Below are 72,089 nucleotides of genomic sequence, written 5' to 3' on the forward strand. Positions count from 1 at the left end.
AGGACATTAAGCGAAACCAGCAATGGCGAATCCCCGTTCAGCCTAACCTATGGAACAGAGGCAATGATTCCAGCAGAAATTGGGTGCCCATCCCATAGAGTGCTCATGATGAGCAAGATTGATAACGAGCGCGAAAGAAGGTTGGATCTCAAGTTACTTGAAGGGCGCAGAGAGGCTGCTATCATCAGTGAAGCCAAATACAAGAAAAAGCTGGAAAAATATTACAACCAGCGTGTGAAAGAATGCCACTTTAAGAAAAATGATTTTGTCCTTCGCAACAATGAAGCTAGCCGCGCGATACCCCCGGGAAAAATGTCCCCCAATTGGGAGGGACCTTATCAAATCTCAGAAGAATTGGGGAAAGGCGCATATGCTTTAAAAGATTTGAATGGAAAGAAGATCCCGCGCGCATGGAACGCGGCACAGCTTAGAAAATGTTTCATGTAAATGTCAAGTTTGTAATCAAGGCTTTTTAAGCTATTATGAATAATGATACGCGCTATCTTCTCTTAATGTGGATTCTATTACCTTTTTGCATACATGTTTCACACTTCCCTTTATTAGTTTTGAGCAATATGACAACATTGTATTGACATCAAAACGAAATAAAAACGAAGTAAAACATACATGCGCGAGCTTCAAGCTCAAACGCGTTAACGAGTCTTAACTCTAAAACGTCAGGGCCTTAGCCCAATTCTATTACCTTTTGCATACATGTTTCACACTTCCCTTTATTAATTTTGAGCAATATGACAACATTGTATTGACATCAAAACAAAATAAAACGAAGTAAAACATACATGCGCAAACGCGTTAAAGAGTCTTAACTCTAAAACGTCAGGGCCTTAGCCCAATAATGTGAGCCTTAGCTCAAATAACTCACAACATCCATCCTGCATGCTGCGCAGCCTGACCATAAAACACCTAAACACAACTAAGGCAAAGCAAATGCCAAAACATAGTTGTTAAGGTCTCAGGTTGGGGTCGCGCATGAAATTGTAGTGGATATCTGAGTAACACATTAACGCGTAAAGGCTAAAAAACTCATAATTCCATAAACGCGCGATAACATCGCGCAAAAGAGGAATAATGAAAGCGCCAAGACACGTGTCAACATAATCAAGATATGGCAAAATCACTTACAATATGACAAGGGTTAAGTATAATAAATTCCTTACAACCTTGTTCTTATTCCAACGTGCAAGCATATCTTATATTCGACAAGCAAACATGCGATATAAAGAGATGAATGGGAATGCGCAAGATGCGAAGAAGGGAAAAACAAAATTTCATTCCAAAGCATTGAAATTTACAAGTTTACAAGATGAGATACAAACTACAAATAAAAAAAAAAAAAAAACATGAAGGGCTTCTCAAGTCTCCACGTTGACATCAGCCTCTTCATCATCCTCATCATCGCCCTCGGCATCTGGCGCATCCTGCTCCTCGTCATCTCCAAACTGACCATAGTCAAGTTCTTCGTCTTGAATGGAGTCTTCTAGCACAACAGTGTCAGGAGCGGATCCTTTGGCCACGCCAGAGCCGCTAGCAACGCCAGCATTCGCCGCGCCATCATCGCCGCCGCCAGCCCCCTCGCACTCGTCAAGTAATTTCTTTAGCGCGACGAGATCGGGCTGGTCAGCAAGCGCGGATATCTGCAAATCATAAGGAAAAATATGAGTACAAAAAGACTTCGAAAATAAGTCAAGGTAATCTCATTAAGGTTAAAATACCTGCGCAAGGATGGGAATGGGAGTATTCATATACTTCTCCCCCATCGCGGCCATGTCCGCGCAGGCAACGGAGCTCTGATAAGGGTACTCGGATGAGTTCTTCTTCAGCATGCCATATTCATAGCCATCCGTAAACCCTTCTGCTCGCCCCACCAAGCGCGCGGCAGCGTTGCAGTCCATCACAAGGGCCTGAAACTCGTCTGAGTATTTCATCGCGAAAGCGCAACGAGTCATGCCCTGTGAGACTAGCCAGTGGCGATCCTGCGCGAGGCCAGCAACAGACGTCTCGAGGGCAGGAACCTGAGAGTTTAATAACTCAACAGTTTCCTTAGTCTTTTTTAGCTCCTCTTTGTCGGACGCTGCTGCCGCCAAGATTTCTTCTTTTTCCGCCCGCGCAGCATCAAGTGCTTCCTGGCTAGACGCTGCCGTAGCCAGGGCTTCATCTTTATCGGCCTGCGCGGCCGCCAGCTCCCTCTTCAGGCGCGCAACCTCACTCTCCAGTGATGATTTTTCAGTGATAGACTGGACAAGAGCTTGGTCACGCGCCTCCGCCTCCAGCTCCAAGTCGCGCGCTCTGCGCGCGTACTTGGCCGCATCCGCCTCCGCCGCCTGCAGCTTCTCCCGCGCCGCCTGAAGCTCATGCCCGCGCTTCACGAAGGCGCTGTTGGCACTGGCTCTGTTCTCACTGAGCTCGGCTTGGAGCTTTTCAGCTCTCTCGCGAGCATCAGAAAGATGCCAAGCAGACACCTTAGCCTCTTGCTTGGCTTCCGCAAGAGCATCACGTACTTTTACGTAATCAGAGCGAAGCTCTTGGGAGGCAGCAATGAAGGCCGACCCAGCAAACATATGATCATTGAGCAGGTCGTCGCGAGCGCGGTCCTCCTGGAACCTCCTTTCAGATGGAGGCACAGCATGAGCCCAGAATTCCGCACACACCCCCATGGACTGAAATGTGCTATCTTCAGTAATATTCCATCTCGGGCGGTAAGTGTGATCGGCTTCCTGCAAAAACAAAGAAATTATCTAAGTCATCAAAACATTAAGATGGAAGTCCGCGCAGCGAAGCAAAAGAAAGAACCTATACCTGTGGGGATGAAGCAGAAAAGTCAGCGCCAGCCCCACGAGAAGGCTCCGCCGCGAAACCTCGTGGCGCTGCAGGGCTGGCGCGGGCGCCATCGGAGTCTTCAGCATGAACCTCCTCATCCTCCTCTGAAATAGGCCTCTTCTCCTGCGACCTAGAATCAAAATCGGTCTCGCGAGGAGGGCTGTGCGCAGGAGGAGGTGAGGGAGGTCTCGGCGCCGCCAGGTCGGCGCGCAAAACGGCCTCCTGCTCCTTAGTAATCCCAATGAGGGGAGATTCATCGCTTGCAGGAGCAGGAGCAGAGCCAACGGCGCTGGCGCCAGCGCCAGGAGTGCCGCCAGAAGCTTGTACGCCAGCTACGGCTTCTATGAAAAAATCAACAACAACAAATGGTTCATGACTTGATCTAAAAGAAAGTCAGAAAAAAAGAGCGCAATACGTACCTTGGCGCAACTCCGTTCGCGAAGCAAACATCGCCATGAAGTCCATTCTACCCTTCTTTGAGGGTAAAACAGGGGACTTCGAAGCGACCTCCGGCGCAGCCTCGGCATCTTGTTGCGCGGTCGCCGGCTCTACAAACATTTGAGTGAGCAAAGATTCATTAGTAATTCTATCAGAATCGCGCCCATAGAACCATAAAAGATAAGCAAAAGATAAGGAAAGTATACCTGTCGAGGGCGCAACACCGCTTCCCTTTTCCGCCGCGGGAAGGGAGGAGGTAGCGCCACCATACCTCAAGTGGACAGGAGGTCTGCCCACTTTTTGAGGCAGGGAAGCCAAGGAAACCTTGGTGGTAAATTCCTGGGTTTTCCCAAATCCCCCCGCCTGAGTAGGAGGATCCTGAACAACAGGGGCAACATCTTTTTTCTGTTTCTTACTGGCCCCTGCGCCAGTTTTCCCCTTAGCTTTACGCTTTAGTTGGGGCGCCTCCTCTTCCTCCTCCTCTTCCGCGAGCTCCAGCTTGTAATTTTTAAGCGCATCTACAATACATGCAACAGAAGTGTTAGCCAAATTTGGTATTATAAAGGCAAATGCATAAGTACAAAGGCTTACCAGGCGCATCGCTGTCAAACAGAAATCCCAGATCAACAGGGATGAACATGTCATCAAAGCGATCGGGGAAGCCAACCTCCCCAGCGCCCAGCGCGACGGATCCACCCTCCATGTGCTCATCATAGGCGGCATGGATATACTCCTTGGTGACTGCACAAAACAAGTCAAATGATATCAGCAAAAAGAATTATATTCGCGCAGAAGTAAAGCAATGAGATTAACTTACATAACCCGTCGACTTGGATAACGGGCTCAAGCGCGCTGTCCGCCCACCTCTTGCTCATACCAACCCCCACCAGCGCCTCCTCACAAATGTTCTTGGCAGGGGATGGTTCAGCGGTCAGCTTATTAACCCAGGCGCCAGTTGGGTTCTTGAGGACGCCCACATCCGCAGGCGCAGATGTGATCGCGCGCATGGTCATGCGGATGGGGATCACACCAGCCCTTATATAAAAAAACCTCTCAGACCAGTCATGAAGGCTCTTGAATGACACAGTGGAGCACTTCACCTTCTGACTGCGAGGAATAAAAGAGAACCAAGAGTCTTGGATCTTGGGCTTGTAAAAAAACTGAAAGCGCCGAGGGGTGGGCTCCTCGCGCTGGGATTTGCACATGAACTAAAAGTGAGTCATGCGCACAAGTCCAAACGGATGGACTTGGGATATATGAATCCCATAAAATTTAAGCAGTGCACCAACAAACCTTGTCATCGGGAGACGAAGGTTGCAGTGGGTGAAAAAATGGCTATAAAGGGATATATAGCCGGTGGGCGGGTCCGCCGCCGTTTGCCCGGACCCAGGCAACATGCAGCCAAACAGGGGGGGAAAGCCCTGAGAGGCGATGAGGCTGTCAAGATCCGCCTGCCTCAGTTTGCAGGGGATTTCATTCCACCTCTTCACGGCCTTGGTCCTCCCTACCTCCTCCGATGAGCCCTCAGCAGCCTTCTTCCCCTTGCCGGTCTTCTTCAATGTAGACATTACTAATGATTTTCTACGGCAATGGATGGGGGAGATTGTGTTGTCTGAGCTATCAGACATACAACAGTGACAACAAACAAACGATGCTTCTGAACAACAGAAATCTGGAAGCAGAAGAAAAGTAATAGAATGAAAGAAAGAAAAGCTCAGAAGAATAAACAAGAAGATGAAAGATAAAAAACTCTAAGGGCTGGCTTTTATAGGCCCAGGAGAGAGAAATATGGGTGCTGATCGGACATCACGCGCCCCCACTCGCAGGTGTAAGCCAACGGAAGCGCGACACGTGTCAATCACACTGTGTGAGGGGACACGAAAAGAGATAATACAGCTGTTGCCAGAGATCACGCGCCGCCACTCGCAGGAATGACCAATGCGAGCGCGACACGTGTTCCTGACACTCTGTGAGGGGACACGAAAGGCAACTGTAGCACCTCGAGCACACGAAAGGTCTGACACGTCTCCATCACGTACATAGACGATTCGTTTTCAACCAAAAGGATAGAATTCCGCGCAATGACGAGTAATAAGAAGAAAAAGACAAAACCCTTACTAAAAAGAGCAAACTGTTAAGTCTAACATCTATCTTGCCTTGCTCGCGCGAGACAAGACACACATTAGACTGGGGGGGCTTAAAGAGGTATGCACCCGCCTCAACACCGAGCAAGGCGGGTCAACCCACAAGATATAGACGAGGCTTGAAATCAAGACATTACGAAGGCACAAAGCCAAAACCTATGCGCATGGCGCATATCACACATGCTCAGGCATCATATGCCCAGGCACCACACATGCTCAGGCATCATATGCCCAGGCACCATAGATGCTCAGGCATCACATATGCTCACGCATATCACATATGCGCGCGGCGCATCCGCGCGTGGCGCATATCACATGCTCGTGCATATCACATCTGCGCATGAAACATCTGCGCGTGAGAATAAAGAGAAGACCTCGCGCATCCTCAGGATTGGCGCATATCACACATGCACATAATCAACCTCGTCCTTATCCAAATCAAGATTAGGGCAACCTTGATTGTGCACGTCAGACAACCTTCCAGAAGGTATCTTTTTAAGGAATAAGAATATGCTGATGTCGACAGCTGCCAATGAAAGGTGGACAACTCAGCATAAACCATGTGCTACCACGTGATTACAACCAATGAAAAAGCACCATGTGTCCCCAAGGACACGTGGCGCCAAGCAATTGGAGGAGGCCAACAAAACCCTAATTGGGTCTGAGCCCAATCAGTGGAAACCCTAGCACTATAAATACAGCATCAACTCCACAAGGAATGATCATCAAATATCACCTGACAACATACAATCACAGAGTATTCAGCTATTAAGCAATACACTCTAAATTCCTTACTCTCACATATTATTATCTTCTCCCATAAATACTTATTCTCACACCGGAGGGTTACCCCAAAGAGGACCCCTCTGTCCCTTTCTGAGGGGTAAGTTTACGGTGCTGTTCATTTTGTAGGTGGAAGAACCCGGATCCAAGAGAAACCATCGGTGAAATAGCATAATCACACCCGAGGAAAGTAGATCGTCTCCCAGTGAGTCGATCCACGCTTCTTCACTTCTGCCCATTTTTCTCTTCTTTCCGGGCATACTGAGGCGAAGTGACCCATCTCGTCATAATGAAAACATTGAACCCTTGAATATTCCCTTTTGTTCCATGAATTACCTTCTTTGTTTCGGTCAACTTTTGAGTCTTCACAGGATTTTTCAGATTCTTCTTTGCCCTTCCCTTTGAATTTTCCAGCCTTAGCCATATTGAACAATAACTTCCCATTATTCTCAAGTTTGTCATCAACACTGTTCACACGATCTTCAAAAGCTTTAAGACGCCCAACTATTTCTTCAAACTTGAGTGTCTTGAGATCTACCATTTGCTCGATAGAAGCTACAATATTTCTGAATCCTTTAGGCATGCATGCTAGTTAAAAACTTTCTCACCAATCTTGTTTCATCTATGGCGGAACCGAGTGCTGCAAATTTAGTCGCTAAGCCACGTATTCTCCCGGAAAAGTCATCTATAGACTCGGAATCCTTCATCTTCGTTCCTTCGAATTCGGTTATTAGGGTATGTAGACGTGCTTCTACAACCCTCTCCGCTCAAACATACCGGGCTTTTATGGCATTCCAAACCTCTTTAGCCGTTTCGTATCGGGCTAATTGCATGATTTGATCTTCCAGTACGGATTGAAAGAAAAGAGAGATGGCTTCACCTTTCTTCTCGTCCGTACTTCCCGGCTCAATAACATCCCATATTCTGTGGTACCGGAACACCGCTTTGATCCGAACAGCCCACATGGTGTAATTCATTTTGGTTAGCATCGGACATTGTAGAGAAATAGTGGTCTGATTACTCGCATGGCTTGTCATGGTTCCTCACCGACTGTAGGTTTGCGGGAATCTTGAATCGATGATTGCTTTGTGGTGATCTTTAAAGCGCAAAACTGAATATTCACTCCGTCGGTTGTTAATAAACGAATTGGTGATGGATTAATTGTTGATTCTTAGAAAACCAATTAATCTATGGTTGAAAAGAAAATTCCAGATTGATTTTCATTTCCTCCCGGGTGCGACTAAGGATGAATTAGTTGTTTACAGAAAACAATTAATTATTATTGAACAAAAATTACCACCTTTTCCCCTCTGAATTAATTCATAAAGTAGGCACTCCAAGCTCTTGAATTAATTGTTGTTGATCAAAAAACAATTAATGGTGTAAAAAGAACACTCCTCCCAAGTCTTGAGGCGATTGAAAGAAGAAACTAACGAACTCGTTTGTAAACCGAGCTCTGATACCAATTGAAGTTTGGTAACTAGAATAGATAAACACAAAAATGAATTTAGATCATAAGCTCAATCTCGTAATTCTCATTAGCTCGAAAATTACAATACATAAACTCTTAATGATATAACCCACAAGCTCGGGTCTATATAATAATTTAGATTTGGAAACCCAACTAGACTAGAATACAAAAACCATAATCATACTCAAATACTAATTGGTAAAAGCATGTCTAAATAATAATTAATAAATAAATTCCTTGTTGTTCAAGTCATTGGCTCGACTTGTTCATAAGTAATTTATTCCATATAACCAAATCACGTGCTCAACTTGATAAACAAGACACCAATCTATCATAAGCTCGATGGGTCAGCCCAACCTGCCTCATTGACTCGAGAACGGGAATTAATTCCAACATTTATTTTCATTGTACGGTTATAATTAGAGATCTATTAGATGATTAACACAACTTCAAATTATTGGTTGAAGCATATAATTTCACCAACAGAATAGACTTTTACTGACGGAATAATTTGTCAAAAAAAAAAAGAATAAACAACAACAATAATAATAATAATAAACGACCAATTTATTTATGCAATCTATATATATTACAAAAAGAACTAGTAAATACCGTACGTGAACAATTTCACATATTTAATAATCCAAAATGAACATTATCATATACATGTAATTACAATTTGATTATTCTCCATAATTTTGTATTGACTCTGAAGATAATATATAAAATGACAGCCGGCCAGTTAACCAACCAGCATGTATAAAGCAAGAGAAGTCCGCCATAAAATACAACCTTGTGTTCTCTTGCCATGGAATTCATGATTTTTATAATTTTATTATTATCGTTGATTTTGGTTCCCACAATTTTCCTTTTCCAAGATAAGAAGTATAGCAATCAACTACCACCTGGATCGTTGGGGCTGCCTGTGATAGGGCAAAGCCTCAGTCTTTTAAAGGCCTTGAAAGCCGACAAGGTCGATAAATGGTTTCAAGAACGAATAACAAACTATGGTCCAGTTTGGAAAGCAAGTCTATTTGGATACCCGACCGTTGTTTTGCATGGTCCAACTGCAAATAAGTTCTTTTACACTTGTGATGGGAACCTACTCACCAACACTCAACCACCGTCGATCAGTAGGATCTTGGGTTCCAGAAATATATTTGAGTTGTCTGGAAATGATCACAAACGAGTAAGAGCTGCGGTAGGTCCGTTTCTTAAAATTGAAGTGCTGAAGCAACATGTTGCAAAAGTAGATGAAGAAGTCCGACACCACCTTCTAACCTATTGGCATGGGAAAAATGAGGTCCAGGTAAAATAATCGAACTTGTACATATATATAAGTGTGTTACACTAGAATTATAATCATTCAAAATTATAACCGTGTAGGTGCAACCCTTGGTCAAGACCTTAACCTTCAACATAATTTGCTCGCTTCTTTTTGGGATTGAACGAGGACCCCAAAGAGAGAAATTGCTACCAATCTTCCAGGATATGATTGAAGGTATTTTATCAGTCCCAATCAATTTGCCTTTCACTAAATACAATCGTGCAGTCATGGCAAGGAAGAAACTTGTGCCGATGCTTATTGACCTTTTACACAAGAAAAAAGAGGCACTTAAAGAACAAAATCAACAAAAAGATCTAATCACTTCATTGCTTAGCATTCATAATGATGATAGCTCAACAACGATGTCCGAAGAGGAGATCATCGACAACATCATCGTAGTGATGATTGCGGGATATGACACAACCTCCATCCTTCTTACATTCTTCGCTAGGCTTTTGGCTAACAATAAATCTATCTACTCTACTTTAGTTCGAGGTAACACAATATTCCTCTATGTTGTAATCAATTGCAAAAACATATATTAAGATGTATGCACAAGCCTCAATTACAGAACAACAAGAAATTTCAAGCAACAAAGCACCAAAAGAATATTTAACATGGGAAGACCTGTCGAAGATGAAGTACACATGGAGAGTAGCATCTGAGATACTGAGGATAAACCCTCCTGTGGCTTTGAGCTTCCGACGAGCTAAACAAGATATTGAGTATGGAGGATTCATAATTCCAAAAGGATGGCAGGTATGGAACAAAACTAATTAATCAACAAAATACCACATATATATAAAGCAATCACTTGTATTGATTTTATATGATGTGTTTTCAGGTGTTGATATCTATGCCCATGACACACATGGATGATAGAATTTTCCAAAATCCAACCATGTTCGACCCAACTCGTTTTGAAAAAAACACACCATCACCACCACCATTTAGTTACGTGCCATTTGGAGGTGGCCCAAGGATGTGTCCTGGTATGGAGCTTGCGAAAATGGAAACTTTGGTCATGATCCATCGTCTGGTGACAACATTCACTTGGGAGCTACTTAAGAAAGATGAATCCTTTAAGAGAGTTCCAATGCCAGAATTTGATGAAGGGTTGTTAATTCAGCTCAAGCCCCTAAAGTAAACCATGGTGTCTTGTCAAGCGTGAATGTTGTGATAATCAGCATCCATGGTTCCTTTGTTTTTTTGCTCAATATATAAACAAATTATGAGAAACGAGTTTCTTTAAATATATTATTAACAAAAATTAAAGCGAAAACCAAAAGTGTTTATGGTATCATAAATCGATATTGTCAGACCAGTCTTCAAGGTCCTAGCTAGACGTATGACCTGCAGTTGATACCTGTTTATAATACATTAGAGTTTATTTAATTGTAGCGGAAATTTGTGTGAACAAAATATTACTTTATATATAGTAGGACTTTAAATACCCTTAAACATTTATTTTATGAAATTTCATTACAATGACTTAAAATGTTAATTACGACGTCATAGTATTATTGCGTGACAAATGTCATAATATTGGCCAAAGTTATTTGGTAGCGATTTTACAATTTAATACTACTTTCTAGAGATCGGTTAATAAAATGCATGCCTTTTAATGATGCCAAAGACAACCGACCAACACTAAAGGAACACGAGAGTAACACCAGTCTGGTCATAATAATAATATACATCATATATGCAAGGATTTAATTTCTCTCATGCCTTTGTTTTCTAGCCGTGGTTTTTATGACTATCATTATTCTTAATTACTTTTGATTTTGGTTCCTAGTCTTTTCCTATTCCGGAGGAAGAAGTATAACGGTCAACTACCACCAGGTTCATTGGGACTGCCAGTGATCGGGCAAAGCATCGGCCTTAATTTTAAAGGCGTTGAAAGGGGTCGAAGAATGGTTTCAAAAACGAATAACAAGCCACGGCCTCGTTTGGAAAGCAAGTCTTTTTGGATACCCAACGGTTGTTTTGCACGGTCTAGCCGCTAATAAGTTTATATACCCTTGTGATGGGAATGTACTCACCAACACTCAACCACCAGATTGGCAGGATCTTGGGTTCCAAAAATATACTCGAGTTGTCCGGTCGTGATCAAGAAAGAGTACGTGTGGCCCTACATACTTTGATAAGTTCTAGTTTCACTTGAGACATGAGAAAAAATAAGTTGTGAAACTTAAGCTGATAAAAAAAAACAATTGAATGATTAATACATCTTAGATGATTAGACCGTTACGAAATTGCATGAAAATGTTAATATTTACTAATTATTTGGAATGATTAGTACAACTTGTAATTATTGTAGAAGTCACATGATTGGTTACTACTTACTAGTATTCCCTTGTTGATATCGAACTCTAAATATTTTAAAATTTCTATAAAAAATTAGATCGACAATAAACATATTTTACTTAGATAATAATACAGATTCGTGTTCCGGAAAATTTGATGAAAAATGGATCTCTTCCAATAGGTGCCATTTACATAAAATGATAATTAGGTTGTGTGTATATACAAGGAATTCTGATCTCATAGTGATAGTACCGTACCTTGTGTTTTCTAGTCATGGAATATTTCATGGTCTTTATGCCTTTATTAATACTTTTATTGCTGATTTTGGTTCCTACTTTTTTCCTTGTACAGCATAAGTATAACGATTGACTACCACCTGGTCCGTTGGGGCTGCCAGTGATAGGGCAAAGCCTTGGCCTTCTAAAGGCCTTGAAAAGGCCGATAGGGTCGATAAATGGTTTCAAAAAAGAATATCAAACCACGGTCCCATTTGGAAAGCAAGTCTTTTTGGATATCCGACCGTTGTTTTGCATGGTCCAACCGCGAATAAGTTCATATACACTTGCGATGGGAACCTACTAACCAACACTCAAACCACCGTCAATCAGTAGGATCTTGGGTTCCAAAAATATAATCGAGTTGTCTGGCAATGATCACAAACGAGTAAGAGTGGCCCTAGTTTCGTTTCTTAAGCTTGAAGTGTTGAAGCAATATGTTGCAAAAGTAGATGAAGAAGTCCGGCACCACCTTCTAACGCATTGGCATGGTAAAGGGGAGGTCCAGGTAAACAATATTTTATCCGCCCCAGAATGATAACCATATAAATACTTTTATAAGCAGTTTATTATACATACTTACACACACACACACTGCATCAGATTTTATTATTTACTATTCTCTCTCTATATATAATGACTAGGTGCAACCCTTGATCAAGATCTTAACCTTCAACATAATTTGTTCGCTTCTTTTTGGGATTGAAAGAGGACCCAAAAGAGAGAAGATGCTACCACGTTTTCAAGATATGATTGAAGGTCTGCTGTCAATTCCAATAAGTTTGCCTTTTACCAAATACCATCGTGCGATCATTGCAAGGATGAAGCTCGTGCCGATGCTTATACATCTTATACGTGAGAAAAGAGAGGCACTTAAACAAAATCAACACGGGGACCCTCATAAAGATCTAATCACTTCGTTGCTTAGCATTCGTGATGAAAATAACACAACAATGATGTCCGAAGAGGAGATCGTTGACAACATCATTGAAGAAACACTAACCGGACCCCGGGCAGATTACTGGTAACCTGGGGGTTAGATAGATGTTTCCCACGAGGGGTTAGACCCTTGGAAGATGGTTCTTCTGATAACCTGCAAAACAGACACCGTGAGCTCGTCACTGAGAAGGGGGGGGGGGGGTTCCTCCTTGTGACCACCCTCCGGCGTGAGAATCAGACTAGATTGCTCTTTAAATATAAAAGTATATTAAGAGATTGCTAGAGCAGATATCAGGTATAATATGATGATAATGTGGTAAGATATGATAAGATGAGATGGTCATACCATTTGTGGTATTTATAGCCGAAGGTAGGTTTCCAAAGAGGTATGGCCGGCTGCAACAGTGTTCCTGTTCCACCAACAGTAGCCTATGCACGTGCCCTGCTGGTAGTTGGTGGGTAGGTAGCGGCTGATAGCGACCAGGCCTGCTGTATACTATTCCTGTTCCACCAACTGACGGCTACGCACGTGGTATGGCAGTAGTTGGTGAGTAGGCAGCGGCTAATAGTGACATACAGTGCAGGAGCATGCTGCTCGCCATACTGTTGTCAATAAGCTGTCGTATCTTTAGTCAGATCTTTTTCCCATACCTCGTCAGGTACAGTACAGAAGATCTTCCTGTATCGTACGGACTGGCTTATTTGGGCGGGAGTATTCCCCCTCCCGCCCTTGTGCGGGATTGTTCCCGGCTTCGCTCATTCCTTCAGGTGACACTGAGTGAGAGCTAAGTGCCTTGTGCGTGTAGCCTTGCTGCGCGGGTGGCCTTCCCTTATGGCTTGTATCCGAGGCTGCGGGAACAGGCGGAGTCCTTCACCATCGGGAGGCATTTCCTGCGGGACCAGCTTGCGTACTGCGCGTAAGGACGTCACGTCTCTGAGCATGGTTGGTCCTGCGGATCCAGTTGGTTTTTGCGCAGACGTCCCTCTTTTAGGTGAGTCGTGCGACGGTTTCTTCTGACTGTGTCAGGACGTGCAGGAAGTTATGGTGACGTGACAGTACACGGTCATTCCAGACGCTTTTTCAGGCGCGTGGGCGCGATTTTTCGGGCGCGTGGCCGCGAAATTTCTGGCATGCGTACTTTTTACAGCTGTTGCCAGCTAGCTTTTTGCCACGCGTCATAGTTTCATTGCACCTTCGATTTCTCTCTCCTTCGCATTAAATTCACCGCATTAATTGCGATCACTATATAAAGGGGAAGAGGATCATTTGTAATTCACATCTTCACTTCTCTTTCATCTCTAAGGCGATTTCTGGTGAATACTCTTATTCAGTTGAGCATTCCTCCGAAATCGTTTCTTCTTCCTTTGCAATATGTCTTCACATGATACTGAAGCTGTAGTCGATGATAAGAGTACTGCTGGCGAGTGCCAGTGTGCTCTGCCCGGCGATCAGTACCGGTATGTTGTTAGGAAGTTCATGCTCGATCCTCTCGAGCCTGAGTTTCCTGAACCCCATCAGACCGTGTACGATGCCCCCAGTGGCAAGATCGGGGTATATGCTTCATTCTTTGTCTATGGGAATCTTAGGTTCCCATTGACAAAGTTTGTTTACCGTGTCCTGGAGAGGCACGGTGTGCATTTGACCGAGTTGCACCCCATGGCGATCGCCAAGATTCGCCACTTTGAGTGGGTGTGCCGGATTTTGGGCATTGAGCCCTATGTTGACCGCCTGATGACCTTCTATACTTGGAGGTGCATCCAGGGGTGGTACACCCTGACAACCCGGATTAAGGGTTTGAAGATTTGCGCCACCGAGCGCAGTCTCCGATCGTGGAAGCGGGAATTCTTCTACATTTATGCCCGCGCCGTCCCTATTGCCATGAAGTTTAAAAATGGCCAAGCCATTCCGAGCCACCACGCCACCAACTACCAGGAGGCGGAATGGTTTGCGAAGATATCCCGGGTCCAATCTCCGGTTTACCGATTTGCGGAGTCCGGGATGGTGATGCTGGGGATGAGCCGGGTATGGAAGGAGGCGTCTCAGGTTCCCATCCTTCTCGAATACGGTTTGAACTCTACTCCTTATGGTATGTCTTAGTCTTTCTTGCTGATATGAGTTTGTCTTCTAACTGTTTCTTTTCTTTCAGAGGGGAACAATTTGGAGTCGCTCCTGTACCCGCGGGAAGCTGACGGTCCCGTGCGGGTGGGTACTCGCGCTCTTGACGAGAACGAGTTGCCCATCCTAGAGCAAACAGCGGATCGGTTTGTGGAGGTCTATCCGCTGGGCCACGAGATCCTGAGCCACCGGCGGCCAGGTAAGGCGTTATTCTCTCCTCCACCCCTCAGTGCTGTACCCGCTGCTGGGATTCCTTACATGCTGTCTTCTTCTGAGGAATCCGCAGATGGTCCTCCGTTAGTGCGGAAGAGGAGGGCTGCCGTCGGGAAAGGGAAGGAGAAGGTGGCCTCCACAGCTGATCCGGTGCTTCTATCTGACACCGAGTCAGATAGTGAAGAGTTGGCGGGGAACCCCGGTGGTGAGAAGACCACTGTTCCGGAGGCTACGACTGTTACCTCCGGAGAACCGATGACGACGACGGTGACCGGCATCAAGAGACCGGCTCCATCGGGTTCGTCCCCGCCCGTCCGTACGTTCAAGCTCAAGAAAACCCGTAAGTACAACTCTTAGGCTTTTATCTTCGTAGTTTAATCTTCCAAGTCTTTTAACACTTTTCTTCTTTACGCAGGTGTGGATGTTGGCGCATTCCAGGGTGAGGGGCCGAGTACTACCTCTCCGCCAATGACGGTAGGCTTGGTCAGCCTACCTGAGGCGTCGACCCAGGCGCCTGCGCCTGCCTCCGCTGGTTCAGTTGCTCATTCTGAGCCGACTGTTCCAGCCGAGATGACGTCACCGCCGGCTGTGGGTGCGATTTTTACAGCATCCTTCACAGAGCCGGCGGTTACTTTTGCCGCGGATTCTGCGGGCAGCGACTGCGGCGGCTCCCACCATGCCCCCGCCACCGGCACCGACGGCCGGCCCATCAGGTACGCATGGGAGTACTCGCCAATCTTTGCCACCTTCCCATCTGCCTGACTTTTTGGATGGGTTTCCTTTGGGTTCAGGTGATGGGTTCGGCGGTTATCGGCCTGTTATAGACCCTACAGGTGCGTAGGGTTCCTTTGGCCCTTTTTCACTTTTATTTTTTATCATCTTTTCCTAACTGCTTTTTTGTATTTTGCAGTGTCGGATTCCAATGAAGTGTATGTTCCGCGATGGAACATACGCCGAGGAACAACCCTTCGTATCCCTGTGGAGTGCGTGGAATGGGCTCGCCACGCTGCTCCCCATGGTGCGTTGGGGGAAGCCATGGCTAGCTACCAGGAGGGTAGGCTAACCAATGAGCTTCGGGTTCTCCAGGCCCGGATGCAGCCGCGCGTCGAGCTGCTTTGTCGTGAAAACGACAAGTTAAAAGCAGCTCGCGCCAAGGAAGTATCTCAAGCGCGTGCTCTTCGGGAGGAGAACCAAAAGTTGGCCGCAGCTGCTGCGGAGAAGGAGAAGGCCTTCAAGGCCCTCGAGGTTGAGGTTCAAGCGCGACTCGAGGCCCGCTCCAAGGCTGCCCAAGCTGTTAACGAACAGCTTCGGCTGGCTAAGGAGACTGCGAGGAACGCAACCGAGAGGGCCACCAAGGCTGAAGCCGTTGCTGAGCCTTTACGCGTGGAGAACGAGGAGCTCAAGGCCAAATTGGAGGCTCTCCAACGTGCTCATGATGCCTTGGCGATGGAGGATGCCAAGAAACTTCAAGAGATCCTGGACCAGAGGGGCGTGCTTGATCACACCGAGCGGAAGCTTAAGGGCGTCGAAGAGGCTGCCGCAAAGGAAATGCTACTTGCCAAACTTAACAAAAGCGAAGCCGAACGCGCCTGTACCCAAGCCCAAGCCGCCCTTCAAGAAGCTCTGGTTACCAAAAGAATGGCTTCTTCGAGAAGCGTTGCCTCAGGTATGTTTAGCTTTACGTCTTCACGCTTTCCTTTGTAAATAGAAAAGGTTTTAACACTTGTATTTTTTCTTGTAGGTTGTGCATCGGGTCTTCTCAGAGACATCTTACGACGATGCTATGAGCGCAGCCCTCAACGCTTCTCACGAGGATGGGGAACGAGCCGGCTTCCTGCTTGGTCTAGGGTTCGTTGAGAAAGGCGTCCCGCCTTCCAACTTCCCTTTGTACAATGTTGATACTGAAGCCATATATGACCAAGCAGTAAATCAATACGCCGCCTTCCCGCATCCAGTGGTGGAGAAGGTGAACCAAGTGGCTGCTGCTGATGATGGGTTAGCTATCCTTAAAGTTTTCCTCGAACCGCCCCGTTCTTCTGATGGAGCGGGTCCAAGTGGAAGCGGTCCTGAAGCTTGATCCTGAAGATCCCTTCCCATTGCTAGGATAGTCTTGTACAGATGTATTTATTTTCTTTTCGTAGGCGGGTAGTTACCCGGCCATTCTTGTAATAATTCGTTTGTGAAATATTAATCTTTTTGCGTATAGGATTGTTATTTCCTTCTTTGGGTTTATTGCTTTATAAACTTATGACTTGCATACTTAGTTTAAATTAGCAATTTTCCAAGTGTAGAATAAGTTAACCTTTTGAACGTGGTTGATTATGGGTTAAAGTTTTGCTTCCTCTTTCGTGATTGTGCGGGTAGAACCGTCACTTGCACTTAGTAGGATGGCTAAATTTTAACCTTCATCTGACCTGCGTGTAGGTTTTCCTCATCGTTTGAGGATAAGTTAACCTTTGAACGTGGTTGATAATAGGTGTGAAGTTTTGCTTCCTCTTTCGTGATTGTGCGGGTAGAACCGTCACTTGCACTTAGTAGGATGGCAAAACTTTACCCTTATCTGACCTGCGTGTAGGTTTTCCTCATCCTTTGAGGATAAGTTAACCTTTGAACGTGGTTGATAATAGGTGTGAAGTTTTGCTTCCTCTTTCGTGATTGTGCGGGTAATACCGTCACTTGCACTTAGTAGGATGGCAAAACTTTACCCTTATCTGACCTGCGTGTAGGTTTTCCTCATCCTTTTTTAAGAATTTTGTTTTGAACCGTTCGACGCGCGGTTGTCAATAGGTTAGTGTTCAGTTTCCTCATTATGATTCGTGCGGATAGACCGGCACTTTCATTTTTGGGTGCTGAACCTTTTCCCTTCAACTGACCTGCGTGAAGGTTTTTTCACATTATTGGGTTTGTGCGGGTAGGACCGCCTTCCCACGCAACGACTTCATGTAATTATGCGGTGAAAGCCGGCATACTAGTGTTCAGAAAAGTAAAATCATCAGCTTCGATGTTCTAAAGAGAATCATTTCCATTAGAAGTGGCTCTTGGCCTTTTCTTTACAAATTGGAATTGATTTACATGCGAATTGTGTAAATGAGCTCCCTTCCATGTTGGGATGGGAGTGCCATCGAGCCGATACGCACCTGGTTCGGGATCTCGTTCTTTACGCAGCATGTAGTCTCGACATTGAAGCTGGAACTTTTATTCGTGTTTTCCCCAGCTGAGGTTCTACGCGCACCCGCCTGCTCAGCCTTTATTGCGCCACGAGGTGCGCGAGCGTCCCATCTCTGACAAATGCTTCGACCATGTCTTTTACGTCTATGCATTCTTCAGTGTTGTGGCCTTTTGTCTTGTGAAAGTCACAGTATTTGCTCCGATCAGCATCATGACGATGTCGGATTATTGGAGACTTTGGCCATGGGAGCTCTTCAGTAGCGAATATCTCAGTGACGCTCTTGGTGAGTGGCGTCCATCTGGAGTTCCGGTGCGGATGTACATTATCCCTTCCGCCCAATCAATGTTGCAAGCCGGATGAGGTGTCAAAGTTTACCCTTGACTGCCAAATGCCTAGCTTCCGCTTTTTATTTAATCGGGCGGTGAGGACGTTGTCTTCTCTCGTTTTCTGAGTGTAGAGGTTTGTGCTCTGGGGGAGATCTCTACCCAGTTGCTTCTCCGTTTCCGCATAGCGTTTTGCTGCTGTCATGATGGCATCCCATGTGGATGGCATGCCATCTTTACCCGTTAGGGTGCGGATGAGCTCTGGGTCATGCGCGCCCTGGATGAAGGCAGCGCGAACAAGATCTTCGCTGATATTGCCCAAACTTAGCTTCTTTGAGTTGAAGCGAGTGATGAAGTTTGGCAGAGATTCATCTTCTTCTCGTATGCATTTGAGGATTGTCCATTGTTCCTCGGTATACTTCCGTTGCTGGCTGAAGTGTTGGCTAAACTTCTGCTGGAAGTCTGCCCAGTCGTAGATGTGGTTGACCGGTAGACGATCAAACCAAGCTCTAGCAGCCCCAACAAGCGTCATTTGGAACATGTAGCACCAGGTGGGTTCCGTCCAATTGCTGACGGTTGCCCCCGCTATGAACCTGTTCAAATGATCGTCTGGATCAGATATACCGTCATATGTGCCTATGTTAGGCATTTGTTTGGCACTCTTTGGGGCGATTGCTTCCGCAATGTCCCTTGCAAACTTGGACGTTCCTGCATTTGCAATGTTTGGTCTGAACGTTTTGGAGAAGTCTCGTGGATTTCCACCTGTGCTTTTTGGTTTGAAGGCTTGTCCAAAATGCCTTTTCGGTTGGGATTCCATTTCCTTACGCTTCCCTTTTGCCCTATGGCGAGGGTTCGCGTCGGAGTCGGATTCCTCCGAGTCATCCTCCCAGTACTTGAATTCGTCGGCCTGTTGTATGGAACGCAAGCGTTCGTCCAACTCAGCCTGGAATTCCTTTTGTCGTGCCTCCGCGCATGCCTTAACTTCATCGAGAGTTTGGCGGGGGAGTCTTCGTTTCTCAAACTGGGTATCAGTGGATCCCAGTAGGCGATCATTTACTGCACTTGCCCCAGCTTGAGTAACTGGGGTAGTGTTCGTAAAATTTACTTCACTTGCCCCGGCTTGGGTAACGGGGGTAGTGTTTGTAAAAACTGTGTTACCGGTATTCACCCCAGTAGCTGGGATTGTGGTTACCGGAATTTCTCTAACCATCTTTGTAGAAGTTTGAAAAAACTGGAGAAAAATAAAGTTCTAGCTTTATGCACGGATGGCGCCAATGAAGAAACACTAACCGGACCCCGGGCAGATTACTGGTAACCTGGGGGTTAGATAGATGTTTCCCACGAGGGGTTAGACCCTTGGAAGATGGTTCTTCTGATAACCTGCAAAACAGACACCGTGAGCTCGTCACTGAGAAGGGGGGGGGGGGTTCCTCCTTGTGACCACCCTCCGGCGTGAGAATCAGACTAGATTGCTCTTTAAATATAAAAGTATATTAAGAGATTGCTAGAGCAGATATCAGGTATAATATGATGATAATGTGGTAAGATATGATAAGATGAGATGGTCATACCATTTGTGGTATTTATAGCCGAAGGTAGGTTTCCAAAGAGGTATGGCCGGCTGCAACAGTGTTCCTGTTCCACCAACAGTAGCCTATGCACGTGCCCTGCTGGTAGTTGGTGGGTAGGTAGCGGCTGATAGCGACCAGGCCTGCTGTATACTATTCCTGTTCCACCAACTGACGGCTACGCACGTGGTATGGCAGTAGTTGGTGAGTAGGCAGCGGCTAATAGTGACATACAGTGCAGGAGCATGCTGCTCGCCATACTGTTGTCAATAAGCTGTCGTATCTTTAGTTAGATCTTTTTCCCATACCTCGTCAGGTACAGTACAGAAGATCTTCCTGTATCGTACGGACTGGCTTATTTGGGCGGGAGTATTCCCCCTCCCGCCCTTGTGCGGGATTGTTCCCGGCTTCGCTCATTCCTTCAGGTGACACTGAGTGAGAGCTAAGTGCCTTGTGCGTGTAGCCTTGCTGCGCGGGTGGCCTTCCCTTATGGCTTGTATCCGAGGCTGCGGGAACAGGCGGAGTCCTTCACCATCGGGAGGCATTTCCTGCGGGACCAGCTTGCGTACTGCGCGTAAGGACGTCACGTCTCTGAGCATGGTTGGTCCTGCGGATCCAGTTGGTTTTTGCGCAGACGTCCCTCTTTTAGGTGAGTCTTGCGGGTCCAACTGGGCTTTGCTGGGACCTACCTCTTCAATCATCGTTGTGATGATTGCTGGATATGATACAACCTCCGTCCTTCTTACATTCTTGGTTAGGCTTTTAGCTAAGGATAAATCTATTTGCTCTACTACAGTTCGAGGTAATGCATGTTTACCCTTGTTTTGTTACAAGCATTGCAAAATCATATGCCAAAAAATATCAATTAATGTCATATATTGTCCGGGCCTATGCATATACGTACATAATGTTTATGCACGTGTAAGCCTTAAGGGCGTGAATACGTAGAAACCAATTTATAATCCGTATATCAAACCAAGTCATATATTTGAGTTGCAGAACAACAAGAAATTGTTGGTAATGAAGCAGCCGAATACTCTTTAACATGGGAAGCCTCACCAAGATGAAGTACACATGGAGAGTAGCAACCGAGATGATGCGAATAAACCCTCCTGTGACTTTGAGCTTTCGACGAGCTAGACAAGATATTGAGTATGGAGGATTCATAATTCCACAAGGGTGGCAAGTATGACATTACTGATTAATCAATTAGGATTGAAGAGACAAAATATCATTACACAAATCACTTATAAATGATTTCATATTATGTTTTTCCAGGTGTTGTTATCAGCCTCCATGACACATATGGATGATAGTATTTTTGAAAATCCAACCATGTTTGACCCAACTCGTTTTGAGACACATGCCCCACCACCACCATGTAGTTACGTGGCGTTTGGAGCTGGGCCTAGGATGTGTCCTGGTATCGAGCTCGCAAAAATGGAAACTTTAGTGATGATGCATCGTCTGGTGACAGGATTCACTTGGGAGCTACTTAAGAAAGATGAATCCTTTAAGAGGGTTCCTATGCCAGAGTTTGATCAAGGTTTGTTGGTTCGGGTCAAGCCCCTAAAATAAACCATGGTGTCATATGAAGCATAGATGTTTGTAGGAGGGTTTTTTTTTTAACAGAATATATCTCACAAACACGCTCAATAATGTTTAATTTAAATTTTAAAATATAACTAACATCTTGTAATAGCTATATTATTTTCCTTTTGATAATATTACTATTTTTTTTGAATGACGAATTTTTTTCAATCTTTATTAATTGTATATGCGATTTGAACCCAAAACCTCCACTTTTAAACCTAGGTTTAAAAGCTTTGGCTTTATGGATCGCCAATTGGTTATTACTATTTTTCACTTTTAAACCTAGGTTTAAAAGCTTTGGCTTTATGGATCGCCAATTGGTTATTACTATTTTTGTTACATAATTAAATAATAATACACTATAAAATTTTTATAATATAAACTTACAAAGCATCTAGTTTATAAAAATTGTTAAATATACATGAGTACATAGACAATGTAATGATGTCACATGCTTACTAATGTTTGGGTCAAAAGTTTTTAGGTTTATTGGATTTTAATAATCCTTATTAACTGGTATTGGTCAATAATAATCTCTATTTATTTTATCACCACTGGTGGTCCCTAATTTAAAAAAGTTGACCCCCAATGGTCTCTCGTTAAAAATGACTTAACGGTGTTATACTTTCTTCCGAATTTCAAACTAATGTTTTAGGGTTTTTGATCGGAAGGAGAATACGAGTCGATTGATGTAAAACTTCGTTCGAAACGACGCTCCAAAACGATGAAACAATGCTTTAATTCGGGTGTTTGAACTTACAATTAACAAAAATCAAGTCGTCTGGATCACCATTTCGAGCTAAGTTTTACATCAATCGACTCGTATCCTCCTTACGATCAAATGCCCTAAACCATTAGTTTGAAACTTGGAAAAAATATAACGCCGTTATGTCATTTTTAACGGGGGACCATTGGGGGGTTAACTTTTTTAAATTTGGGACCACCAGTGGTGATAAAATGAATAGAGATTATTATCGGCCAATACCAGTTAATATGAATTATTAAAATCCAATAAACCAAGTTTTATTTGGCCTGAAGCAATGACCAGATCCACCATGGATCGCAAGTTCGCAACTAGATGAAGCGCAAAACATAAAATAAAAACAGGCCATGAACATTATATGCCTATATGGCATCGATGTGATCAAGATTTAAGGCCATCTTTCATTGCCCGAGTAAAGTTTCTACTTTATTATACAATACCGAGCAAAATATAGCACAAAATAAAAAAACCAATATTAAGGATAAAAAACACAATCTATTACAGAAATAAATAAAAAATACAATGATAAATAAAAAGACACAATAATCTTTTTTCCTAAATACTTTTTTTTGGAACGAGAAGACGATGGAAACATTTTTGTGTTTTTATTTTTTTTTGTTTTTATATTAAATTTTAGTTATGATTTTTTTTTCTATAAATCCTTATCGTCCTTTTCAATTTTGTCCCCTTTTGTAAAATAACTTAACCGCAGTTTACTTTACCAAAACGTGAGTGATAAAATGATTTTAGGTTTTGGTTGTTTCCACATAAAAGATTGACTGTGTTTGTGATGGTTCCATTGACAAGTTAGTATTTGGTTTATATTTTTAAGAAAAATAATGGTTTTGGGTTTTGACTGTGTTTGTTTATTATTATTATTTTTTTGATAGGCGATATTTTATTTCTATGAAGCGAAAAGCTTTAAATATTATGTGTATAGTCTATGTGTTTGATTGTGTCATTCGATTAGAAATACTTAGAAAAGTTAATGTACAAATTAAATTATTGTGTTAATTGCTAATTGTGATAATCAAGTAGTGTAATTATGCAGTTATATTATAGTGTAATTACACTACACTCTAATTACACTATGTTGTACATATAATTACACTATTGATTCTCACAGTTATCATGCTAATTTAATTTGTATTTCATCCAAACCCTATAAATTAATCTAAATATCGTTATTTTACAAGCGAAGAAAAAGAAGCTTGATATGAGTATTCAAATAGACAATAAAAGTGTTATCATCGATCATACTTTCTTTAACTCAACTAGGATAAGTTCGAAAATACTGACACCAAAATTATGAAAAAGTAGGAATACCATATACCAAATCCAATCTCTCTCTCTCCACCCCTCCCTTAGCAACAGAAATGCTACTGTTGCACACACTACTAGATAGCATAGCGTATTTCTTCTCCTCAGAAGGATATAATTCAACCACCCACCCTCTTGGATAAAAGTTACCTCTTTGAGTCCCAATATTAAATTTTGAATATCAATTGGCTCTTTGCTTTCTTTGACAATTGTTTTATGTTGTATGTGTTTTAAAAACGAGTTGTAGCTATTATCAAAATCAAAGAATAAATTTTTTAAAGGCTTACTGCATGGTTGGTCCATATGCTTTGTAGATATTGCACGATTGATCCCCATAGTTTAGTAATTACATACTTGAGCTGGTGGTTGTAAAGGTATTACTATGGTGGTCTACATATATGAATTTTGTTCTTTGCCCTTGACAGCCGTTAAATCTCCCTATTAAATGGGTGTGAATGCATATTTTACCCTCCTAAGAACAATAGTAGAAAAAATGAGCCCTACTCTTGTATCTTTATCTCCTTCACCTACCTCAACCATCCATCCACCTCCATGCCTCAAATTTATTGGAATCGACAACACACCTCGAATGTAATTGGCATCCAAAGACCAATTTTTACTCCATGGCCTCAATTCCTAATATTTTATCCGATTCATTAATATCGACTCAAATTAGCCTTAACTATCTTTAATCGAACCTAATTGGCAAGCACTAACTATTGACACAAAATAGTCCTAAGAGAATCAACAACAAACCTCAACATGCGTGTCACATCATATTTCAAACTTTTCTCAAAAACCTCAATTTTTTTTTTCTACAAAAAACCTTCTCAAAAACCCTAACCTTGCAAGTTTGTTGCACTTTTGCATTTACAAACTCCACTTTCACAAACTTGCTCCACAGGAAGAGAAGTTTGCCACTTCAAATCCATTCCTTTGTCACATCATCTGAACCTCGGATGGCATAGCTTGATGTAGATGCTCTAACTGGACCTCCTTAGTGACCCATCAACCCTCATTGGCATTGTTGATCATCATTGACCAATGCTAAACATAGTCGACCTAAGTAATAGTTAGGTTCAACACGCATTATTAAAGCACATACATTCGTAATTTGATAACAATAAACACGGATGTGATAGAAACTCTAATATAAATATTTATATTAAAATAAACCAATCAAGACAATTAAGGTGCTTTGCCAATGATCTATAGTTCAAATGGTTATAGCGAGACACTCAAAGACTTCAATTTAATATAAGGGAAGGTGTTGGGTTCAAGTATTACTTGAGACAAAAAATAGAGGGCTCAAATTGAGTCACGGCCCACGGGGTTTTCTCTCACCTATAGGTGAGTTTCACCGTGAGAATGGAATGAAAATGATTTGGGTGAGTATGTAATTGTAGCGATCTAAATTGACCGCTAAAAAATCAAAAAGGGAGAATTCCCAAAATAGTCCCTTTTAGTGAGAGAAGTCCCAAAATAGCCCATTTTTCCTCAAAATCTTTTATAATTTGGACTGTTAAGACGCATTAGGAAAAGATAAAAATAAAGATGAGATTTCGAAAGAAAGTTAGGTAAAAGACGTGATTTGGGGAAATAATGTCGGTAAAGTCCAAATTATTTGTAATCTAAGAGGAAAAGTTCAAAATTTTCAAAAACTTTTTTACTAAAAAAACCGTCTTAAGAGACTGTTTTTTTTATGTTTCCTATATTTCCCATCCAAATTTTCAAATTCTTGGAAAATTATAATTTTTACAATTATACCCCTCAACCACCATCACCACCTTGAACCACCACCATCACCGACGTCGTCGGCCCCACCCTATCACCACCACCATAGCCGCCTCCACCACCGCTGCACCATAGCCGCTGCACCAAAACCTAATGACGTCACTGCACCCAAACTCACCGGAACTCCTAACAGATTTTTCCGACCACGAATCCTGTTAAAACTGCTTAGGGATAGCAACTCATAATTCACAAAGAAAAGAGGAAAAAATATGATTATGATTAATAATAATAATAAAATAATAATAATAATAATACCAGTGGGTGCAAAGCTTGGTGATGTCGGTGGCATGATCGGAAGCTGCGGCCATCAAGCAATAAATAGTTTGCAAATTCCAAATCACGAAGAATCGACTGATTGGCAAAATTAATAATAATAATAATAATATTTAATGGTTCCTAACAAATTCTGTTGAAACTGCTCAGGGATTCGTGGTCGTAAAAATCTGTTAGGAGTTCCTGTGAGTTTGGGTGCAGTGACGTCATTCGTTTTTGGTGCAGCGGCTATGGTTCAGCGGTGATGGAGGCGGTTATTGTGGTAGTGACGGCGTGGTGATTGGGTGGGGCCGACGGCATCGGTGATGGTGGTGGTGATTCAAGGTGGTGATGGTGGTTGAGGGGTATAATTGTAAAAAATACAATTTTTCAAGAATTTGAAAATTTGGACGGGAAAGGTAGGAAACATAAAAAAACAGTCTCTTAAAGACGGTTTTTTAAGTAAAAAAGTTTTTGAAAAATTTGAACTTTTCCTCCAAGATTACAAATAATTTGAACTTTACCGACATTATTTCCCAAAATCTCGTCTTGTACCTGACTTTCTTTCGAAATATCGTCTTTATTTTTATCTTTTCCCAATACGTCTTGACAGTCCAAATTGTAAAAATATTTGAGAAAAAACGGGTTATTTTGAGACTTCTCTCGATGAAAGAGGCTATTTTAAGAATTTTCCCAACCAAAAAAAGAAAACAGTCAAGGTGGTTTAAGTTTGTCGACGTCAGCCAGGTAAGAAACATGAGATATGGCCCTATAGCAAAAGCATGTGATTGGTGAAGACACCTCACAACCATGTATGATTGGTGCGTGGTAGTCACGCGCCAAATGTTGAAAAAGAAGGTATATATTTATTAACCAGTGAGTCCAGGTGGTTGTGCCTTTAATCTCCGATCGCTGATTAGAAGTTGTTGTTGTTGTTCCGGATTGATTGATTGATTGGAATTTATTATTATTATATTAAAAATGGCGGAGGCTGTGGAGGAATGGTACAAACAGATGCCTGTTATCACTCGCTCCTATCTCACAGCAGCAATCGTTACCACCATCGGCTATTCCCTTGAGGTACTTACTATTATCATATCAATGATTATTTGATTTTCTGTAGATGTTACCATCAATCAAATTATTAGGTATCGGTGGCGTGAAATTAAACTACGGAGCTGTTTGTTTGGTAGCCTTTTATTGGAAGATGTAACATCCATTCATACTTAAGGTTCACCTCAATGTCCATTAAGAGGCTACCGCTATGTAACGTTGCATTGAGTTGTAGGAATTCAATAAACTAGGGTTTGAGGGAGGAACGCCGGTGCGCGCATATAATGTATATATGTGTGAACCCTCGGGTGGGCAAAAGTAAAATTGCACTAATTTTGACGTTATTTTACTAATCTCGTGAAAATAACGTTAAAAGTGGCGGAAGGTTAATCAGGCATCATGTGGTGGCGTTGATAGCCGAAAGACAAGGGCACATGCACCGATCAGCCGGTGTCCCGATGATTGAGTGCTATGTGCCTTATGTCCAAGGCTTGATGCAAAACTACTATCGAGCCGGGGGTCTCACCGGAAGCAGCCTCTCTATCCCTATGGGATAGAGGTAAGGCTGTCTACATCTTACCCTCCTCAGACCCTACCATAGCATTGCTATTGGTGGGATATACTGAGTACGATGATGATGATGATGATGATGATGATGATGATGATGATGAGGGTTTGTGGGAGGAATTGATTATCAATTATGCATTCCAAAGTTGAATTCAAAGATTAATTATGTCTTATCTTCCCTGAAGTCCAATGGCTTACTTAAACTATCCATCCGATTTTAGGCTCATTCACTCATTTCTTCTTGTTGCTTGATTATTATATATAGTATATTTGACTATACAGCTTATGAATGAATTGGGATGAAACTCTAAAATAACAGTAGAAAGCTGAAAAATCTTTCAACGGAGTTGATTGTATGTTATCAGAGGCGAAAAATTTTAGACTAATGCTGCCATTAAACATTTGTAGTAATTACAAGAGTGACATATGAACACTATTTGTTTGGCCATCATGATGATTTTTATGTGGCATTTTAGATAAATATATGAAAGCAGAAGCTTAAAGATAGTATTTAACTTGATTTTGTATTAACTTTATGCAGATCATTTCCCCGTATAACTTGTACCTCAATCCTAATCTTGTTGTCAAGCAATACCAAATCTGGCGCTTGATCACCAATTTCCTTTATTTCCGCAAGATGGGTAAGCTTTCATACACATTTTCTACCAACTTGAGTTTTTTGTTGTCATAGAAACAAGTAATGTAATTTGTCATCACCCATGTTTAGATGTATACTTTACATAATAAAGAAATGCTTTTCAAAAAAGTAAATATATTACATTTTCTGTAAGGAAATTATTCACTAATGCTACATTTGTATTTTTGTCATCAATTTAGAATGATGTTGACATTCGCTTCTGATAGATGTTTGCTCGTTTAGAATATTACAAGCGAACATTAGTACATTCATTTTCTTAATGAACAAACATGAACAAGAAAATCCATTCGTTTAAGTTTTCATGTTCGTTCTTTTGCTTTATTGTTATTAACGTCACGTGGTTCATTTACAGACTTGGACTTTCTGTTTCACATGTTCTTTCTGGCCCGATACTGCAAGCTTCTAGAAGAAAACTCTTTTAGAGGAAGAACCGCGGACTTCTTTTATATGCTGTTATTTGGGTCAACTGTGTTGACCACTATTGTGCTTGTTGGAGGGATGATACCTTATGTGTCAGAATCTTTTGCCAAGATTATATTTCTTAGCAATTCGCTAACTTTCATGATGGTAATTTGTTATTTTGTTTTACAGTTATTTACTGTTAAAACATTTTAGAGCTACTTGAGTTTAAAATCCTGTGTTTTTATTTTTTCAGGTTTATGTATGGAGCAAGCAAAATCCATATATTCATATGAGCTTCTTGGGCCTCTTTACTTTCACAGCAGCTTACTTACCATGGGTGAGTTCTTGACAAATATTAGTCTGTAGTTTCTAAAATTTTATCATTATATTCTAATTTATGTTGTTAATGTTTAATACATAAATGTATAAGTTGCCTAAATGCTATACATGTCAGCCATTTGGCCTTCTTCTTTTGTGATTCTGTTGAATTAATCCGTGAAGTAAAGACCATACCCACAAAATGATAGAATAATCAATGACAGAAGAAAATTTGGATACGAATGATCAATGATAGAAAATACGCAATCAAAAAAGAATAAAGATGATGCCTAAATTGGTTAGGTTGTTTTTTTGAAATGATCTGTCTTTGCAAATGATATGGCATGTGTTGATCACAAGCGATGCGATACGTCGCTAGGTTTACTAATACCAGTGGCATTATTGGCATAATACTTCTACTAATTACATTTTGAACCTGACTTCACTAACTGACCACTTAACTTGATCGAGATTATACTAACAAAAATTAGAGAATTGGGAGTCGATATGGAAGTTTGCCAATATTATACCCTCTAAATAGAGAGAAAAATGTTACGAATTCTGTTTTTGTATAATCTTTTAAGTTAAATAATGTTAGATAAAAAAAAGTTTAGTTTATATAAAATAATATATAACCATCCAATAGAAACATGACTCGTGTCTTAGAATTATATTAAAAAAGTGATGAACTTTGAGTCTTTGGTGGGTGAACCGACCTTGGTTGGGGGTGTATTTGGTTTTGTAATGGTGTTGATTATAAGAAGTTTGCACATAGAAAAGAGGGTGTTAATCTTGGATCTTTCTTTTTCTAAACTTAGGGGATATGGAATTCATTTGATCTTTATGATTGTTAATCTTCTTATTTTACTTACAGGTTTTATTGGGATTCTCTGTTCTTGTTGGTGCTAGTGCTTGGGTGGATCTACTTGTAAGTCCCTAATATTTATTGTTATATGTTTCATGCTGTTAATACTTGTTACTTTACATATCCCATAAAAACGAAAATTGCAAACTTTTCAATTTTCATTAAGTATGAAGTTTCAAGACAATGCTGCAATCATGGACCCAAATCAACATCATCTAAACTTTAACATTTAAAATTATAAAATACAGGGAATGATAGCTGGCCACGCCTACTTTTTTCTTGAAGACGTGTACCCGAAAATGACAGGACGACGACCCCTAAAAACCCCGTTATTTATAAAAATCCTTTTTGCCGATGAAACGGTGGTAGTCGCGCGTCCAGCAGAAGTTAGATTTGCAGCACCGCCAGTTGATGAAATCAGACGATGATTATTTTTGTAAGAGTGATAACAGAATTTCATGTAGAAATGTTTTTTCTAGATGTGAAAGGGCTTTAATTGCATATAATTTGGTGATGCTCTGTAATCTGATTGTGTAAAGAAATTCTGAAATTAGTATGAAATATATGGGTGTCATTCTTTATCAGCTTCTTGCCCATAAATGTCCCAATCTTGACACTGTAAAATAATAGTAACTCTTTAGGTATAATACTTACATACCAATATTCACATATTAATTCATGTATAGACGCGCTATAAAAGTAAAGGTGCAAAAAAGTCGGTTTGGGCCCGCCAACCCATTTTATAACCTGACTTGCTACACCAAAAAAAATCGGTTTGGCTCAAACTGGTTAGGAGTTAGGACCTGACCCAACCTATCAGTGCGTATACTGGTTCCTAGGCTCGTTCCCACAAACCAGTTTTGAACCTACCCGACCCAAGCTGTCAGTTTGTATACCCCGTTTCCTTGGGTATTCATTGGACCTTTGCCCGAGCTGGGGGCACGTGAAGGGCGGCTCGATATAGAGAGGTCCTATAAGAGTATATGAACAATTTGTTTTCAAAATCTCATTATAGAAAAGGTCCCTTGATTTTGCTTCTACTTCTAGCTAGCTTACAAGATAAGAAGTGATTTCACAAATTTCTAATAAAGTTTTAATAATGAAATCGAGTCTGCTAATGTTTTCTCATAGCTATTGTTTTAATACATTTCTCAACGTCGGTCATAAACACATTCGCACCATAAAGAGGTTCAAATTGTACCATCAACATTTGCCTTTAATGGAAAAGCAATATAATTATATAAGATAATAAATGTTTATATATATCGTTATGATCCTTAATCTGAAAATCCTTGCTAAAAGACATTCGATTAAATGCTATTTACCCAGCTATGATCATATATTAACGTGAAAAGGTTAATATTTTAAGTTAAGTTGAAAGTCTACTAGAATATATAATTTCGGACCGACAGAAAAAATATAAGGATCTGTGGCGCAATGGTAGCGCGTCTGACTCCAGATCAGAAGGTTGCGTGTTCGATTCACGTCAGGTTCAAACCCTGTTGATCCTCTTTAATTTTTAAACCATTTCTGTTTTCACAGGCTTCGGTTATTGGCTGAACCAAATGTGATTTCTTATATGCTATTTCTTTGTTAGCTACTAATCGCTATGATCAGCTCATTTGGTATGTCCATCATCAAGTCATCCAATTCTTTAGCCTAGTCTAAAACAAAAGCAGACAAAAACCCGAGAGATAGTTTAAAGCCAATACTCTAAAGACTAAAACAACACGTTCAAACTTTAAACCCAAATAGCAATATAAAAGAGATGATTAACAACTTTACCATAAGCTATAAATTTCAAAGCGTCTAGCTCTTATTCAATCGATACAATAACAACTGATACATAGGCGTTTTGGCATTAAAAATCTTAGGGACCCAAAAAACAATTTGGTTTGAAACTGAATACTACTATATCGCCTGGTATATTTTTGTGATGCAATTCATCTTACAATTACCATATTTCATTCATCACTAAAAAGAAAAAAGTAGTTGGTTAATAAAATGATATATAAAGTAGTAGTTTGTTAGTTAACAAATATTCCGAATTCTCCTCCCACCCTCTCTCATTTTCCGACCGACTTTATTTCCAAACATCTATCTCCCCACAACTCACATTTTTATGCATCATTAAACTTTTATTCAAATGTGTCATCTTGGTTTCTAAGAATTAATCTAAATCCTCCTACAATGACATTCGATCTAGTTTCCGACAGGAAAACAGTTTGGTAGTTTTGGCCAAAAACGGAGATCAACGACTCACGGGACATGATTTCTGTATACAGATTTAAAAATTGTTAATCGACAAGATGGCTAAAGATGCCGAAAATGGCATGCCAAAAGGTTTGTATTTTGCATGATCGTAATCCTTTAATGTAATTATAAACAAACAAACAAACAAACAAACGTATCCAGGAAACAAATAAATGTGATCGATTATATATTGAGATAATTATTATTTATGTGGTTACATAACAGAAAATAGCATGCAAAAGATGGTAGCCGATGAGGTACTCAAACATGGGAATTCGGAAGTCATTGCCAAGGTCTACACGTTTCACGAGCTGGCCCATGCAACCGAAAACTTCAACCCCGAGTTGCTCCTGGGCAAAGGTGGATTCGGGAGGGTCTATAAGGGTCACCTCAGAGACAAAAACAAAGTATCATATTCTTATTCTATTTTTGTAGATCACGTGATGATATTGTGGTTTGTGGTTTGATATTCGGGTTTGTGTGTAGGTTGTCGCGGTGAAGCAACTTGATATGATCGGAGTACAAGGAAATAGTGAGTTTTTAGCCGAGGTTCTGACAATTGGCCGCGTTCACCACCCCAACCTTGTCAATCTTATCGGATATTGCGTGAACGGGCATCAAAGGTTGTTGGTCTACGAATACATGAAAAACGGCTCATTAGAAGAACATCTTTTTGGTAATATTGATATAGATATATTATTTTAAAAAATTAATGTTAGAAAGAGCACCGACCTGGAAATAAAATGCTTGTTTATTTTCATGTATGTCTCCATATCTTTTGTTTTTTTATTTTACTTTCTTTATTTGTGTAAAGATTTGAATGAGAAGAGGACACCACTCGATTGGCATACGAGGATGATGATAGCTAAAGGAATGGCTAAGGGGCTCGAATATTTGCATAATCTGGTTGTTCCTCCAATCATTTATGGTGATCTAAAATCATTAAATGTGTTACTCGACGATAATATGAATCCTAAGCTCTCGGACTTTGGGCCAACAAAGATTCGCCCAAAAGTAGGAGAGGATCATATCTCGACTAGAGTGATGGAGACTTACGGGTATTCTTCTCCTGAATATGCAACGACCGGAGAATTAACAACAAAATCAGACGTATATAGTTTCGGGGTTGTATTCCTAGAGTTAATATCGGGAAGAAGAGTCATTGATGACAAAAAACCATCTGAAGAGCAAAATCTCATTATATGGGTAAGCTATACTAAAGAAACACAATCTATTGAAGAAAAGGTCCACGCATACACGCGGTGATGTGGATTCCACAAAGAGTGGACCCTTGTTCGTTTATTTGTCAATTAATTTCATATAAAATAAAACTAATGTCGGACTTATACATTTATATGGCATTTTATATCTATGGTAGGCAAAACCTTTGCTTAAAGAACATAGTAAGATTCCAATGGTGGCTGATCCGTTGCTAAATGGTAATTACCCGATAAAGTGCTTACATCAAGCCGTCGCGATTGCATCAATGTGTCTACAAGAAGAAGCAAGCACAAGGCCATACATAAGCGATGTTGTTGTGGCACTCGAGTACTTAGCCACGGCTCAAGATGACCATGAACCAAGTAATGTTGGTGAATAGTCGAGAGTTGAACCAACAGTGAACAAAATAAATGTACAACTTTTGAGGCATAAAGACCACATTAGTACAGCATAGAATTAGCTAGGAGAGATACCTTTTGGTTTCCCTTTGAGCAAAGATTGAACATATAAAAAGTAAGGGCATATATACATTCCATGGTGAATATTTGTAAACATAGAATTTGAAACAAAAATAAATGTGAGGTGTGTCACATCTAGCAAATGCATTTTTAAATTTGTAAGACTTCGTTTAAACCACGGATTTGGTATTGTCGTCTTTAAGGTTTTGATAACTGAAGCTTGGAATCTTGGTTAACTTATGGTGGTTGCGCAAGCGGCTCACAGCGACATGCACCATGGTGCACATTCTAGGCAAATACCTACTCCTAGCACCACCACTACTGCCTTTGCTCTCCCCCCTTTGCCATATAACGGTCAAGAAACCAAAACGAGTCCAAAAGCTAGAACCACCATCACCATGACGCTTGTTAGGATTTATGGAGTTCTTTACGGAACACTTTCCATCATCACCGCCAGACTCGAGTCTTCTGAAATAATCTATCTCCTTCAAGACAAGGCTTGCCACCGTACCACATGCCCCTACCTCAACCGGAACAAGATCAACACCACCCATCTTTTCTGGCAAGATGGTAGTGGCAGCGGTGTTGTTCATGGTGTTTTGTATCTAGTGTTGGAAAATATATGCTTTTGGTGAAATGCACTTTTGCTTTGTGCATGAGATGCAATATATTCCATCTATACTAAAGTGGCAATGCCTTTGAAGGCTTTGGATAAAGTGAATAATGAGATGTTTTTTTTCCCTTTTGGCATAATCATCACACTCATGCAGTCATGCCTATGCAAGTTCTATAATTCCTTCACTTTTTAACTATGCTCACAAGAACAACTTTTTATAGAATAAAATAAAACAATTAATCAAATGAGAATATGAGATATTAAAAGGGTGATTAAGGTTTACCAAAAGAGGTAATAAACTAATATCTGACAAGTGAACCATAGTTAAAACATCCGAAGTTATAACTCATATTAAGAGTTGACTTCTTGTATAATAAGAGTGTTGTGTTTTGACTTGTTGTATAATAAGAGCGTCGTGTTTTGACTTGTATAATAAGAGTTGACCCAAACGAATCCATATAACATATTCAAAATACTTTTAGCCAAATCAAACTACTTCTAATCATAATCAATAAGTTACAACACTAATCATACAACACAAATACATGTTTACAACTCAAATTTGCAATATAACCCTCCAAAAATTGGAATGTCTCTCTTTTCAACTTAAATTTATTCTTCTATTTCATCTAATCTCTATATTCTCACCCCTAGCAGCTAGAATATCATAAAAGGTGTTTGGTATTGTGTGTTATTGTGAGAGGATAAGTTAATATGTTACAAAGTTGTAACTTATTAACTTATGAAAAAAGTCATAAGGAGGTAAAATAAGTAATCCCAAACACCCCCTTAATATATATCATATAACTCATATTACAAGGTTAAGCTAAATGAGAGAAATGACTCGAATACCTTATCCGTGGATGAGCCACAATCGCTTCTTGTAAAAGCAACATTAACTCAAGCTCCACTGATAATTATCAAATCGTGCAGCTGGCACACGAATCGAGATAGCTTGTATATTCCACCTCCATCTATCCTAAACTCAAACTTCCCGCTTTTCAAATCGTTGACTTCTGTTGACCCGTGAAATGTGGTCAACTGCATTTCTTGGGGTTCAGATGATGGGCAGATGATCATAACATTTATGAATCTTTTTCTCTCTATATATTATTTAGAGAGAGATATAACTATATACATGTTTGTATATATACACCCAACATTCATCAAAGTTGTTTTCATTACCTTCAACAAATATATCAAAAACAAGTAAAAAACAAAAACACAAATTCATTGCCTCTTTCGTCACGAAACGAATATTTGCTCTTATTTTACTATCTAACTGTCGCAAACCGCCTCTCAATAACTTGATGTCTTTATCTATCTTCAATTGCATCTCCAGCTGGTCTTTGACAAAAGCTAGTTTCATCTTTAAATCTACCCGCGAAAACGTCCGTTACCATTTTACTGTTTCGCCTGTTCATGAAATACACAAATCACAAATTCAAATAAATTTATTTACTGATAAAGTTTATAATATAGCATATCTAATTATCCTTGTCAACAATAGAACCATCAACAATACAAATGTAGATGAAACATTTCAAACTAATAATATAATTAGTCCCAAAACGCAAATCCAGACTTATAAACCATAACTAACTTTCGTAGTATTTGGTACGTGTGTAAACGAGCTGGTGCCACTCCCAAGCAATTCAACGAGCTTGAGCCCTAAGATCAAGCCTGCTCGCGACACCAGACTAGCTATTATTTGTACAACTTTTATTTAACATATATATTATTATTTACATAATATTTATTATTATATAAAAATTTGATAAAGAGAACAACATAATATATATTTATGCTATATATAAGAACCATAATTATAATGTATATATCAAAATTGAAAAAAAAATAATTATTATTAATGAATATAAATTATTTAACAGATAATAAACGAGCCAAGTATGAGCTCAAAAACCACTCATGAGCCGAGATCGGGATTGGTTCGTTTACACCATTAGTGTTTGGTGGTTCAACTAACTATATATGCCCCGCTGGATATTGTAAGACGACGCATTCTGGATATTATAAGACGACACATTCTGATACTTTAAGAAAGAAGACAGTTTACCTGGGAATAAATGAAAGTTCCAAGGATGGCGATGGCGGCTCCAAGCGCGTTGACTGGTTGGATGGGGGTGCGAAAGATAATAATTGAAGCCACTATAACCGATATCCGCTTCATAGTATTCCCGACACTAAATGTTAGAGGAGTTATTTGATCCAAAGACATATATGACACCTGGTTATACAAGTGATAGAACACACTTTGTGCCACCACCCACCTGAAAGTACAAGTGCAAATCCAATTTAGTTGTAATCTATCCATAATTTCCTATATCCCCTACACGGACCAAATTGACCTCAAGTGCAATGCACATGACTGAACTTAAAAAAAAAAAAAAATAATAAAAATTAACGCCCATTAGTGGAAAGGACGAAACGTGTAAGCTATAAACAAATTTCGCACAGAGGACAATTTATGTTATTTCCTTAATTTAAGGACGAAACCTAGAAGTTGCTATATACCTAAAGGACAAAAGGTTTAACTTACTCAAAAATGAAAATACCCAATCAAAAATATATATTATCATATAGTCATTTTTTAATTCATGACATTTATACCCTTCATTTATAATGATAACTCTGTAAATTGTATTTAATTACATAAATATGTTTGATATTAATTTTTTTGACATATAAATATTGAAGGGGTATATATGACGTCACCCTTATATAAATGCATAAGGGAAAAAAGATAAACTTGATATGATATAATGGGAGAATGATGATAGTTTACCACACGAAGTTGGGACCAATTTGTGTTAATGCGGTTTGCCAACCGGCTTCCCACATTTGTGGGCCCTCCATAGCGATGGTGAACGGTGTTAGAATCAACAAAGACAGCATCGACAAGCAAGCATAGTAGTTCATCCCGCAAATGGATTTCCCCTTCATTCCTTTTTTTGAAAATATATTTCTAAACACAAATGCCAAATTCGAGACCATTGCACCCATGAACCCTGAAAGTGAAAAAAGGACACGGAAACATAAATAAAAGTTAACCTTGATCAAAGAAATATTAAAATTTTAATCATCATAGGCTAACCATTACATTTTGGCCCAAAAAGGTAAAAACAAGAACATTCCAAAATAACTGATTTCGACATAATTGGCAACTTTTTTGTCCAAAATCGTTTTTTTTCCCAAGTGTTTATGATGAAGGGCTAAGTATGATTAACACTGAAAATAGCCGAGCCAGGGCTCGCTTATCTTGAAAAGCTCAGTGTAGGATTTATAAACTACAACATTCATACCTTATGTATATTAAAATTTGAGTTATAACTTTGGGCTGTAATTTATGTATAATATAAGTTGGGCTTTACTTTTAAATGAGCCAAACTAGAATTTTCAAAATTAAGAGAATTCTCAATATTTTTTCACTAAAAATACCATAAAACCGACACCATCTCTACCAATAGCTCTGCTATGAGTGGGACTTATACTTGGTACATTTTTTTTTGTTTTTGTTATTATGTATATGTTAACTTGGGCTTTAACCTAAATGAGCTAACGAGCGAGCCACGAGCCAACCTGACCTTGACCTGGCTAGACTCGCTTACAAGCGGGCCAAATTCGAGCGAGGTCTTTCGAGCATTTTCTAGCTAAGTATGATGGTTTGAAAACTTAAATAATTGCAAGAAAACAAGAATAAAGAAACCAAGGGTTTAACCTTAAAACAGAGCCTAATGATCTCCAATCTTTCAATTTCAAATCAAATAATTAAACTTGCATTTATCTCTACTGTAACAGAAATTGCTCACCTGTCATATTGAAGTTGAGCTCGGTTAAAGCAGACAGTGCACAACCACCAATGATTGGCAAAAGTGACATATAAACCCCAATCGGAAACGTTTCACCAAGGAAAACCCTTGAAACAAATACACTAAATGCAGGTTCACCACTTTTGATGATGTGTGTAAATGAGACTGCAACTTTTGACATACTTATAGTAGCTGCCACATGTCCAATTGTATGTGCTAAAGCAACCTGCATATTTTATAAAACAAAAATCCCATTTAGAACAATGTAAGGAAACAAGATTTTTAAACTCAAATTCGTGTAAACATTTGCAAGGTTAAAGATGATCGAGCGGAAAGAATAAAAAATCAGATATCTTTGACAGAGAACAAAAGAATCCCAACACACCCAATACATAAACAACAGAAAGTATCCGAATGATTACAACAAAACAGTTTAACTGAAGTGGATCTTTAAAATCATATGTGGATATTGTTTTCTTGATAACAGTTTGTTAGGCTTATTATTATCATTTTGTATGCATACAATTCATTTTGGCAGTCAGTAACGACGTTTAAATACGCATTTAAAATGACAATCAATAACAAGTTCTATATATAAGGGCAAAAGTTACTATAACTTAATTTTCTAATTATCCAATGCTGAAATAATCAGATTTTAAAAGGTAAGCAATAAAATTCCTAAATGTAAAGGGGGCATTTGATTATTGTACTGCTTGAATTGACTATATGGATAAAGAATTAAAGATTATAACTTTACCCAAATTATTATAATTCATAAAGAACTAATTAAAAAAATCCGATATCTTTCACAGAAAACAAAAGAATCCCAGTAGACAGAATACATAAACAACACAAATTATCCGAAAGATCGATTACAACAAAGCAGTTCAATTGAAGTGAGCAATAAATATCCCTAAATGTAAAGGGGCAATTTGATATTGCCTATTAAAACTATTTTTATATCTTATATGAGACACCATTAAATATTGCTTCAATTGGCTATACATACAAAAAGATCCAAATTATAATAATTTCAATGATCATAATTCATAAAGAATTAATAACATATATACCAGAAACAACGATTTCCAAAACTCAGCATCAGTCGTTGGAGCTTCAACCATTTTAGTAGCCCATGAAACCAACATAATCAAAGATCCAGCAGCTAAAGAAAGAGTTGACGTCAGCCATGGAAATGGGAAAGCATTCAAAACCTTTTTGTTATAAATATTAAACACCACATTCAAAGACCACCAAGTGGCAAAATACAACCCAATTTTCATCTTTTGACCCGTTTCCGATTGACCCATTTCGTCAATCTTGATCTCCAACGGCGGCGAATGATCAGCCTCATACGCGTTACACACGATCTCATCATTCTTGGTTCTCACAAACCCACCAAAATCTTGAAATTTAGAGACGTAAATGGGCTTCTTCAGAGTGAAATTTAAGGGTTTTGAATATAAAGATTGGATCTTTAATGGGATTTGAGGGAAAACCTTGTTGGGTATTGGATTTGGAGATGAGAAAGAGGGTTTAATTGAAGAATTGATGATATTCATGGTGTGTTTGCGTGTGAAATTTGTGGGTTTTGGGTGGTAAAATAGGGTGATATTTTGGCTTTGGGATATCAGAAATGAACAAGAGTGGAGAGGTGAATGACGGTGTTTACAAGGCGGTGTTTGCGCGACGGGGAACGGCGGCGTAAGGGAGTATGGGACAAGTATGTGAATCGCGAAAACCCATGCACTGCACTTGCAGAAGTGGACACAAGAAACCAATTTATAGATGCTTCTCTGTTCAAGAAAGTTACCACATGGCCCCTTTATTATGTTACTTGTGTTCCATTTTGGGAGAAAATATTGTATTGGTAATTGGTGTATGTAAAAGCAATGATTATTATTTTAAGTGGTTGAGGTGAGATATAAAAAAATTTTATTTGAAAATATGTAACACATGTCGTTATATCATAATATTAGACTGTTTGTGGCCCGTCACCATCTCCGTGAGCGGCCTGACACGAGCCACGTTGGCCACACACACCACAATGCACCGCCGTGACCTTCCTCGCGAGCTAGCAGCCGTTAGCAGGCTCGCGGGTGCTAAAGTGCCATTAAAGTGGAACTTTTGGGGGCTGGTGCCATTTGACCGTTGTAGAGTGTTTTTTTTACTTTCTATGTACATCAATAAACAAACATTTTATCACACAAAAAAACTCATCCATTTATCTCCAATACACTTAATTATAAACAAAAAATGCAATGGAATTCCTTTTCTTCGTCCGACACTTCGAAAGAAGACGACCTTATTTTTGAGGCCGGTAGAATAACAGTTAACAGTTGGTTGAACGGTTTCAAAGGTGACAAAAGACTAACAAGACAATCACCTCTTCTTCGTGATTGAGTGGGTGCTAGTAAAACTTTGGAACATCATTATTTTAGCCCCGATCCCCTTTACGACGAACAACATTTTAGGCGTTAGTTTCGAATGAGTAGACAACTATTCATGCGTTCATCAAATGATTTGTTGGGTCGGCACCCGTTTTTTCAACACATAATAGATGCAAGAGGTAGACCCGGTTTTACGATCATCCAAAAATATACGGATGCTATTCGTTAACTAGGGTATGGAATTTTGTTTAGACGCAATGGATGAGTACCTACAAATGCCTGAAAAAGTTTCGCGAGACTCAATTCATTTTTCTGTCAAGGTATAGATATATACATATATATTTCGTTTAGTTATATTTATATATTGTCTAAGGGTTTACTTGACAATGTTTATACACAGGGATCATATCGATTTACTCACGGTGATATTTGCGCAAACCAACTTTGTATGGTATCAAACTCATATACGAGGTGCACGATGAAAAACATGGTTTTCCCGGAATGCTCGGCAGCATCGATTGTATGTATGTATGTTAAATGGGACATGTGTCCTATGGCCTGGCGAGGCCAGTTCCACTGAGGTGATCACCCCGACCCCAGTATTATACTTGAGGCGATGGCCTTCCAAGATCTTTGGTTATGGCATGCGTTTTTGGTGTTGCCGAGTTAAATAACGACATAAATGTTATCGAACAGTCACCGATATTCGATGACAATATTTTAAATCCCATAAGCCATGCTTGAACTGAACCACATTCGCATAAAACGATTGAGTTGGCTCAACCCCGTCAATAATGTCATCGAATGTTGGTGACTGTTCGATAACATTTATGTCGTTATTTGACCTGGAAACACCAAAAAACACATGTCATAACCAAAGATCATGGGAGGCCGCCGCCCAAGTATAATACTGGGGCCGGGGTGATAACCCAGGTGGAACCATGGTTTAAAAAAAACGCTGTGAGGCGGCGCCTCGGTACGAGGCGGCTGCAAAACGAATTTGAGGTGGCGCCTTAGGGGATAGAAATAAACGTACGCCTCTTCATGGCCGAGGCGGAAAAAAACGTTCGAGGCGGAAAAAAACGGCTGAGGCGTTAAAGAGGCGGGAAACCCAAACTTTTTTTGTGTGTTTTAATGTTTTAGACTTTTGGTGTTAGTTTCAAACTTATGTCTTTTATTATGGTTTAGACTTTGTGTGTTTCTCATGACTTGTGAATCTTATGATGAAATTATTTTGGATAGTTCTTTGTTTGATGTTAAGTATTTTTTTAATAAGATATATAATTTTTGTATTAATTTTTAAATTCCGCCTCGAGCTTACGCCTCGTGTCGCCTTGAGGCTTACGCCTTAAGAGGCTGTGGGAAAACGCCTCGAGGCGCGATTCCAAACTTTTAAACCTTGGGTTGAACTGACCTCGCCTAGAGGTGCACAAATCGGGATTTTCAAATACCCGGGTTCGGGTATGACCGGGTATTGGAAAATCGGGTATTGGCAATACCCGGGTCGGGTTCGGGTCCGGGTATTCTCTTTAAAAACCATACCCTATGCATCGGGTTCGGGTCGGTTATAGAACCGGGTATTCTAAAACCCTATTTTCGGGTATTGAAAAAACCCTATTTTTGGGTTTTTTTGGGCTTTTTCCGGGTTTTTCGGGTATAAATTAGATTTTTTAAGGGGTTACAATTTTTAGGGGTATATTTGAGTATTTTTGAGGTATTTTTCGGGTATTTTCGGGTATAGATCGGGTATTTGAAAAACCCGATTTTGGGTATTGGAAAAACCTGGTTCCGGGTATGGAACCGGTTTCGGGTTTCGGGTATCACCGGGTATAAATCGGGCCCGGTTCCGGGTACGGGTTTTGGTACCGAAATGCATACCCTATTCGTACCCTACGGGTAGGGTAGGGTTCGGGTATAAAAAAAACCAGTTCCAGGTATTTTTTTCGGGTCCTGTTCCGGGTTCGGGTTTTTTGTGCACCTCTAACCTCGCCAGGCCGTAGGACACATATCCCATCCAGCATGCGTACAGTCAATGCTATCGAGCATTCCGGGGAAACCATGTTTTTCACCGTACACCTCGTATATGCGTTGGATATCATATAAAGTTGGTTTGCCCAAATATTTTCGTGAGTAAATCGATATGATCCCTATGTATTAACATTGTCAAGTAAACCCCTGGACAATATATAAAATACAACTCAACGAAACATATATGCATATATGTATACCTTGATAGAAAAAATGAATGGAGTCTCGCGGAACCTTTTCAGACATTTCTAGGTATTCATCTATTGTCTGACGAAATTTCATACGCTAGTTGACGAATAGCAGTTGTACATTTTTGGATGGTCATTAAACCCGGTCTACATCTTGCATCTTCTCTTTGTTGAAAAAAAAAGATACCGATCCAACAAATGATTAGATAAACGCATGAATAGTTGTCTACTCATTCGAAATCAACGCCTAAAATGTTCTTCGTCGTAAAGGGAATCGGGGCTAAAATAGTGATGTACCAAAGTTCCATTAGCACCCACTCGATCACGACGAAGAGGTGGTTTTCTTGTTAGTTTTTGTCGTCCTTGAAACCGTTCAACCAACAGGTTAACTATTATTCTCCCGGCTTCAAAAATAAGGTCGTCTTCCTCCGAAGAGTCGGACGAAGAAAAGGAATTCCATTGTATTTTTGGTTTGTAATTGGGTGTATTGGAGAGATATGAGTAGAATGAGTGGGAAATTTTTGTAGGGTTTTTGGTGTGTGAAAGTATTTGTTTATATAGGTAAATATAGAAAGAAAAAAAATTAAAAAAAAATGGCTTCAACGGTCACAACACGCATCCCAAAACATTTCATTCCCAATGTTCACTTCACCACCCGCGAGTCTAGTCACGGTCGCTCGCTCGCGGCACCATTCGCGCCAGGCAGTTGTGGTGTTCGCTACCGACGTGGTTAGCACCGGCCACTCGCGGCTCCGGTGGCGTCACCACAACGCACAACCTAATGAATATGTAAACAAATACATATAGTAATGCAGGTGAACTAAATAAGCAAACGTAGGGCCTTCTCTGAAAATGCAAAGGACCTCAAGGGCCTTGTGCGAATAAAACAAATGGGCTATACATTTAAAATGAAACAAAAATATGACTCATAATCAGTTTATTTGGCCTAAAATACGAACACGTTTTATTCTTTAAGTTATCTGAAACTAAATAGGCTTTATTTTACAATTTTTAGTTGGGTTTTAAATTTAGTTATGTTTTTTTTTATAAAAAAATTATATATAAATTATATAAAAAAGATCTTTATATAAACAAAGAAATGAATATGAATGCACCAAATAAAAACTAACGACATTCCATCTATCATTTGTTTACCCTAACCCTAAATTATAAAAAGTTGTTTTACCAACTTTTTATAATAAAAAAGTTATTATTTATCATTTTTTAAATTATTGTGCGTGTATAAAAACAAAAAATATAATAAAATAATTGTTTGTGAGCAAGATAAAGATAAAAAAGGTGGATGGGCTGTGGAAGATTTTTCAAAATGAACATTAAATTTTGAAAAATTTGAATTTTAGTTACGGTAAAAAATGGTGAATGAAATTTGAATGCTTGGTGCAATCAAAGATATATAAATAAAATATATATAAAAAAACTTAATATAAACAAAGAAATTAACATGAATAACAAATAATAAAAAGTAAAGAAATTTTGGTTGAATCAAAGGGAAACATACAAACAGTTGGGTTTCGAACTCAAGTTATTCACCTTGCAAATGGTGCAGCTTAACAACTGAGCTTTAGTTATTTCGAAGTTGAATTTTTTGAAACCTAAAATTTTTGGTTTCTGTAAAGTGGCCTAGCCTGCACAAACTATGGGCCGGCCCTGAGCAAACGTTCACAAATTAAACGAACGGAATTCATGTTTATGTCCGCTTGTTTAATTTTGTTTTGTTTTTAGCCATTCTCACCCCAAAAAACTGCTAACAATTCTCATTTCATATTATCAAAATTTCAAATTATATAAAACATTCTATCTAAATTTACAAATTAAAATGTTAAATACCGAGTTATCCTAACAACACAAAAAAATCAAAACATTCAAAATAACGTATATATAGCCTATCTCGATGACTGGACTCCATTAAGCATTGCAAGTTACAACATTCCTCACCTGTAGATCAAAAAGTCATCAAATTAGGGATAAAAAGACAAAACAAATTATTACTTGATATGAAATACAATCACAATACCAAACATTAGAAATACATACGGCAGATCACATGAAAAACAATAGCAAGATGACATTGTAAGATCAATGAAACATTTCACCTAGCTTGCGGCCTATTAATTAAATCAAGATCCACAATCACATGCAAAAGACAAATTAACAAACATACTAGTCTCCAAAGTGACAAGATAACGCCTATGAAGTAACACATAAACTAAAAACAAATCACCTATGAATTAAGAAACATCTATAAGAGATGAAATTAACATAATTCTAGCATCCAAAAACCTACACCAAACCGAAAAATAGGATATTTAGAAAACATAAAACCAAAGAGTTGGTTTTTAATTGTCAATTAATTGGTTACGTTGGTTATCCTGGTTATGGTTTGGTTACTTCTGTTTTGTACACATGTCGCTAATGAGAGCATTTTATATACATGCTATATTAAAGTTAGCATACTTGACTGACCTTATTGAGGCATCTCTATTTCTACAAGTGCTAAGAAGTTCCTTTTCAAGTAGGAAAAAATTGCATGTAAGTTTGTGTAATTATTAAGAGAACCCACTTCCTTCATTAGATGATTGATGTCACGTATATCATAAAAGACCGAATGCAACGAGCTTCTAAATTCATCCATCGTAGGCGAGAGTGGAGATATAAATTTGGAGTGAATAAATGTACACTCTGCATTGAACCACACAAACAGTTACATCTATTAATTAAGAAATAAGATTCACAACAGTGAAATAAAAGATAAGACAAAGCATTTTAATTATAAAAACAGACCGTTAACAGAGTTATGAACAACATGTTTCGAGAAGTGGAAATCATTTCAATAACCTCTTGAAAGCAACGTATACGTTTCCTTTGTTTCTCTTCCATACTTCAAAGATCTTTCCGCAACACTAAAAAATAATGACAACTAAACGGGCTGAAATTGCAACTTTTAGTTATTAATATTTTTGTGTATTAATATACCAGCTCTAAATCATCTCGATCTTCTTTTGAACTTACTCAAACAGCCTGAGCAGATCGGTTCCCGCTCCTTTTGTTGAAATTATCGAAGGTACAACATTTTCATAACCGGACTTCACCATCCGCAGTGTGCTTAATGTTATAAAACTTTGTAAAACATAATTCTATTAATTGATAAAAAAATAACGTACCAAAATTATTTAATTAGAAAGAGTTGACGTACCTCAAATGTAACATTTCGGATTTTCCAAACCCGTATTCAGGTACGTTTAACCCGACTCGGAACATTTTAGATCTTTATTATTAATCAAAAATCAAATATTTATAAACATTAAAGTTTCTTATGTTCGCCTTTTATCCCTTATACTTTCTAAATTGTTCATTTCTTGCTTTAACTATAAAATATTCAATAAATGACCTTTTATGAAACTACAAGGACCTAAAGTGTAAAAAATGAAACTCTACCCTATGAGCCCTGGAGCGCCGCGCGACCGAACCTCCACTCACCATCGCGCGCCACCATGGTCTTGATTCGTTTGATGTCTATTGCTTCCTAGTTCGTTTTTGGCCCGAAATCGCTTATTTTAGGACATAATCGAGTGAATTAAGCCCCAAGAAAACTAATATAACTAAAATACATGACCATATACTTAACCCCTTGTCCAAGAACAAAATCTACTGATTTTATAATTGATTTGATCATTAAAACTCGATTCGGTTTCCTAAACGAGTAAATAGCCCATATTTAGTTCGTTATTGCTTTTCCTATATAAACACATCATAATTCCCTGCTGTAAACTTTAATCTAACCCTAATACCCCCTCCAACTGTCAACTACCTCTGGTCATCCTCAAACCCTTCGGTTTTTGCATATTCGTTGAAGATACAAGACTTGCTCGTTGACTTTGCTTGCTTTAGGACCTTTGACTTCCGTTTCTCATCAATGCTTTCACTTTCCGGGTAAGTTGTAAACTGTAAAATCGTTCATACATATTCCCTAGTCAATCACCTTCAATCAATTTCGGTGGTAGAAGGGTTTTGACTGGTCAATCCGCTTAAAACCCGTTAAAGGGCAAAACAGTCAACAAGTTTGACTTTACGTTTTCTCATGCTTCTGGTCGGATTCAACATTCGGTCCAGAAGACTTTTATTCTCGTAATGAAGTTTTAAGGCTACTAACCAAAACCCAACTTCAGAATTGCTGTTTGGATTCTGGTCAGTACCAGCTCGCGTAAATCTTAAATATAACATAACTTGAGTTTTAAACATCCGTTTGGATTTATTCCAGCGGCCATGAGGTCGTTTTTAATTGTATTATCATATCCCACAGATTCATATTCTGATCATTTATAACATTTGACATGTAGTGGACGATTCGCTTATTCAATAGCTCGTTTAATCGCATTTATTAATCGCTTATCATTGATCTAAGGTGAGTTTGATCATTCCCTTTTTTATACACTGTTTTCAAACGTTTTGGGGACATATGCGTGTTTACTCATATTTTCTATTATATATATACACAAAATCGCGAACATAATCATTGTGTGAATATCAGTTGAATGCTATTTGCTAATTAAGAGATTGTCATTGGAGATTGTCATTAGTATGATCATACTAGGGATGAGCGTTTTCGGCACGGGTACCGATTGGTACCGGTACCGATTTGCTACCGTCGGTACCGAATCGGTACCAAGTTTTGAGTTTTCGGTACCGGTACGGTTCGGTACGGTACCGGTATTTCCCGAATTTTTCACGAAATACGGGTACCGTACCGATACCGAACCGAACATTTCGGTACCGGTACCGGTACCAACTATTTCCAAAATTCGGGATCGGGATTTTCGGGATCGGTACCGGTACCATCCCGAGCTCAACCCTAGACCATACGACCGTCTTAGTAACCTGAGCCCGATTCACTTGGCGAAGGTAAACCGACAATTTTAGTCATTGTGATCAATGCCTGATTCGCTTGGCAATGATTCATTGGCACACTACCGCGATTTGGTTATATACATGTTTTGTTATGATTTGATTGATTACTATCACATGGTTGGTTTGCGCATTTATCACTTATCATTTATCAATTATCTATCATATATATATTATTATTTGTTGTGTCAAAATTGGTGATTATCTCACTCAACATGTGTTGTTGACAAACTCCATTTTCTACGTATATGCAGGTTGTTTGTATTGAAGATTGAAGTTTGGACACGTAGACAAGACCTTAGGATATAATCAAGTTAATCTTTATTTGAGCTTTTATTTATTTATTTGAATAGCTTTGTTGTATTTGGATATTGTGTGTACTTGAAATAAAATAGTTAATTAGATATTGTCACTTTTATCTTATGATAGTTTCTTCGAGCTGTGAGCAATCGAATCACGCCCCGGTATTTCCACCTTAGATTGTGGTGTGACATCAAATACAGGTTGCACTAGACGTTACTGCAAAGATTTGTACTTAAAGATTGTCTCAACCCATATTTGTCACCACCTAATATAAGTTTCCTAAGAGCATTCTCAGCCTATCCCTTATATTTTTGTGAGAGTTTTGTAAATTATATGATAGGCTTTGAGTGGTTGTGAGTAGCGGAGAGAGAAAATGTTATATGGGAAAGTAAAATTTGGGGTTTCACTATTCACACGGTATAATTTTTTAATATTTTATGAAAGTTGTTGTGAGTGAATGAGAGAAAATAGATAATGATAGAGGTATAAAAAATATTATTTAATTGAACATGTGAGAGAAAATATGGTGATTTTTAGTGTAATTATATGATATATGGATATAGGGTAGGGAACGGGCTGGGAAGAGCATTCCCAGCCCGTTCCCTACCCTATATCCATATATCATATAATTACACTAAAAATCACCATATTTTCTCTCTCTCTCGTTTAATTAAATAATATTTTTTATACCTTGATCATCATATTTTCTCTCTCTTTTACTGACAACTACTTTATGAAAATATTAAAAAATTATACAGTATCTACAGTGAAACCCAAATTTAACTTTCCCATATAAATTCTCTCTCCTTTACTCACAACCACTCATAACCATACAATATAATTTACAAGTTTCCCTTACATAATTTTAGGGAATGGATTGAGAATGCTCTTAGTGAATTAACTAAAGCATTTTTGGATACGCCACTACTACATTAACATGTACTTGCCATGAATTTCTGCTATGAAAACAATCGATAGCAATTTTTGCTATGAATTAGCTATGGACACATTTTGCTATGATTTTGCTACGAATATTCCGTTGCAAGAAAACAACCATAGCTAATTTGAGAAAATAAGGATTATAAAAGTGACTTCATAAAATTGGTAGCAAAACCCGTAGCAAACTTGAGAAAATAAGTATCATAAAAATGAGCTCATAAAATCGGTAGCAAAATTCGTAGCAAACTTGAGAAAATAAGTATTATAAACATGAAATCTTAAAATTGGTAGCAAAATCCATAGCAAACTTTAAAAAATAAGTATCATAAAATGATTCCAAAAAAATTGGTAGCAAAAATCCGTAGCAGCATAAAGAAAATAAATGTTTAAAACTTCATTGCATAAAGTTTCTTTATAACATTTTTTCTTCAATGTAATATTTATTCAAGACCGTGTGACGTACGTGCTTATTTTACTACGCTTCAATGTCAATTTTATTCAGATTCAAATATAACGTTGTGGCATGCTTACTTTTATTTTCATTCTAAATAAATTTTATTCAAAACCTACTCTCACAAATTTCTCGCCATAACCGCTCCTTTATGGCAATGTGCAAGTTCACATCTACTTGTTAAAGAAAAATCTATACCATACTGGAGTGGTCGTATTTGATTTGGCATAAAAAATGTTGGATCCTTTAGAGCTCATTTTAAATTAACTATATCAACCCATTGACGAAGTGATGAAAAAGGACTAGGACTGGCTCCTAGAGGAGGCTGGCCCACGGGACACTTCGTCTGACTAGATGTGAGCTCAGGTAAGTCATAACTAAAGCTTAAAGTTGGTCTCAACCATATTTGTCATAACTTCCATGCATTTTGAACTTTGGAAGCAGATTTTGGATGTGGTGGTGTTGTGATATGAAAAGAACATATAGCCAAAGTGTCAATCACATGTAAAAATTTTGACTAATTTCCTATTAAAACAATGTCATTGACATAGACTAAGAAATAATAGGCCAGTCCTTTGTTATTAAAGATGAATAATTACGGTTCAACCACTACAATGTCGCCGCTAATAAGTCGCCGCTAATTTGTCACTATTACTCATTTGTTGCCGGCGATAGTTGACCGTCGCCGCTAATAATAACGTTTCTCCGCTGATAACTAAGTTTTTAGCGGCGATAATTGTCGCCGCTAATAATTGTTTGTCGCCGCTAATGGTAGCAGGCATGCTGTCCAGCATCTGCTCTATTTTCGGTTCCTTTCCTAACCCGTTTTCCTGCATTTCATGATAATTTTCAGATTTTCAAAACAACACAAATCCAAACAATTATATACGCATATATCAGTCCTAATTAACACCTCAGATCGAGCCTAAAAGTATGCTCGTTTAATAAACGAGCTCGAGCCCAAGCTTCACTTATCGAGCTCGAGCCGGCTCGCGAGCCTAAACGAGCCTGTCATTTATATAATATTTTAAAAAATATATTTAATAATTATTAATTAATATATATGATATTATGAAAAAATAAAAAAATAACTAAATAATATATATTATTTTATACATAAAATTATAATAGAAAAAACATATAAAAATAAAAATAATAAGTACAACAAAAATAGTTGATATATAGTAAACGAGCCTAACTCGAGCTTGAAAATGTACTCATGAGCCGAGCTCGAGCTTTTAAAATAGAGCTTGAAATGAGCCGAGCTCGAGCTCTGTGTAAGTTAAACGAGCCGAGCTCGGGCATAGTCGAGCTCGGGCTCGGCTCGTTTCCACCCTTATTAACACCGTTGTTTAAACACACAAATCAGTCGTAATTAACACCATTGTTTCAACAGATCGGCAATTATACCAGCAAAACCCCTAAAATTATAAATAAACACGTCACATAAAACTGTTAGAACTGTAAAGATCAGCAATTATACCAGAATTATACGGGCAATTAAACTGGCATGGTAGCCGGCGTCGGAGGCAAAGTGAGCAGGAGTGGTGGCCGGCGTGGCAGTAGAGTCTGAGTGGTTGCCGAAGTGGTGGCTGGCCTCGGAGACAACGACGGAGCCAAGACAACCGTAGTGGTGGCCGGAGACAACGACGGGGACAACTACGGAGCCAAAACAAAGTGAGATAAAGTGAAAAAAGGATGAAGATAAAAATAAACCTTACCGTAGTGGTGGCCGAAGACAGCGACGGAGCCAAGACAGCCGGCGACAACGACGGAGTGGTGGCCGGCGATAATGTTTGGAGACGGCCGAAGGGTATAATGTGTGGAGCAAAAGAGAGGGAAAGGATTAATAATCCCGCGGTATTATGTTTTGGTTATTAGCGGCGACATGAATAACAAAAAACCCTAGCCATTGGATTAAACACCTTTTAACGGCCCAGATTCGTTTCTAAAAACAAAAACGCGGATTGTGAAGTGTCGCCGCTAATACTGAAGTCGCCGCTAATACGCAATTTTCTTGTAGTGAACGAATACCTTTAAAGCTGATACCAATAAGAAAGTTTGTAAGTTCGATATACAAAGCAGAAGGCGTCTGTTTCAACCTGTTAAGTGACTTACGAAGTTTATATATAGGCAAGTCGGGACCGGTGGTTGAACCATATAAACCTCTCTTCATGGAGAGTCCAATGTGAAAATGCGTTATTAACTTCAAAAAGGGTAGCTACGTAGCTTGTTGTCCGTTTACCTTTTTTTATGTAACAACTACTTTAAATAGTATATAACAAATAACAAAAACCCAAAAGGATGGGATTCAAGTGCACATCCATGCCGGGTAAGATTTCACTTCAAATTGCCGAAGGGTCCAATTTTTAGATAAAGCAATAGAGAGTATGGTACGGATAATGACTAGTTTGGAGACCGGACTAAAACTATCAAATAGTCTCGTTCATACTCTTGAAGTAAGCCTTTAGCTACTAGTTGGGCTTTATATTTCTCTACGTTTAAAACCTAATTTTAAGCATGTTTGGTGATAATAAAGCAAAAAGGCAGCTGTTGTATGAGAAATAAATTAAAACCTAAGATTCATTGCCTGTGATAAAACCAAACCAAAGGGAATAGATAAGCATCATAAGTCATAACAAAAAAAGAAAAAAAATGATCAGACCAGCAGTTAAATTATAACCAGTGCTATAACCATGCTGCCAATTGACTTCATATTCAAAATCCATACTACTAGAAAACCATAATAAATCCTAAAGCAAAAAAAAAAAAAAAAACAAAAAAAACCCGAATATTTGGAAGTATTAACTAGGATATACTAGACATGGTGTATGTTACTCTGTAATCCTCATGTTTGGGCGTTTGGCCAAGTCAATAGCCGAACCTATAACTCATGAAATGATGAAAAACGGTATCCTGATGTTGCATCAGAATGACACACCATCTCCATATCCTCCATATGTCCAAGGATTGTCAATGTATGTTCTTGCAGACTTCTTCCATCCATTTGAGAAGATAAAGAGAAACGCTGCCAGCTTAGATCTTTCCCACTTCCTGCCATGGCACTGCATTGCACGTAAACGAATGAGTAGGTATCAGAATATATGTTAATTACAATTGACAATAATAAATAGCTATATAGCTAGCTAGGGCAATTAATAGGAATGTTTAGAATTTGAGTATACAATAATTTAAACTTGGACACCTTTTATTGATTTCCTTTTCTTTTGTAAAAAGTATTATGCTAAGAATACTTAGGATATGCTTAAACTTAGTTATTATTTATTGTAAAGTTAGTAATAGGTGTGCCACACAACAGTTTATATGGGCGGTCATATGGGAACCGGTGTGATCAAGAGGCCGGTACATCTCTAGATCACATGGACTCTTAATGAGAGTGAATTTGATGAATCTCTAGGGTTGATTGCGCTTACGTCTCAACAAACAAAAAAATTAAGAGAAAAATAGAAAAACAAACAGTAAGGCCCTGCGTTTTATCTATCAAGCCGTAGATGATATCATTTTAGAAAGAATTTCAGCAGAAAAGACATCTAAGAGGCTGAACATACTAGATAAAATATAAAAAGGAACAAAGTAAATTAGTAAAATTACAACTCTTATATGTAAATATGATAATACAAAAATGCGAATAACATAAACAAATGAAAAATTCTGCATTTGAGTTATTATCTGTCTAAATCAAATGAGTTAAAATGGTGAAATCATTGAAGATAAACAGGTTGTTGAAAAACATATTTAGAAGTTTAGCAAGAAAATTTGTATATTTTGTTGTTCCATCGAAGAATCTAAAGATATACTAAGGTCAATGTTTAGTGGACTAATTCCATAAACACTCCTATTAAAATCTACTGCGATAACAAGTCAGCCATAGCCTTAAAAAACATGTTCATCAAATGTTACTATATTTGAGAGCTGGTCAAGAACGCAGACAAAGAAGTAAGCTTTCAAATCACATAAGAACAAGCTGTTGATATCTTTACTAAAGCCTTGCAAGTTAGTAACTTCAATTGTCTAAAGAAAGATCTTCTCATGACGCCAATCTAGCTTACGCAGGAACGTAAAATTTTTAAGCTAGAATACTTAGAATATATTTAAACTTAGGTCATATATATTTATTATTAAGTTAATTATAGGTGTGTCACATAACCACTTTAGCCATTTTAAGTTAATTATAAGTGCGGGGACCTGGTTGTCGTACTTACGCAAGATTACACTAACAATCACCCCCCTAATCTTGTGACACTGATGAAGCTTCGCATCTCGTTAAATTTCAACCGTGGCAACGCTTTTGTAAGGATGTCTGCTCTTTGTAAATCTCCATTGACATGCTCCACCTTGATTTGTTCTCTCTCGATGCACTCCCGAATGAAATGATACCGCGTGTTGATGTGTTTAATTCTCTTGTGAAAAACCGGGTTCTTCATCAAAGCAATAGCCGATGAATTATCCACCTTTAATGTCACGATCTCCTCTTTGACCTTCTACTACTATTGTGCCCCGACCTTTGATTTCAACACACGAACCGTCACCAAAACTTACTTTCCCGGTCATGTTGCGATCAATGTTGGAAAACCAGTTCAGATTTTCCGTCATGTGGTTACTCGCCATGTTATTAAGAATCCATGTGTTTTTATCATATGGGGTTGAAGCATATTTCTTTGGATCAACCCCGTCTTCTTTAAGAAAAATGACATCTTCCTTACTTCGAGCTACCGTCATCGTGTTTAGAACCGGTTCGCCATCTTGAGCGAGGTTACTTTGATCGTTATTCTCCTTTCTTCGGTTAGGACATGACGTGGCAAGGTGTCCTAGTTCATCACACCGATAGCATTTAATCTTTGACCAATCCTTCTTCACCTGGGGTTCTTTCTTTTCCGATCCACAACCTTACCTTTTCCCTTGTTCTTTTTACTTGATTCGGTTCCCATCTTGCATTTCTCATGACGCCTTTCTTGATTGCTTTTAGCTTTCCATTCTTCATATGTATATAGGAGTTGTTCTTGCTTAACGGACAGGGGTTTGTCTTCATCTCCAGATTGTTCCTCAAACGTTTTTAGGCATCCAATGACTTCATGGAACGTCATGGTCTTTATATCGGCAAACTGTTCAATGGTAGCAACAATCGCTATCTACCTCTTTCTCGGAACCGACTTCAAAAGCTTTCTCACAAGGGTTTTTTCTTCAAACGGTTCTCCAAGATTGCTTGCTTTGGAAGCTATTTGGCTAATCTTGGTCGAGACGTCATCAATCATCTCTGTTTCTTTCATCTTGAGTACATCGAACTCATGTTGAAGAGACTCGATCCGTGCTTCCTGAACCTTATCAATCCCAACAAAACGGGTTTTCAATGCATCCCAAATCTCTTTAGCGGTGGAAAGGTGAGCCACTTGCATCACCAAAGCCTCCGGCATGGCTTGATAGAGACACACAATCGCCAACCCGTCTATCTTCGGGTCAACTACCGTTCTCATTCTTGGTTCGATAGCCTCCAACAATCCTTGAACCTTGAAGATGGCCTTAATCTTTACCGTCCAAATCTTATAATTGGTGGACGTGAGAATCAGAAAATGAATCGATAGAGAACTCGGTTCTTTGAGAAAGCCGACTTGATTACTTGGTTTGTCTCCTATCTTGTTTCTTGTCCGTTGGTACTTTAAATTAAACCTTGATTTAATTTTCTTGAAACCGTAAACAAGATTTTACTTGCAAGCCAAAAGCAAAACAACTTTATGTTTTGATTTTCTTCAAACTCTCAACGTCCATTAAGAAATAAATAAGAGTTCGCTTGCCCAAAAGTGAAGTATTATTGTATTTCATAGCCTCTGTGTCACAAAAAAAATTCCAGCACACTTTAATCAATGAACCAAAAGAAACCCAACAAGCTTTCCTACTTTTATTTTTCGCTGACAAAACAGAGACACCAACGTCATAACCGGTTTTTCATGATACTTGGATTCTTGATTACATTCAAGAAACCTAATCGATTTTCTTGAAACCTACCGTCTTAACTCTTTGTTATTTGTTTGTCGAAGACCTGACGCTAAACCTCGCTGGAAAATAGATGAACATCGAATCTTTCTTTCTGTTTGCCGCTCTTTATCTTCGATCAATCTTAGAACCCATCGCAGAGGTCTTGCAACCAGACGTGATTGCCTTCCTCGCTGGACTCACCTTCGATCGGAGATGCCTTGTGCCGTCGGAACTTTTTGATCGATATTTAGGCTCCGATACCAATTGAAGACAAATAGGTTTTCAAGTCTAAACCTTGATTATATTGATTATTAATGTTGGTATAATTACTTTATTACAAATAACCCCTATTTATAACCATACAATACCTTGCTAGACAAGAAAGGAGGAAAACTAACTCAAAAATCCCCTAGGTTTGTAAGTACGACAACTAGGTCCTCGCACTTACGCAAGATTAAACTAACAATATAGAGTGTCTACAGGTTTGTTGGTTGACCCGATTGTGTTTGTTAGTCTCTCAACCGCTACCCTCGAATATATATATATATATATATATATATATATATATATATATATATATATATATATATATATATATATATAGAAAATTTAATCAACGTAATCTTGACGTTAGGTATATCCAAAGCATAGTTATATATTGCATTTATCAATAGGACAGTTAGGAACGCATGCTAGATTTTAGATGAAATGTAAACAAGAAAGATTGATGACTGTCTTACCATTAATTTGTAGTGCCTCTAATATTGCTCATTGATTGTATGAATTTATAGCACAACTGATCCTTTCCACTGTGCACTTAACTAGATTATTAACTGTTGCCACTGATTCTAGTGATATTTTGGCAGTAGGAACTGAACTGAATAAAATCTGGAGTCCGATTGTGATTAAGGATCCGCTAGTTCCAATCTTAAGAACTTCACCTTCATACTGCCCAAGTCCATCAGGAAGTATGGCAAAACCAGATGGTAGCAATGGAACATAATCTAGATCACCGTCATTTAATACAACATTCATCATTGCAATATCTACTGGTGCGTATGTAACATATGATCCTGTAGAATCAGTAGAACTCTCTTGTAGCATAAGCATGTTGCTCTGGCTTGGATTTGCACTCTACAAGATAAAAGAAGTTGAAAGTTGCATTAGGATCATGAGTTGTGTTTTGCATAATTTTGGAACTTACATTAACACGCAGAAGGGAAACACAATTCCCTGGATCACGGCCATTAGCAATGTGTACCATTTCTCGAACCAGTTCACAGTTTGAATGAGTGTCCCACTGGATGCAAAAAAAAAAAAAAGGTTGAAGACCTAAATTCAGATTATATTTAAGTTTATGACTTTATAAGGATTTTCATCAACGACTTGGTTACCTTGCTCCTAGAGTTCTCATCACGAAGAAAACTAAAAACCTGTTTTGGTGGATTTGGTAACCAAAATGAGGTTGCGGCACCTAGCAAAATACCAACAGGTCTACCTGTATCATCCGCATTTATTCGGGTCATTACCCGAACATCATCTAGACCCCAACCCCTTCCAGATAAAGTAGTCCATGTATGAGCAGTCGAAGCACCAACCCCGCTACAGAAGCTAAAGACCATTCTCTGGGCTAACTTCAGCATACTCTTTCTCCCTTCTGGATTTATAACTATCACATGAATGAACAAAGTGATGTAATTTATCAGATATTTCTTCGAATTAGGAAAGAATTACTAAAATCGAGTAAGGATATACTTGCCTCGTACATCTCCCGATGGATTATTGCTAGCCATTGCACCTGCAAGTCGTTCACATTGTCTTTTTAAAGTTTCTACCCATCTTTTTGCACCAAATGCTAGACCAGTGCTTACTAGCCGTTGATAGATATCAGGAACGGCCCCATTAACGACTACCACATTTTCAACCCAAGTGACCTAGATATGGAAAATAGACATGAATTCGCAAAATTCACTTACTTTTGTATTTGCATTTATTGCATCTTCAAAGTTAATTAAGTTTGATTTAAAGGTTGAAGAAGTTGTACCTTTGAGTATCCATTGGGAAGCTCTTGAATCAAGCATCCAGAAGGCCTTCTTCTACATCTTACTACTGCTGAAGAGCTCAAATTATCCAGGGATACATCAACCACGACCCACGTTCCATCCTCAAGTCTTTTGCAATACCTAACAAAGTAGTTTTCTCGGGTTGGAACGAGTGGAGAAGGAACTTGATACTCAGCCGTCATCTGCAAATAGTCAAATATTGACCAAAGTGTGTAAATTAATATAGATGGAACTAGATTCGCTGTTTTAATAGTTAAGGTGTGACTTCACAGGACACTATATGCATGCCCCCCTTACCACTTGCATAACTCCATTGTAATTGTTAGCTACACCAGTTGAAAGTATTTCTAGAGTCATTGCTCTTGAAACAATGCCACCGAACGCAGTTGACCATTGATTCTAAAAAAGCATTGTTAGATTATTGAGTTGTCAATTCATAAGAATGTAGACATAAAAAGATTGCAATTTAGTAAAAATATACCACATCCATTAGCATTTCCACAACAGCTATATGATTCATGAAAATAACCGTGGATTCCCTTGAACCTTCAGATTTCATTCCCGTTGGTTTCGGTCCTATACATCTGGGAAATGACCGCAGATACTCGTCTTCATTTAACGTCACTTGAGATGAGTCATCTGAGATTGGGACCCAAAGGGGCTCACCAACCTGAGCAACTTCAATTAGTTCCTTCATGGCAACACTAGCAAGCTCCACAATAACTCACTTCTCAGTAGGTACAGCCATGGACCGGAGAATGTCATTTGCTCCTAGTACTCCTTGTTGTGGGTTAAAGCTAGACCCTAGTCGATCAGGGTGTGTGTGTGTTGGCTTGCCAACATGTTTAGCAATAATTCCAGATACCTTATCAATCTATCAGAAAAATATATATATTAAATTTGCGACCGATCTTGTTCTGGCCACTAATTTTGCGACCGAAACAATTTTGCTCAAAAAATTTGCGACCAAATAAATTTCTGTTTATAGTTTTTTCTTTTTTTATAAATCAGCGACCAAATTGCAACCGAAACAACTTTAGTCGCTACAATTGCGACAAAGTAACGACCGAAAATGTTCGGTCGTTAATTTTGCGACCGATTTTGTTTTGTTAGGTAAATTAGTGACCAAATATTCATTTGGTCACTAACACGGTCGCTAATTTTGCGACCATTTTGGTTGGTCGCAAATTTCGGTAGCTTTTACCCCTTTGTGTAGTAGTGATATGTGAGGAAAATAATTTTTTTCTTATGGTAAAACCTAACATACTTCTTCTCTTAGAAAAGCATTTTCAATCCTCAATTGTTGTTCCTCAAAGGACATTTCCCCGGTAGCAGTTGCAGATGGCCCTCCACATTTTAGGCATGTGGCATTGGCGAGAGCTTCCTTTAATTGCATGTTGTCTGCTACTAGTTTTTGATTTTCAATTCTCTGTTGAGAGTTATCGTAGCGTTTGTGCTGAGCCTAATTTAGAAAAAAAAAAAAAAGCAAATGACAAAAAGGTGAGATAGATTACTTAGTATAACTTTGATTCCTTTATAGATTATATGGAAGTGCAAGCATTGTTCAAAATGAACCAGCTATATATCTACTCAAACCAATTGATCATTAGTAATTTATTGTATTTGCTCATCACACAAACTAAGAAAAAAAAGTTTAAGCAACTATAAATTAATATGGATATAAAGTAGCCAATTCAAGTTATCCAATTATGCACATATCAATATCTTAAAGGATACCTCTCAGAGTAAACGCATGAATTTATTGTTGACATAGACCAGCCATAAGGAATTAATATGGAACATAATTATTCATGTGAAATAACACATGGAAAGTACGCTAAAATGTGAAACTTTCTACGCTCAGATGTGATAAACATTACTTAATTGATACGCTTGGCTCTAATTCATAACCGCCTAATTACAGGAGAAAAGGTGATCAAGATCATACAACATTATTACCACATAAACATATTCTCACTACAAGAAAAATGATTATTAGCGGCGACATTTGGTGATCCGCGTCTGTTTTAATCTTGGCCGTTGATAATTGATTTGATCCAACGGCTGGGGGTTTTTTATTACCACCGTCGCCGCTAATAGTGTTAGCGGGAAAACAAAACCCTCTTCCCTCTCTTTTTGCAGCCTCCACAGTCCACACCTCTCTTCTCTCCCGGCCACTCCCTCTCTTCTCTCCGTCGTCTCCATTCCGACGCTGCTACCCGTCGCCGTCGTCTCCACCCGTCGTCTCCATTTCGGTATGTTTTATTTCACTTTCCGGCCACTTAGGTATGTTTTATATCTCATTTTTCTTGTTTGTTTTGTGATTGAGGTCACCTCCGACGTCGGCCACCATTCCGTGCACCAGTCCGAAGCAACCACCCCGCCGGCCACCACTCCGACGTTGCCACCACTTCTGGCCACCACTTCGACACCGGGAAATGTATGTTTTAATCTTTGTTTATTTATAATTTTTGAGATTGTTTATTTTATAAATAGCCAGTGAGCAAATCTGTTTATTTTAACATGTTAATTAGGACTTATTTTTGTGTTTGAACAATCGTGTTAATTAGGACTAATATGTGGTGTTAATTAGTAGGGTGTTCACGGTTTGGTTTCACGGTTGTTTTTTTGTTTTTTTTTTGTTAACTTTTGGTCGGTCGGTTATATATACACATTTTTTTTGGTTTCACGGTTGTAGTTTGTGTTGTAATATCGTTTGTAGTTTGGTTCGGTTCGGTTTTGAAATTTAATGGTTCGGTTTCGGTTTTTATAATAAAAAACCGTGATTAACGGTTTGGTTCAAGGTTTACTTGTTATTTAAATATTATTCAAATATTATTTTATAAACAATGGTGCCGATTATTTAAAGTTTACTTATTATTCAAGTATTCAAAGTTTACTTATAATTTTATTATTCAAATATTACTAGTGTAATGAAATCATTATAAAAAAATAGAAGATTAAACCGACTCATTTTAATCATCACGAACTTAGAATACCCGCCCAAAATTGATTTAGAAATCAATTTGGGTTGTCCTCGTTTTGAGACTGACTTTTGAATACTTTATCTCATTTAGGATGTGAATGTGTATTACATGATTGTTCATTTAAGAAAGATTCGGTTGTCATTTTCCTTTTGCTCCTCGGGTATATATATATATATACTTGGGAGCTAAGGGGAAATGCTGCCGAATTTTTCTTAAACAAACAATCGTGTAATACATATTCATATATGAGATAAAGTATTCAAAAGGTGGGTTTAGCAACCTACCCTTGTAAATAGTTAATCGGCAGTCCAAACAATCTTCTAATATTTTACCGTAGCATGAAACCCTAAATTATGTTTCAGTTGTATGATCATCTCCTGAATTCCACCCAGAGTTGTATGCTCTTTCAATGGGTGTGAAAATAAATGCCTTTACTTACAATTCTTGCATAGTCAATGGTGTTCGGTTTATGGTGCATGGTCGTGACGTAGAACGAACAACGCAAAACTAAGGGGTTCTAGCAGAAGGAGTGAACCATGAGAAATACTATGGCCAAGTAGAAGAGATCATTGAGTTATGTTCTGGAAATGGGTATTCAACTGTCCTATTTCGGTGCAAGTGGTTTGATACTCGAAGGGGTGTTAGACATGATAATAATATCACCAGTATTAACACAAAGCACGAATGGGACAAAGAAGATCAACTCATATTTGCTTCGCAAGTCAAACAAGTGTTTTACATTCAAGAACCTTGTCGAGGAAACCAAAATAATAACCACCGATGGGTTGTCAAGAATGTTAATCATCGAAAAAATTGGGATCTACCTACATTAAACGATGGCCGCATTGAAAATGCTCAAAATGTTGACAATGACTTAGTAGAAGATCTTGACGTTGTTCATAAAAATTCTTCATCTAATTGTTTTCTTTCCATTAACTTTACTCAATTCTTGTTAAACACGTCTTCTCATATCACTGTGGGTGAGAAGTTAAGTGAAGTTAATCCGCCAACGGTTACCGCTAATACATTGTCTGATGACGTGAGTGATAATGACGAGGATGATTTTGAGTACGACACGAAGGGATCGGAGGCAGAGGGATCGGAGGCAGGCACCGAAGAATCCGAGGGAGAGTTTGATTAAAATAATAGTTGTAATTTGTATTTGTATGTGGTTATAAGAAAACTTTGTATTTTTTTGTAGCAATATGTGACATTCGTCAATTTCGGGTCTTGTTTGTATTCGTTTTTGTATTTGTTTATTATGTAAACCGACCCGATTTGTAAACCAAAGCTTATGTTATAATCAAAATAATGGATTTATGTTACAATATTGTTTCACACTTGTTGGGTCTTGAAAACATCCTATTTTTATTTTTATTTATTTATTTATTTTTTTTGTTGTTTTGTGTTTTTGTCTTGATCCATTTTGCATGAAAACTCTTGTGTCTCACACCCATATTTGACCACCAACATTACCCTATATATACACCACCTTTCCTCTTCATTTTCCCTTGCTACAACTCAAAAAAAAAAAAAAACTCTCTCAAACATCAAAGATTCAAGGTTATCTTCTTAAGTGTTCTTGAAGGATTTTGGTCTTTCATCTTAATTAGTTTATGTAGCCTTATTAATACTTGTTTATGGTTGTGCAACATATATACAATATACACCCCTTGTTTACCTTTGGTAGTTACTTCTCCGATTCCGGTCGGTGAGGTTTCGGACCCCATAAGGCAAGGCTTCATGGAGGACTTCGTGTCCTTGACATATATACATCTATATAACTTGTTCATACATATTAATCTTGCTTATTTTAGTTTGTTGGTCATGTTTACAAGTTCCATGGTTATGGGTTTTTAAGAGTCTATGCTTCGGTTTAACCGTAAATAGCTCTAAACCGTAAACCGAACTTTGTTACTAGTTTTGTTTGTTTAAACATACTTAGTGTTAGATCTAAGTTTCTAAAATCATTTTTACAAATTCTATGGTTATGGGTTTGTAGAATCTTACCTCGGTCTTAACCCGAAACACGATCCGAACCGAAAACCGAACTTTTGTTTAAAGACTTTATTGTTAACTTTTGGTATTTTTTTATTTGTACATTATTATACAAGTTATTTAGTGTTTGGACATGTGGAAACCATCTATGAACTTGTTGTAAGACGGAAACCGAACCAAACCGATTCTTGCTCGCTTAAGACACACAAGTGTGTTTTTTTTAGCCATCAAGACTTGTATATTTCTTTAAAAATAGTTACAAATTGATTTTTAAATATTTTCTTAAGTACTTGGAAATGTTGGATCCAACTTGATCTCATAACAAAGTTTGGACCGACAAAACCGAACACTCGCTTAACGTTCGTTGTTAGTTCTAAAACAATGGAACTACATACTTGGTTAAGTCTTATTAAATTTTATTGAGTTATCTCATAACATTCAATATTTTGGAAAGTTGACTTTGGGTTTGACCAATTATCAAGACCCGAACCGACAACCCGAACACTCGATAAAAAAAACCCACTTTAGTATCTTTATTCCAAAGGGATTTGCATTCTTGCATTTTACCCACCTTATTACTTAACATAGGTTGAGTAAATATTAAGGTTAGATACTTTAACCCGGTTTCGAGCAAACTTACATTTTTAAAGGGTTATTATTATAAATTCTTAAATAGTCACATTTTAAACCTTGAACTTTAATTCTTTACATTTCTCAACATTTATTTTGTTTAAAGACCTTCAAGACAACCTTTCTAAATTCAAGACTTCTTTTCTTTTAAGGCATTGTGCGTTAAACTCGTCGTTCCGACAAATCTTCAAATTATCATCTTTCATGTTTACTACTTGAAGGTGAGTACTTCATACCCCATTTTCCATCTTTTATTTTGGGGGTGACATTTCATACTTATTCAACAAAATGTTTTATATTTGAATCTTAAACCATAAACGTAGTTGTATACTTTACCTAATTAATTGCTCGATTTGGTGTTCTATGCTTATATGCCTATGTGTTTATTTCAGAAGTGTTTTTAGTGTGGGAAGTGTGAGAAGATATTCTGACCAATCATAAGTTTTCTTTTTAATTTTGGATTATTTAATTGTAGAAGTATATTAATAAAAAGTTTAGGAGTTTTTTTTGGTAATTAATACTAATTAATGTTAAGTTACAAATGATTATACATTTATTTTTATTTTTTAATTTGATTTAATCTTTAAACAATTCATAAAGCAAAACCATCATACTCATACTATAAAAAATATAAATATATTAACTATCATAAAAACAAATACCTACACAGATCATAATATTAACCTACACATATAAAAACTAGTTCATGTTAATCTACACAAATCACAATATTTATATACATGCGCATAACTAGTTCATGTTAACCTACACAAATCACAATAATAACCTACATATACAAATTTACTTCATGTTATAGCCTATCAATTTGTATTTACCTACACATATTAGAATATTAACCTACACAAACAAACTTTGTTCATGATATCACATACAATTAATAGTATTAATCTAAACTTGTAAAATATTCGCAAAGTAGGAACACATCATATTTTTTTATAATTTTAATTATTTTATAATCTATCTTTATTGTGTAGGCAAATATGAGTTATGTGTAGATGAATATTATTTATATCTAGGTGAAAATAAAATGAACTAGCAAGCTGTGTAGGTGAATACAATATATGTGTAGGTAAATATTAGTTATGTGTTGGCAAAAAAATAAAAGAAACAAAATTAGTGTAGGAGAAAATAAGTTGTGTTAGTAATACGAGTTATATTTTGATAAAAATAAAAATATCTAACAATTTGTATAATTGAATATGAGCTATATGTAGATAATTATGCTACTCGTGTAGGTGATCAATTTAATACAATTCATCTACATATACATTTTTTTAATGTATGTGATAGATAATTCAAATTTGTAACTTTCGACAAGAATTAATGTGGAGAATATTTTAGGAGTAATTAGAGGAATTAGTGCATTGAACAAATCAGAGATAACCAATGGTTAATATCGACTTCTCGCACTTCTCTCTATAATATCACTTCTCGCATGATCCATCCCCTATATATATATATATATATATCATCGTACTCAGTATATCTCAGCAATAGCAAAGCTATGCTAGGGTCTGAGGAGGGTAAGATGTAGCTAGCCTTACCTCTACCCCGTAGGAATAGAGAGGCTGCTTCCGGTGAGACCCCCGGCTCGATAGTAGTTTTGCATCAAGCCTTGGACATAAGGCACATAACACTCAACCATCGGCACACCGGTCGATTGGTGCATGTTCCCTTGTCTTTCGGCTATCAACGCCACCACATGATGCCTGATTAACCTTCCGTCACTTTTAACATTATTTTCACGAGATTAGTAAAATAACGTTGAAATTAGTGCAATTTCACTTTTGCCCACCTAAGGGTTCACACATATATACATTATTATATGCGCGCACCACAAGTAAGGCGTTATATATATATATATATATATATATATATATATATATATATATATATATATATATATATATATATATAGTGTAAGGTTAAAATAAAAATCAACTTGAGTTGTGAAAACTCTAGAAACTCATTCTCAACCACATGTTTTTAATTAAAGTTTAAATCTTGTAGTCCATAATTAAAGTAAATAAAAAATATAAATATAAATATAACTTTTTCTCTCTCCTAAAAACATATATAAAAATTAGTAAAAATTTTTTAAAAAATAGCAAAACAATTTTTTTTAGTTTTTGATGTTTTGTATTAAATGTTACAACATATATTACGTGTGTAAGAAAACAAAAAAAAAACGATGTTACATAGGGTTTTCATGGGTTTTCTCAACTCAAGAGGGTTTTCAAACTATACTTCTCCTATATATATATAGGTTGATATCGACTTCTCGCCGGAAGCTACTATCGAGAAGTATAGTTTGAAAACCCTCTTGAGTTGAGAAAACCTTTGAAAACCATATATAACATCGTTTTTTTTGTTACATGTAATATATGTTGTTACATTTAATACAAAACATCGAAAACATAAAAAAAAAATGTTTTGCTATTTTTTTTTACATTTTTTAGTAATTTTTATATATGTTTTCAGGAGAGAGAATATATAAATAAACTTTTACATTTTTTATTAACTTTAATTGTGGACCACAAGATTTAACTTTAATTAAAAACATGTGATTGAGAATGAGTTTCTAAAGTTTTCACAACTCAAATGGGTTTTTATTCTAACATAACCATATATATATATGGATATTTTGAGAACTAGTTGAGTTGTACAAACTTTGATATCTCAATTGTGACCACACATTTAATTAAATGCTTGATTTTTTGTGGTTATGATTAATCTATAATTTAAAATTGAGAGATGATAAAGAATGAAACAACATTTAATGATGAAAAAATATTTATGTAAAATAAGCATTTACCTTTTTCAAATTTCAATAAAAACATAATTGTATCGTTTCAAATCATCTTTTTTTATATAAATACAATATTAAGATTGTTAAATAATAAAAATAAATCAGCTTTTTTTATGTCAATAAAAAATTTCTAATAACTTTTTCACTAACATTTCTGTTTACACCAATTATACAAATTACCCGACCACGAGATACACAAAATTACATACACAAACTAGACAAATTACTCAAACTACACATGTAAGGAATTACATACACAAACACATAACTTATCCAAAGGCTTACACTGTATTCTTGAGTTTTTTATTTAAGGGTTTGGAAAAGAAAATATAAGAAAATTTTTTTTGTTTTATTCTTGAGTTTATTTTTTAAAAGAAAAGAAAGAGAATGGAAAAAAAAGTTAGGCCTCTTTTTCTCCAAAACTTTCCAGACAAATATGGCCTGATTGTGAAGGAAAGGTTTATATATTACTAATTTACTTATCTTTTCCTTCCTAACTAACTCAAGAATGAGGACATAATTGTAAAGTTACAATTTTTTTCATATCTTTTCCTTATTATCTAACTCAAGAATGTAATTAACATTTTCTTTTCTTTTTCTTTAACTCAAAAATGTCTTTTAAGTTTATAATTTCTTTTCCTTTCTTCCCTTATCCAATCTTATAATTTCTTTCCCATGTATTTTAAACCTGAGAATGTAGTGTTAGGATTCTCCCACACCACTTGGGATCTTCACACACCATTTTTTTCATATACGGCTCGGATAAGGCTATATGGTCGTATAGCACCTGAATCATGTCAGCTTGTGTCAGAGCTTGTCAGTCATTATTTGTAGTACCTCGTATAGCCTATACGAGCCGTATAGGAAATTCGTATTTGTGTATAGGGCTATACATGCGTATTGACAATTTTTTAGACAAAATTTTAAATATTAATACGTTAATATGGCCGTATAGACCTATATGGACGTATAGACAATTTTTTGGACATAATTTTAAATATTAATACGTTAATATATTACATTTTAATGTATTAAGTGTATAACATACTTTGCTAAATATGATATTTTAGAATAGAATAAATTGTCTATTAACATTTACATAACATACTCGGCTAAATAATTTGTAGTTGTACCCCGAGAAAATTCGTTTAAGATTATATTATGTTATATTTTATAATAGTCTATACACAAATACACGATAATCAATCAATGATTAAACAAACAAGAAAACATTTGGCCAAAACATACTAATAAACATCTGGTCTACATACATAAAAATAAAAGTGCACCCCAAACATTTGGCAAAAGTTTTTTATATGGTCGTATAGCCCATGCGACTGTATAGGTTTTACGTTGAGTCAGCTAGAAATACGAGCCATTTAACACCTATACGGCTCGTATAGGTCTATACAATCTTATAGGTTGAAAAAACTTGTTTTTTGTCCCCCTTGTTAGTCATGCATAGCCTATACGACCGTATAGGCCTATACAAGCCGTATAGGCATATGAGGGTGGTGTATAAGGATCATATCCCTATCCAAACTACAAAATTACATAAATTACACAAATTACATAAACTACCTCAGCTACACAAATTACCTAAATTGCATCTACACCAATTACACAAATTCCCCAACAAAATACTTAAATTTCTTATATTACCAACTACACATACTACACAAGGTACATAAATTACACAACACAAAATACACATAATACATAAGATACACAAATTACTCAAATGACTCGAACTGAACCTCAAGTTTAATATCACATCACAATATTTAGTGAACCGATAACGAAATAACCATCTTATGAACTCCATATAAATTGTGTAATAAAATTTAACTGGGTAATAAAAAATAATCAAACTTTATGTATCTATTATTATTTTTCCAATTTTAATAAAATTTAAATTATAAAGAAAGTGAACGCACAAACATAAAATTAAATCCAAATACATAAAATAGAAGATATTCTCAGACCCACATATCCATCTCTACACACATAAACCATTTGAACTTCTATTAAACTATAAAAATATATTTATATACATTTAACTTGATAAATACTATAATTTATAAAAAAAGAAGACCTTTCTTACTCAAATTATATATTTAATAAATTAAATTAATAACTTTGAGAAAAATATAATGAGGAAAGAAACATAGAATGATGATGGTGTAATGAGGAAACAGAAATAGAGTGAGTGTCTAATTATTGAAGAAAGATAAATAAAATAAGAGATTAAAATACTCTTGCAATATTTTTAATAAATGATGATGTGTTTTAATTTAGTCCATACATTAAGTTCTAAAGTTATTACAACTTAAGATGGTTCTTGAATGAAATAACCCCATATGTATATATATATTGTTAAATCTAAAACACTAAGTACTAAAGTTATTACAACTTAAGATGTTTCTTGAATGAAATAACCCCATCTGCATATAAAGTTATTACAACCTAAGATGGCTCTTGAATGATATAACCCCATATGCATATATATTGTTAAATCTAAAACATAATATAAAAGTGTTTAGTAAAAGTATTCATGTGATACCAAAATAAAAAAGAACAAAAAGCAAAAAACCATAAAAAGAAAAGTATATATCAAGCGTGTTTATTTTTTTGAACGTCTTTTTACTAATAGCTGAAACAAAAAAGGTGAACATTAAGTCATTAACTGTAACAGAAAGTTTAAAATTAATACTATTTAATTATTAAGTACAATAACTTTATTTTGAATATATAATTTGCTAAATTCATCATATCGGGATATATTCATTTTTGGGGAAAACCCTGATCACCTGTGGCCAACACCCATGAACACTAGCCCGAAGGCATGATAGTGCGATGAGATAATGGTCAATTATCTAACTAGTGACGATCACCTACTTTGTCTAGTCTCCCATCATCACTCATCACTCAACACCGCTGAAACTAAATGATGTAGGCAAGAATCGAATCTGGATTACATAAAATACCAAGTCTCTCTCCTACCACTTTATCACAACAATATCATGTATTGTTTAGAAAATTAATATAATAAAAACAAGATTTTAATACATATATAATGAAACCCTAGCCGTCATGGGTGACCGGAGGAAACCTCCTTCAGCGGAGTTTCAGCGGAGGATCACCAAGATTTTTATCTCTAATCTACCGGAACGCTGCAGCGGGAATGACTTGACCGGGGTGCTACGGGATTACGGAACCATATATGATATTTACATAGCAAAGAAAAGAGATCGGGGAGGCAACAGATTTGGTTTTGTGTCGTTTCTAGATGTCAAGGACATAGCGGAGTTGGTTAGATTGACGTTAAAGATTCGATTGGGAGATTATAAGTTGGCAACCAACGTGGCGAGATACGTTCTTGAAGATGGAGAAATAATTGATCGGAATCCGAAGAAACCATCTGTGGAGAAACCATCCAAGCCAAGTGGTTACGAGGAATAAAATTTGAAGTTTATTGAGTTCTCTCATATCAGGAGGCGCTAACCGGAGAGAGGTACAAGGAAACTGGAAAAAAAAGACGGTGGTCCTGGCCGATAATTCGAACGGATTCAAGGCTCATCGAGGAAGAACCTTAACGGTTAGAGTCGGATCTTTCGAAGTTTTTCGAAACTTTAAGTCGGTTCTGAATGAGATGGGTCTAGCTAGTGGGGTATCACGGTATTTGGGAGGTATGCGTTTCTTGATTTCCTTCAAATCAAATGAACATGCTATAATGGCCCGTGATGAGATGCTTGGAAGGCACGACTCTTTCACATCCGTGGAGATACAGGATGGTCAGGAATTAGCCTTTGAACGAATTGCTTGGATCAAAATCCAGGGGATGCCTCTACAAGCCTTGTCGAATAATACAATTCATGAGGTAGCTAAGATATTTGGCGAGGTATTTATAAAGCTCAGTTCGAATTTGAAGATGCAGATGTCTCGTATTATTATGTCAGGATAGTGGTGACTGATGGGAGACGAGTGCAGGGCGAGGTCTTGGTGGTGTGGAGAGACAAGATGTTTTCGGTATGGGTTTCGGAAATTTTAGGCGAATGGACTACCGAATTTTTGTATGCAGACGACAAGATACCAAAGAATCATCATGCAGAGGAGGAATCGGTTGTAATGGAGGAGCCGCAGGAAGTAAATAGAAGTCCGATTTCTAACCTCGCCGGTAACGGAGATAACTCACTGGTGATAATTTTGGAGGATGATAATGATTGCGGGAATCTTGGGAATGCTGGTCGGTCTCCAAAAAAATATGGATTCTTTCCATTATCAAGAAGTTACACCTTCTTTAAATAATGTGGGTAATGGGAAGGTGGTAAAAACAACAAAAGGAAGAAAGCAAAAAAATGTTACAGTATCGGGTCAGTGCAATAGTTCCAACGACAGGCCTATTAAGGAGAAACGTGTGGGCTTTACTACAGATGATCCTTTTGGCCTTGAGCCTTTTATTTTGGGCTCTAATATAACAACTAAGAGGGGTGGAAATGAAGTGGACAAACAGAACGTAAATTTTAAAGATCTTGAGTCTGCTGATTTGGGAATAGGCGCTGAGTCAGAGGGTGTAGAATGTTCTGATAACGAAAGGATGTTTAACTTAAACGATTGCCCAGTTAGGAATCCTGATAACACGGTTACATTGGAAAAAGATCAATTCGGTGATATTGTCACAGAAGATATTACTGAAGAAATCGGTGTGATGAAAGCTGCTGTTGGTCTTTCCAAGGGTCCGAAAATGGGTCAGGAGGTTTCGGCTACGATATTTTTAGGTGAGATGCTTAGGGATCGGCTTACAAATTTTAACGGTTTGGTGGACGAATCAATTGTTCAAGAAGGTTTACAAATAGGTAAGATATGAATATGTTGTTTATAAACATCCGTGGGATTAGAGTTGCTGGGAAATCGAATTGGATCAAGAGTTTAAAAGAGAATTTTGGGGTGTCTTTTTTGGGTATGCAAGAGTCGTTGTGTGTGAACACGCATATGTCCGTGTTAGATAATTTTTGGGGTGGTCAGGGTTTTGAAGCTGATTGGGTTAACTCTAACGGGCGGTCGGGGGTATTGTTAACATGTGGGATCCTAAAGTTTTTCAAAAGGAGAACTCGATTATCAGTGACAATTTTTTGGTGACCACGGGTTTCTTGGTGGGTGGGAATATCAAGCTTAATGTTGTAAATGTTTATGCCCCACAACCTAATAATGAAAAAAAGAGGTATGGCAGAAAATTCTTCATGTTATTCAGAATGGTTCAGGTTGGTGGGTTGTTTTGGGCGACTTTAACTCTGTGAGATGTAGGGAGGAAAGAAAGAATACTAATTTTGATGAGGCATACGCGAAGGATTTAATGATCATTAATGAAGCAGGTCTTAAAGAGTTTAATATGAAAGGTTCTAAGTACACTTTTATGGTTAATAGAAGGGGTAGTTTTAAATTCAGCAAGATTGATAGGATGTTGGTTTGTTCTAATTTCGTAGATAAATGGCCAAATGCTTGTTTGAGGGCACTAGGAATCTTTCAGATCATTCTCCCTTGGTGTTATCGTTGATTGATACTAATTTTGGTCCTAAACCCTTTCGTTGGTTTAATTCTTGGCTTGATAGGGAAGGGTGTGAGGACTTGGTTGCTAAAGTTTTGGAGGATTATGTGTTTTCTGGACCTTCAGATATGGTTTTATTAAAGAAGCTCAAGAAACTTCGTGACAGTCTCAAGAAGTGGATAAAGGATACTAAAGTTAAAGAAGGTGAAGAATTGGCTAAATTGAAAGCGGAAAGGGAGGAGTATGAGTTTCTTATGGAGGAAAGAGAGCTAGAGGAGGATGAGATTTGGGTTTGGGTAGAATGTAGAAAGGGGATTGAGGAGGTTGAACTTCTTAAGTCGATATTAAGCAGAAATCACAGGTGAAATGGGCAACTTTTGGTGATGATAACATGGCATACTTCCATAGTGTGGTTAATGGAAGGAAGGCTAGGAATTCTATACCGGGATTGGAGGTGGAAGGGGAGTGGGTTTCTAAACCGACTCAGGTAAAGAAACATGTTTTGTGCTTTTTCAGGGAGCATTTAATTTAGAGAGAAGATTTCAGTTCGTCCGTGCCTTGAGTGTGAAGGTATTAAGTTTATTCCGAATGCGGTCAAAGATGGTTTGGTTGCCCCCTTCTCTAGAGAAGAAATTAAGGTGGCGATTTTTGAATGTGGTTCGAACAAAGCTCCGGGCCTGGATGGGTTTAATTTCTTGTTCGTGAAGAGATATTGGAGCTTCTTGGCAGATGATTTTTTTAACATTCTCACGACTTTTCATGACTCAGGAGTTATTAGTCACGGTTTTGGTTCGTCGTTTATTACTTTGATTCCCAAGGTTAAAAACCCGTTGGGTCTCAAAGATTATAGACCGATTACTCTCATAGGGATTATTAGCAAGGTGGTGTCTAAAATCCTTGCTAATCGGATGAAAAAGATCTTGGGGTTGGTGATTTCTAAGACCCA

The 72,089-nt window shown here is 38.0% G+C and overlaps 5 protein-coding genes, 1 non-coding gene and 2 pseudogenes across 6 annotated transcripts; 5 read left to right on the top strand and 3 right to left on the bottom strand.

Moving 5' to 3' along the window:
- Positions 1–8,482: 8,482 nt before the first annotated feature.
- LOC143582348 (cytochrome P450 716B1-like) lies at positions 8,483–10,175 on the top strand. Its single transcript, XM_077064939.1, has 4 exons — positions 8,483–8,983; positions 9,061–9,496; positions 9,573–9,760; positions 9,846–10,175. The coding sequence occupies exons 1-4, from the start codon at positions 8,483–8,485 to the stop codon at positions 10,146–10,148; spliced, it is 1,428 nt and encodes a 475-aa protein (XP_076921054.1). The 3' UTR covers positions 10,149–10,175.
- A 1,409-nt stretch (positions 10,176–11,584) lies between these two features.
- On the top strand, positions 11,585–21,500 carry LOC143582349 (cytochrome P450 716B1-like; annotated as a pseudogene).
- Positions 21,501–26,617: 5,117 nt separating this feature from the next.
- Positions 26,618–30,064, top strand: LOC143582355 (derlin-2.2-like). The gene is made up of 7 exons (XM_077064942.1): positions 26,618–26,716; positions 26,760–26,816; positions 27,798–27,897; positions 28,267–28,481; positions 28,570–28,653; positions 29,509–29,562; positions 29,748–30,064. Exons 1-7 carry the CDS (start codon positions 26,618–26,620, stop codon positions 29,925–29,927), a joined length of 789 nt encoding a protein of 262 aa, XP_076921057.1. The 3' UTR covers positions 29,928–30,064.
- An 858-nt stretch (positions 30,065–30,922) lies between these two features.
- On the top strand, positions 30,923–30,994 carry TRNAW-CCA (transfer RNA tryptophan (anticodon CCA)). The gene has a single exon. It is a non-coding gene; the product is annotated as a tRNA-Trp (tRNA).
- Positions 30,995–31,808: 814 nt separating this feature from the next.
- LOC143582350 (putative serine/threonine-protein kinase PBL23) lies at positions 31,809–33,352 on the top strand. The gene is made up of 5 exons (XM_077064940.1): positions 31,809–31,842; positions 31,978–32,159; positions 32,239–32,428; positions 32,567–32,958; positions 33,131–33,352. The coding sequence occupies exons 1-5, from the start codon at positions 31,809–31,811 to the stop codon at positions 33,350–33,352; spliced, it is 1,020 nt and encodes a 339-aa protein (XP_076921055.1).
- A 249-nt stretch (positions 33,353–33,601) lies between these two features.
- Positions 33,602–34,024, bottom strand: LOC143582356 (uncharacterized). Its single transcript, XM_077064943.1, has one exon. The coding sequence runs from the start codon at positions 34,022–34,024 to the stop codon at positions 33,602–33,604; it is 423 nt and encodes a 140-aa protein (XP_076921058.1).
- A 1,377-nt stretch (positions 34,025–35,401) lies between these two features.
- Positions 35,402–39,518, bottom strand: LOC143582351 (glucose-6-phosphate/phosphate translocator 2, chloroplastic-like). Its single transcript, XM_077064941.1, has 5 exons — positions 38,951–39,518; positions 37,878–38,103; positions 36,854–37,076; positions 36,125–36,338; positions 35,402–35,463 (listed from the first exon to the last, which is right to left on the bottom strand). The coding sequence occupies exons 1-5, from the start codon at positions 39,437–39,439 to the stop codon at positions 35,452–35,454; spliced, it is 1,164 nt and encodes a 387-aa protein (XP_076921056.1). The 5' UTR covers positions 39,440–39,518; the 3' UTR covers positions 35,402–35,451.
- Positions 39,519–55,858: 16,340 nt separating this feature from the next.
- Positions 55,859–59,358, bottom strand: LOC143582357 (homeobox-leucine zipper protein MERISTEM L1-like; annotated as a pseudogene).
- Between the last annotated feature and the right edge of the window lie 12,731 nt (positions 59,359–72,089).

Source organism: Bidens hawaiensis, unplaced genomic scaffold (assembly GCF_021521415.1).
Source record: "Bidens hawaiensis isolate Kalapana, Puna unplaced genomic scaffold, B.hawaiensis_p1.1 tig00031533_1, whole genome shotgun sequence".
NCBI lineage: Eukaryota > Viridiplantae > Streptophyta > Magnoliopsida > Asterales > Asteraceae > Bidens > Bidens hawaiensis.

Coding starts and splice junctions, on each gene's coding strand:
- LOC143582355 (XM_077064942.1), top strand. CDS start 26,618: ATGGCGGAGGCTGTGGAGGAATGGTACAAACAGATGCCTGTTATCACT. Junction 28,482..28,569: donor ATTCGCTAACTTTCATGATG/GTAATTTGTTAT, acceptor TTATTTTTTCAG/GTTTATGTATGGAGCAAGCA. Junction 29,563..29,747: donor GTGCTTGGGTGGATCTACTT/GTAAGTCCCTAA, acceptor TATAAAATACAG/GGAATGATAGCTGGCCACGC.
- LOC143582351 (XM_077064941.1), bottom strand. CDS start 39,439: ATGAATATCATCAATTCTTCAATTAAACCCTCTTTCTCATCTCCAAAT. Junction 38,104..38,950: donor TTTGGAAATCGTTGTTTCTG/GTATATATGTTA, acceptor TAAAATATGCAG/GTTGCTTTAGCACATACAAT. Junction 36,339..36,853: donor ATTGGTCCCAACTTCGTGTG/GTAAACTATCAT, acceptor TTGTACTTTCAG/GTGGGTGGTGGCACAAAGTG.
- LOC143582356 (XM_077064943.1), bottom strand. CDS start 34,024: ATGAACAACACCGCTGCCACTACCATCTTGCCAGAAAAGATGGGTGGT.
- LOC143582350 (XM_077064940.1), top strand. CDS start 31,809: ATGGCTAAAGATGCCGAAAATGGCATGCCAAAAG. Junction 31,843..31,977: donor CGAAAATGGCATGCCAAAAG/GTTTGTATTTTG, acceptor GTTACATAACAG/AAAATAGCATGCAAAAGATG. Junction 32,160..32,238: donor ACCTCAGAGACAAAAACAAA/GTATCATATTCT, acceptor GTTTGTGTGTAG/GTTGTCGCGGTGAAGCAACT.
- LOC143582348 (XM_077064939.1), top strand. CDS start 8,483: ATGGAATTCATGATTTTTATAATTTTATTATTATCGTTGATTTTGGTT. Junction 8,984..9,060: donor ATGGGAAAAATGAGGTCCAG/GTAAAATAATCG, acceptor ATAACCGTGTAG/GTGCAACCCTTGGTCAAGAC. Junction 9,497..9,572: donor CTACTCTACTTTAGTTCGAG/GTAACACAATAT, acceptor CCTCAATTACAG/AACAACAAGAAATTTCAAGC.